Source organism: Columba livia, chromosome 6 (genome assembly GCF_036013475.1).
Source record: "Columba livia isolate bColLiv1 breed racing homer chromosome 6, bColLiv1.pat.W.v2, whole genome shotgun sequence".
In the NCBI taxonomy this organism is placed as follows: Eukaryota; Metazoa; Chordata; class Aves; order Columbiformes; family Columbidae; genus Columba; species Columba livia.
Window position 1 is genome coordinate 38,740,621 of NC_088607.1, and position 60,948 is coordinate 38,801,568.

At 42.9% G+C, this 60,948-nt stretch overlaps 1 protein-coding gene across 1 annotated transcript; it reads right to left on the reverse strand.

Annotated features, from left to right (window-relative positions):
* Positions 1-18,729: 18,729 nt before the first annotated feature.
* IPMK (inositol polyphosphate multikinase) lies at positions 18,730-60,252 on the reverse strand. The gene is made up of 6 exons (XM_065068179.1): positions 59,860-60,252; positions 54,811-54,896; positions 39,858-39,954; positions 33,875-34,047; positions 25,301-25,382; positions 18,730-24,300 (listed from the first exon to the last, which is right to left on the reverse strand). The coding sequence occupies exons 1-6, from the start codon at positions 60,089-60,091 to the stop codon at positions 23,666-23,668; spliced, it is 1,305 nt and encodes a 434-aa protein (XP_064924251.1). The 5' UTR covers positions 60,092-60,252; the 3' UTR covers positions 18,730-23,665.
* Between the last annotated feature and the right edge of the window lie 696 nt (positions 60,253-60,948).

Below are 60,948 nucleotides of genomic sequence, written 5' to 3' on the forward strand. Positions count from 1 at the left end.
GTCCAATTATGAATTTACTAAAAGCACATGGTGGTATACAAATTACAGCAATCAGTGACTTCGCAAAAGTATGTTATAGTAACACAAAACTTATCAATACATTGACAGCAAAAGCCCTTTAAAAACGTTGGATTGGCAACAATTAGTAACTGTAATGCAAAACTTAACAAGACTTTAGCAGCAGGACTTACAATGGTATTACTTTTATACGTTCAAGAAAAAGAGAGAGAGAGAGAAGGAAAACTAAGATATCAGAAAAAGAAAGGGAGAGAGACCGCACCACACAGAGACCACACCACACAGACACAAAGAGAGAGACACACAGACACAGAGAGAGAGACACACAGACACAGAGATCACCACTCCACAGGTACATTGGTCCCATGACGACCTCTGGAGGGGGGGAAAGCGTTGAAGATTTACACACCGCCAACCTGTATCGTACACGAGGTTGTTTTATAGCCCAGTTCATTTACATGTGAGATAGGAGAAGGTGGTTCGTCTGCTCCCTCTGCTCACTCTTCATGCTAATTAGGAAGACTCTTCTGGAAATGGGTCTGGGGTCTTCAAACTAGGGGAAAGTTCACAGTACCGACCAGAAGTGAGTTGTCTTACCCATCAGGGGTAGCTGTCGGTTCGTGGTTTCTTCTGGTAGTTTGCTGTCCAACAGATGGTTCATTTCTATCATCCCAATTAGGCCATGAGACCTTTTACAGCAACTCTGTTAATTGCCCTTATCTTACAAGGTGTCTACCTCCATGGCCATAAAACTTTGGGAAAGATAAGACGAGATGTCATCTACCTTTTCCTCCCAAAGTAACAAAAACCAGACGTTCAAGGCATAACAAGGTCCTTTGTTCTGCTAAGGCTGGGGGGTGCACTTCAAGGTTGTCACAGTCCCCAGAGGCAGGCAAAGGCTGAGCACACCAGGCTGCCGTCACCACTTTTTCCTCAGCATCAGGAGAAATCTGGAGTTGTTATTCACAGGATCACAGGTGTCCCATGCCCCAAAAGTAATTTGATTCCTGGGTATGCTCATGCATAGTACAAAGGTACCTGAGAAGAAATTTATCTGCCCTGTGGTATTCAAAGAAGAAAAATCTTGCTCTATAACATCCTTCCTTTACACATAAGGGCACAGGGTGAATCTGCCACCTCCTCATCCTTTTTACGTGGTAAGGGTAGTAGATGATGCAGTCCTGAGATGCTATTCCTCTGAAATGCATATTCACCATATTTATTTCATTCCAACATGTTTTCACCAGGACTTCTGCTGGGGCAGTTTGTGGAACAGATACTCTGATAGTTTATATATCCAGCAACTGCAACACAGAAAATCACTAGGATTTACCTGTGGGGTTTCGGGATTTTCAGTACCGAAACAGCTCCTATGGCAATACAAATCTTGGTGAAAAATGAAAACATCCGAAGTACACATGCACTTTTATAGCAAGTAGTCCCAATGAGACACATTCATATATTTGACAAGCTTTAACTCACCACAAAAAAAGAACCACCCTTTGACTTACTGCCATCATCTTCACTAGTGAGCACAGGCCTGTGTCAAAGGGAAGACTCCATTGTGCTCATAGATTTGGAAGCAGATATTCATTCAGGCAACTGTACAAACTGACTAACTATCCAAAGCATTGGGATTCAGATGTGATATAACATTTTCCATCAAGACATACAGCTCACACAATACTATTCAGAAAGCGCTTCCAGTACTTCATTACTGCTGTTGAGAGACTCAGATTTATAATAAACACTGGTTAGAGTGAACTCCAATATTGCTTCTCTCTAAAGGGCCACTCCATAATTTTGGAGTGAATCATCTCTCTGCACTTTATGTGCAAAGAGGATCCCACATTACTGCCAAGAGCTGCAGTGAATATGTGTAATGGCTCACTCAGAAAGAGTTAGAATATCAATTTCACTGGCTTTGTTAACCAAGGGAAATAGATACCTAGTCTACCAGCATGATAGGTTGGGAAAAGCTTTACTGAAGGCAGAAGCTTCTGATAAACATTTTCTAGACAGTCACACTCTAATACCTTTCAGTTTGTACTTAATTAGATAATGCTGTGAAGCTACCTGGTGTAAATATGCCTTGAGATCACTATTCATGAACAACGGAGTGATCCCAGGTTGCACCACTGAACTCTCATTACCCTTTCACAACATCCCATGTGCAATATGTGCCAGTTTGGGATTTCATATTTTTTGGACAAAAAAATCTTCTAGGGAGTCCCTCAAGACTTGTAGATTTTTATTTTCAAAGACTGAATGCTTACTTGTTATCGGTAAAATTATGAGAAATATTATTTCCTGTTGGCAGTACTGCAATGAATGAATATGAGGTAGAGCTATAGCGGCCATTGCAAGGCCACACTCTCCTGTGCCAGGTAGAGACATTTCCAGAGACACTTGGCTTTGGCTGCAGCTCCTTAACCTCACACAAGCTGTCAGTGAGCACTTTGCTTCAAAGCAGTAACATACAAATACAGTCTGCACTAAAAACCCATAGCCCAGCTCATCCCAAACACCTTTTCCTCCAGAGAGAGACCCAGAGGGCCACAGGAAGAGGCTGAAGAGCAGCATTTTTGCATTAAGCACCTATCCTATCCTTCCGCCACTGCAAAACCGCTTCACTGACTTTCAAGCCTCAGAAGATCTCAATGACTCACCCAACAACTCAACAGGATCATAGTATATTTAGGTGACCAACATGCACATCCTTTAGAAATAGTTAACTTGTTACAAACATCAAGACACAAACACTTCTGAATGTATCCAAAATACCCTTTCAGAGAGCTTTCAACAATTTTCCATGGGGCTGCAGAGCAATACCAGTGACTTCCATGTCTGCACTGACGGCTTAAAAGTCAACCACCCAGCACTAAAATGAAAACCAGCTTGATTCAGGCAGTGAAGACATAGCCTTGTCGAGAAGTTCGATACACAAGTCTTAAAATGGTTTGAGTGCTTTGGGTTATGATTTTCTTACAGATTGCTGCCCACATTTCCATGCAGATTAAAAAAAGCAAAAGGACTACAAGGAAAAAAAGCAAGCCCACAAAAGGACACTGTGCGTGGCCTTTCCTTGGCACACTCTGCCATACAGAGTGACAGCATTATTTTCAAGTTAAAAGTCTCTGCTTCAAGGAATTCTGGTTTCAATTTTCTTTTCACAACAGCATATGAACTTGCTTTGCTCCTTACCCATAGGTATTTTCTGCTTTTTAAGTTACAACAAACCAGCTTTCAAAACATGTCTTTTCAAAAACAATTCTGATGAGGTAGCTAGTTTTCTCTTGTCTATAACATAAAAGTCTCCAGGTTTAGTTATGTCGGTACATCACTATGAAGAGGTAGGCTTGAATCTAACAGACACTCCTATCTTCTTCACTCATATCTGGTAATTAACAGATCTAAAACTGTTAAAAACAGCAGCTTTTGTGAGTGAGTTTTTCTACATCTACATTCATCTGCAGGATGCTGCAGTAGAACTGAGTTTAATATCCATAATATTAAACTTCTCTATTAGCCTAGCTCCAAAACTCCCCTTGCTAATACCTGGTTAGTCCTTACTGCAGGAACACTCAGGCTGGTTCACACCACTTGCTGGACATCACACCATCAAGCTTCTTCCAAATCTCTACTGCTGCTGTCCTCAATTCCCCCGCTGCATAGCAGGTTGCTTTTCAAAAAAATAATTCTCTATATGCAGAACACCGCTATCAGTTTATCAAAAAAGGCACCAAAGAGTGTCGCCTCCACCTCATCCTCTACAGCTTTCCCACACATTTTACAGAGTATTTCTATGACAAAGGTGTCTGCAGGGCCAAGTCAAGGTTTCAAATGAAGACACACTCTACAGCTGGCCCCGATACAAAGAAAAACAGTCTAAGTACACAAAGTAGAGGATGAAAAGAGAAAAAAAACAAACAAACAAACAACAAACCAAACAAAAAAACCCACCAAACAACATAAAAACCCCACAGAGGTGTGAGGTCAACAGCAAAACCAGGGACAAAGCCATCTCTCCCGAGTCACACACAAGTGCCTTTGTCAGCATAGCACTCCTGTGCCTCGTGAATCAAAGGCCTCTCTGGACTGCATGTGTCCTACTCAGGGAATTTACTTATTTGTTTCTACATTCCATTCTGCCACAATTTGTGTATTACTAACCTCGTCCTGCCCTTCACTTCAAAACAAGCACAATTCTCATGGTACAGAAATCTCCTCCTCCCCTACCACACAATTTCTTCCTATGAGGACAATGACCTCTTGCCTCTGTCACTACTGCTAGATGATCCTCCTTTAGGAGGGTTTACATCTATTTTGTTTCTATTTCAGCAATTTTACTTCAACTCCACAGTTTATTTAATTCCATATTAAGAATTGGAATACTTTATGAGAGAGCTAACAGAGTGGATATTCACAATAAATTTGTAAATACTGTCTGAAGGCTAATAGATGGCTTCAGATACCTTATGAATTACTATAGATTTGAGAACCAGCATTTATGAACAGTCCTACCTGAGACCAGTTGCAGGAGAAAGTCCCTGAAATTCTCAGCCCCTTACCATCAAAACTCCTACTGGTTTGAGGAGGCACATTTTGACACCATGCTTAGTCTTTTGATTCCAGGGATGTTGATCCTGCAGCCTCTTGTACGAGCAGAAATGATGGAGCTTTTCTGCAGCCTTTCTTGAGAACAGTCCCAAGCAGTGCTAGGGGAAGGTCCCATTAGTTGAGGACAGGCTTTTATTTCTGGTGCGGCTATGGGAAAGCCCACCAGAAACTCTGCAAGGAGAGGACAAGCTGATATATAACAAAGCAGAAGGAATGGGGTACAGACAAGGGAGCTGTGCCCAGAAATGCCAGTGGGCCCTAAGAATGACCTTGGAAATCAGCCAAGCTCAAACGCAGACAGGTAACAGTCCATTTCACCAGCCCTATGTTCTTAGAAATCATACAAAAAGCTGGAGTCAGACTCATTCCAGGTTCCAGCAGCAACACAAGAGTTTCCCGACAAGCTTTCTCCTGTTTCACTCTTGACAACTATTTATCACTACAACACATCTTATTTCCCCAATATGGCAAAAAAGCACCATTTAGCAGTGATAAGCGATCCACCAGAGCAACAAGTGAGACAGCATCTCAGAGGCGTGCCAACACCAGGAGGACCTCACTGGTACTTACTGCACCTGCCTAGACCTTGATGGGTCCACAGTGGCCAGACCTGCCCATCACAAAGTTAAGTTCAGATCATGGATCTGAAAAGATTCTTACACCGTTGCAGTTATTTATTTTTCTGAAAGACAAAAGTTGAAAAAAAAGATACAGTAGGACTAATCACAAACCATTAAGAAATTTTAAATGAGATAATTTAATCCTTTAAGATTCATAATCCTGTTTTGGAGGACAACATGAAGCTGAGCTTTCAGGGAAGAATTTAAGAAATTGCACAGGACTGCTACCTTCATTTCCTATTTTAAAAATTTAGCTCTCTGGCTGCTTCAATTCAGGTTTGCTGTTTAATACGGGAAGAGATGAGGGGAAAAGAAATGAGAATAAGTTAATAATTTCCCTGAAGTCACTTCCAAGTACATCAAACCCTTATTTACATAGCTACATTCATAGAATCTATTTTGTTAACATCAAGTAACCAGATACTTATGTCAGCAATGCATACAGCTAACACTATCTCACTGTAAAATATAATTTTGCAGACTCAATTACAAAACTGTTTGTACAGATTAATTCAAGTATATGATAACACCTTCATATCTGCAACACTTGTCTGTCTTCATAAGGTTTTAACACCAATATCATCCACATTATTATTTCACAAGACTTTCTACTGTTCTTAAAAAGAAGTGCTACTATTTATTTTTGTGAAAGATAGAGTCAGTCACCTTTATCTATCTTCATTTCCCTAGAAGTAAAGCAAAGCTAGGAAGCCTTAGTTTGAACAGTAACACCTGACCCCAATGCCCAGTACTGGAAGTAACCACACAGAAAAAGCAAATAGTACTTGTTTTAGAGAAAGTCTGTGTACACAGAGTACCTATGGAGTTTTTAAAGTTTTTTTTCCCCGTCCTTTAGCTGCAAAACTCGGTTCAGCTGATGCCACCAAGCAGAGCCACAGAACACAATTTCATGAGAGTGCCTTAAATAGTGTGACACCAGCTGATATTAAAAAGTGGACACTCCCTTTCACAGGTTCATATTTGGACAGGCTTTTCCAACTGTCTTCTTTAGTTTTGGTTAGTCTTCGGCAGTAGTTTGCAGGGGCTGGACAGAAATGTTCACTGCCTAGAGGACAATGAGATTGCACAAGTGTTCCCACCCAACAAACACAGCTGTCTTTCAAAGTGACAACACATTTCTCCTCATGCAACGATCCAGAGTGCCCACCTTTGCTGCTGGGTATTAACAGAGCACATCACTCCAGCTATTGCTCCCCCAGTGTAAACCCACACCTTTTGCAGACTAGTGGTCACAATTGTTCTCAGATCAGGACAGGAAAGTGACTCTGGGTAACAGCTCCCCCTCCTAAATATACTTACTTGTCCAGGTTCGTAAGAATTGCACCCAGCAATATCAAAAGTTGCCTTGTCTAACCTCCAAGAAGACAGACTGACTTTGTACCAGCGTTCAGCATTCTCCAGTTTCACTGAACTTTGTGTAAAAGACATACTTTGTTTGCCCCAAACCTGCCAGCTATTTCATGTTATATTCCCAGATCTTGTATTAGGAGGAATGTCCTTCTACCTCAATAAATCCCACACATGCATGAGGATCACTGGTTATTGGAAAGACTGCTGCTCTTGGTATCTTGGGAAAATTAGCACTTTTCAGTTTCATTCTGTGATTGAGACTCCTCCGGCATATTTGATGGCCTAGCAAATTCCCTCCATAAACAGCTTCCTTTTTTCCTAAGTTTACATCTCTCCTCCCCACACTGTGTAAGTGATGTGACCAAGACACACACCTGAGATCTGAGCCACATATGTTGCCCAGCATCTAATCACACAAGGGCAGCACCTGCCCCAAGAGGCTACAGTAACTTTGAAGGAAGAAAACAGGAGTCAACATCAGACATACTTACATTTTTATCTTCATTCTGAAGCCAAATAGCATAATTATTTGATACAGGCTGGATTTTTACAACAGTGTACCCTTGAGAAATAGCTACAACCTCCAGAAACTCTTCCAATAACAGAGATTTGGTCTCAGAAATATTATGCTAACATATTTGATATTTCTCAGGAAGGAGAAGTGAGAAGTAGCTGTACTGTCTGTCTCCTATCACAGCATTAGCTGTAGTATTTTTTATGAAGTATTATGAACTAGGAAACAGCCTAGAATCACCATGAAAGTGTGTCTTCTGTTTTACAGCATGTTAAGAAGACAAATTAGAGTCCTTCAGCCAATTATGCTACGGCCATTCTATGTCTGCTTTTCTGAAGTGTGATAAAGGAAACTTCATTAAACTAGACCACTATCAGCCAGATGCTTTGAGTTTAATAAAGGCATGCAGCTAAACCAGAGCTTTAAGAGCTAGGCTGTCCTTTTACAAATAAGGAGTGCTTTTGAAACTTTTACACCTGGATTTTAATGAGTACCTGCAACATGAGTGATATTTGCCAAGCTATAAGTCCAGGTGCAGCTTTTACAGATTGACCACTAAGAACAAAAAAGCCTATGCATGATCTACTGAAATGTCAGAAAACATGCCATTTTTGGAAATCAATGACCTAAAGATGGTTACTCACCAAGGACAGCAAAGTAAGAGAAAAATCTATTTTTGAAGGACAGCATATTTGTATGTGTTTATTCTGGAAAATACAGAATAAGGAGAGCTTATCCATTTGCCAAAACCCAGCAGCAAAGCCTGTAAGGTCCAACACAGAAACTGATGAAGCACTACTGACATCTAGTGCTACACCACTGTTTGTTATCATTAAACTGATGCACCTGCAGAAGCACCTGTTTTATTTCCAACCACAAAGTTAACTCAAAGCTACATTTGAGACAACCCTAAAATAAAATTTTAAGATTTCTAAGAATGAAGAGTCAGGGCTTTTCTTTTGCTGTCTTGGTACAAACCTGAAGTCCTATTTCACAGTCATACACTGCAAAGGAGTTACAGTACCCACTAGTATTTAGAAATCTTTGCTTCTATAGGATACTGCCTCAACTGACATTATTTCAGCATGGAAGGTCACAAGGACAGCAGGCAGCAGCTTGCTTGCAGTCCTGAGCCCTAATTTTACCTGTGTATGACCTTCCTCAGTCTCCAGCAACAGACGATAGGAAAAAAAGTGACAAAGCGTAGGCAAAGCCTGCCAGGGGACTGACACCAGCAACTGAGCCCTCGACTTGCCAAAGTCAATAGCATCACTCCTGCTGACAGCAGTGTGACAGGATTTCACTGCAGGACTCCAAAGCAGACCTAAGCTCTGATGAAGGCTGGTTTCATTAATAGGACACTGACGTGATGAACTGCAGGCTTGACCTTTGTGATGGCTGCAAACAAGGTAATGCTGCCCCTCACATACACAAAACAAACATTTGCATGTAAAACAAAACAAACAAAACAGCAACAAAAAAAACACAACACGACAAAATAAGTGCTTGATACAGCGTCTATTTTTTGTGGAGTAGTTTTACATCTCCAGCACTCTTGCTAGCCTTGTTCTTGCTCTGCTCCTGCTTGCTATCCAGTGCAGTAACAACAAGCAGCTTACAAACACCAAATTAGAGCTGCTCACTGCCCAGACAGCAGCAGAGCCAGAGCCACCTTCAGCAGCAGCCAGTACCCACCTGGCACACAGGCCTTGGGATGATCTCTTGTGCCTGGTTCCAGCATCAACCGGGCGCACCCTTGGCTTTTGCAAGCCCAAGGGCATCAGACACCTGCAAAGGCTGCGCCTTCCCTTCCCCTCCATTTCCAGTTGAGGGGCAGTTTTCTGCCACACAGGCTGAGATTACCTCCTCATAGTGTGCAATACGGTGTTTAACACAGCACATCAGCCCTGCTGCTGCTCCCGGACCGGGATCCCGCGGGATCCCTGGCTGGCTGGCCCTGCTGGCTGCAAACGGCCATTCCCTGCTGCCCTTGGGCTCAGCCACGGGAAAACAAACCCCCATGAGCCGGCCTCGAAGGCTGCACGGCAGACACAGGCCTGAGCATCAGCCAGCTTCAAATTGCTTCCAATTCACCTCAGGGGCCACGGAGCCACGCCCTGGGAAAGCCTCACCCACACACCGCTGCAGGGCCACCGCGGGCTCCCCCGCCACGTTATTTCCTCACACACACACACACAATTCACGAATGATTTTAAAGGAGCAAGGTCTGGCTTACCCGCAACGTGATCTTCACCCGCGCCGGCTGCCACCTGCTCCCTCTGGAGTGCAAACCCCGCACCGGGCCGGGGGTCCCCGCAGCGCCGGGCCCTGCGCCGCGCCGGCCGCCAGGGGGCGCCCGAGGCCGGGGCGGGACGGCGGGACTGACCTCTGCGCCTCGGGTTAAAACAAACAACACAACACAAAAACAACCCAAAACACACAAAGCTAAATCAAACCTGCATTGGTTTCAGTGGTAAATACCGCAGGAAGGAGGCGCGAGGGGGGTCATTCGGCCTGGCAGGCCCCAGGCACGCAGCAGCAGGTCACTAATGCCCACCATTACCACACGGCAGTGTGGTGAAAAAAATAAAGGCCTTCCTCAAACGCAGATTTACCATCAAAAGAAACGGTCGTAGTTCTTACTGAAAAGGTCTTCGGTGTAAATGACCACTATTTCACTAGAAGATATAGCACATTTCTCACTATGAGGCATTTCTGGCCTGAATCCGGGACTCTAAGCTCAGCCTCTCACAGACAGATTCGTCCATGAGAGACAAACTAAATTATTCCCTCAGTCAGGAGGAAAGAAGAGTCTTCCTGACAGGGCAACTGGGAAGAAACAGAGCTGTCCCAAAAGCCAACAAAAAATAGGAACTAAACCACTAACACCAGCACAGAGCAGGACAGGACAGCAGCCTCCCAGGCCTGGGAAAACCACACAGACCCAGGTCAGTCTCCAACAAGGCTTTTTTTACTGTTTCTTTCCTCACATTTGCCATTTGCCAACAACAACAATAAAAAGTCCTCCCAGTAGTGTATAAAAATTGCACAGCTAAGTGCTGCCTTTTGTCAGTTTTGGTTTTCAACACATGTACATCTTGGGGGTTTTGTGTCTACATTCACCCGTCCCCTTCTATAATCACCATCTGAAAACCAGCAATAACACTGAAAAGCTATAAAAATCCTTTACAAAAATTCCATCCACACCTGTTGTCAATATTTTGTAGTTTTACCTACATTTTCGTTTTTCTATTCCAGAGGAAGTTGATTTCCAGCACAGAAAACAGAGCTGGCCTCTTACACTGATGAAAACTGCTTGAATTTGAACAGCAAAGGCACAGGTGAGTACTGCTTACAAAGACTTTAGTAATTGCATTTGCAGCTTATAGAAGTAGGAATGGATAAGACAAACAATTTCCTTTTGGATCACTCACAAATACATATACTTTCAAATGCCCAACACATCACCTCTTTAAAGCTCAGTTTTGGCTGAGAGGAGGAGAGAAGAAGAAAAAGAAGAAAAAAGAAAAGGCGCTGTGCTGAAACACTGTGCATACAAGCTCCCTCCAGAGTTTCTGTTGTTGGACCCAACTTGGAAATCTTGCTCTAAGTAGCTCCCTCAACTTTTCACCAAGCTTTTCCTAGCAATTCACAGTTTTACTCATTTTAGTCACATATTTAATCCTCAAAGCTGACAATAACTTATCCAGCCTCCCTCATTCAAGGAAGGTGTATGGGGGATCCACATCAGCTTTTCAGCTGTGCACCATCCAATCTCCACAGACCTCTTCTGGGTGGATTTTAAAGAGAAATCCCCATGCTAAATGCTTAAACAAACTAATAACACCTGTTTCCGATCTCCATCAGGAAAGCCAACAGAAAATTTTATTTGTCAGAAGATGAAAATTAAATAACAATATGAAATAGAAAATGAAATGTTTTGCTTTAGATCTTCTCTTTTATGTTTTGTTTTTTGTGCTTGCTATTTCCCAGCAAAAACAAATGCAAGAAAGACTTTGGTGAGGCACTGGAGTGTGAAGGGGAGAAGGGGGAAATGTGGGAAGATCTTGACTCTGCCACACCACCCACCTGTGCCAGGGCACTTTCTTGTTTCAGTGTTGCCTTTTGTGCATCATGGAGCCGACTTCTTGATGGACTTGAATGCCCCACCACAACGTGTCCCCTATGCCAAGCACAGGACTTGGTCTGAGAGGATGGCTGACCGGCAGCAGGGCAAGCTCAGCACCCCCTCTTCCTGATATAAGGGATCAAAGTGAAGAGAGGAACTTATTTCATATTTTCCACAGATTTCCAACAGCTTCTTCCCAGTAGGCTAATATAGACAGGCAAACTCTGGAGAGCTTTTGCCCTCCTCTATTTGATTAAAAAAGGGGCTGTGGCTACTTCAAGAGCAACCAGGAAGGGAGGGAAAGTAAAAGAACATCAGAGAAGGAAAGAAAATCAGAATAACTTCAAACAGTCTCAATTTTTCCACAATATTTTGCACCATTCTAAATGATCCTAAATGCTGTGAAACAGCCAGAAGGCCTGCAATTGCATGACTGTTTTTCTTCCTTTTACAACCTTTTCGGGAAAAAAACAGACATCCCCCCCCAAACCTCACTGTCTTTCCAACCTCTGTCCTTTCTCAGGAGCTCTCCTGTGGCCAAAATTCAGTCTTTCCACACAAGCAAGAAGGCTTTGGTGGTGCAAACCTACAGTATATTGAATCCCCTGTACAAGATGGCCAGGGCCCCTGGCATCCATGCTGCTACACACATGCATGGGCTTTAGGGCAGCATCTTCAACCGAAAACACGCAAAGAGCTACAAAAGCAATGATTTTGTGAAATGCACTGTTCCTAACACTCTTGGGAAACCATCTGCCAGAGGGTAAAACCCAGACCAGCTCCCTAAATGATTTGTCCATGAACAAGAAAGAAAATTACTGCAAAGCTGCTTCCAAAAGTAGCTGTAACCCAGCCCAGGCTGCTGTAAAGAAAGAAAATAATAAATCCTGGTATTATTTCAATTTCTGCTATTATACTTAGTGAATAAATAGGGAGATATTGAAAAAGACAGTGTTTTTCTTCTTTTTCCTAAGTCAGCAGGTTAACATGATCCTCTCAGGCACTCTGGTGGGGTTTCTGGTTGAAGTCACTCTGCCTCGCCGGGCTGCCGTGCCTGCTGCTGGCAAAGGTCATCACCACTGTCCTCGGGAGAAGAGAAATCATTGCAGGGAGCAGCTGGTGCCCCCTTGCTCAAAACCCTCTCTATCTTGACACTGGCAGGGCTGCTGGTTATAAACTCATCTCTAACCTACTTTTGAGGACCAATTTGTTGAGGAAATTGTGATTATGGAGCCTTAACTGGAGGGATGAGAGGATGAAGGCTCAACTGGAGGAGAAATCTGGGATCTCCCCCACATCCCAGATGCCAGCTGTGTCCCCCTCCCTTGCCAACGTCCCCTCATTGCCTGGCACTTCATGAGGCTGCATGGAGAATTCTGGGGTTGTATCGCCATCCTTTTCTCCTCCAAAGCCAGCAGCCTTTCCTCCTGGAGGAACCAGTATTGCCCGTATACAAATCTTTGTCTTCCAGAGGGTCTCTTCTTTTGCAAGGTAGCATAACCCTTGCAGGTTTTAATTTTAAAATAAATGTCTGTTTCAATCACACAGCTGAGTGAATCAAAGACTGATGTTCTTAAAAACACATTTTTAAGAAAATACATCAATATTGGTCAGTAACACATGGCACTGAGCATCTGCAACAGCTTCCCTTGTGAAAGTGCTCCTCCTTATAATCAGTAACTCATAATTAGTCCTAAGAATATTTACCACAGTGCCACTGATATAAGAGTTCCATCACTTCTCTCCATCTTGTGAAATAATCCCATTAATGTATAGAATGGTTTTTCTAATATACATTTGTAAAGCCAAGAGATATGCAGTAGTAAACCTGTCTTGGTCAGGTTTAATGCACTCTCTAACATTTTATTGCGGTAGAGCAGCTCTCTTTATTGTCAGTAGTATCTCAGCTGCTACTGCCAAATAAAATAGTTGTAGATCTCCAAGCAGGGGAGAGAAATTTGGGGAAGTTTTCAGCAGTCACCCCCCTGCCAGCCTCCTTAACATGACCTGCCTCTGGCACAAGTCACAGAGCACCTCCAGCTCTGGTCCTCCACAAAATACTTTCACGATTGACAAACAAAATTTTATCCTTATTTAACCAAGTTCTCCACTTCAATCCAATTGCCATGCACAGGACTGACAAGTATTGTCACTCCCTCCCCAGGTAACTGGAACATTGATTTTGGGATGTTTCACTTGGCAGATAAGATATCACACAGCTGAAACACCAATACACAGCATTTGCCAAGGTGTGCAGAGCTCATCCTGCCTGCCTCTGAGAAAAAAAAAAATAAAAAGCAATCACCACCAACAGATGACCCTGGTGTGGAACAGAAATCAGGTCTGGTCAGTCTCTGGTGATGAACAATGCCTTAAAATTATTTTGAATTAAAATAATTGCAGGTCAAAAGCTAAAAGCCCTGTGGGGAGTAGCCACCTGTGCCATGAGTTTTACAAGTCTTCATCCAGAACCATCAGAGGGTTTATCTTCCCTTCATCCTGGTAAAATATTCACACCCCCAGTAAGAATGAGGCCACAGCAAATGCCAGAAAGTACCCAGGGAACCTGGGAGGCTCCAGGGCCTCCCCACTGCCATGGGGCTCTGCAGCCAGGGAAAGTGCAAAAGATGCTATCTGCCAAAACATCCCCATTGTTCCCCATGCCTAAGGAGCCAGAATTACTGTTACATGTTTTGGAAAAAAAATGTGCCAACGGTGCAAGTAAACACTGTCAGTGATGGGTTTATCTCCTGCTAAAGGAAAGGCAGGGAAAGAGAAAAAATCCTGAAGCAATGAACGAATCAGCAGTGTGGCCAAATGCCACTGTCCCTGCTGGGTACAAGAGGCACATCACAAATGAACACCTGATATCACCCAGAGAAGCAGCAGCTTTACGAGGATGCTGCAGACCATTGGATCAGCCTCGAAGCTCTTGGGATACTTGGCAGCACTCTGTAGACAGGGGTGCAGTGTGCCACTGGAAATGGCACTGAATTCAATCAGAGGAGCAAAAGGGTCTTTTCCAAACAGTCCAAGAGGAAAGCTCCTGCTGATGTACCCAAGAAAAGTGGACCCAAACATTCTTCGTTTAGTAATACCAACCAAAATGCAACAGCTGAAGTTTTCTGTATCTGTTAGAGCCACTGAAAGGCAAAAACTGAACTCAGTTTTCCACTTTTTCAAGAATTACGGGTTAATATACACAGTGGCTGCCACAAGGAGAGCCAACATTGGGATTTAAGGATAACACAGATGAGGTTCTGCAGTTCCCAGGCCCTCTTTTAGTGTGACTAAATCAGTGATTTCTATTATTAGGCCATTATACTGATGCGCTTCACAACAAACCCTTGTTTTTCATAGAATCACAGAATAATTCAGGATGATCACTGTCCAGTTTCTGCTGGCCACACTGTTTCTCGTACAAGCCAGAATGCTGGTGACCTTCTTGGCCACCCGGGCCCACTGCTGGCTCATGTTCAGCTGCGTGTTGACCAACATCCCCAGGTTTTCAAGGAAAAACTCCAAATTCCCTGCAAACACTTCCTCCTCTTCGGCATGGTTCTCTCCCCCTCTCTTTTCTTTAACTGACTGTCCATTCTGTCTTGTTTTACACCATGGGAGCTACTTTCATTTAGGCAAAGCTAATATAATTGAGGACTAAAAGGGGCACCTTCCTTCCCTGCTGGCAAAGCAGTTTAGCATTATAAAGAGCTTCTGATTCACTTCTCAGATTTCCCACACATCTATCCTGCCGACTGCTGCCACGCACAGTGCGGTTGCTTTGCTATTGGCAAGTTCCAGGTGAGATGGAACCTTTGAAAATAAAAAAGGGTCAATAAAGAAGCATAAATCAAGAGCATACTCAGGACTTTGTGTCTTTGCAGTTTTCCTAGAGGCACAGCGGCTTTTACACTTCAAGTGATTCATCATTTTAATTCTCTGGACAGAGTTTTAATAGCGTTAGAACACTACTGCTTCTAGTCTTGCTGCAAGTGGATGTCAAAGATGAGCCATGACAGAGCCTGGCTGGTTACCAGCCCCTCCGAGGCACCACTGTGGCAGGAGAGGGACCTGGAGCCTCCTTGGTCCAGATACTGGGGTGCCACTGTTGAAATTGGGGCCAAAAAGCTTCCAGGCAGAGGGAGAAGAAGAAATAAATTCACACTGATCAAATACCGATGTGTGGTTAGAATCAGTGGGCAAAAGTCTGTAAAAGCCCTGAGTGAGGAGGGACACAAGGGAAGCAAAGCACTGGAGACCTGCCACCTTCTTCCACTCTTTGCCCTTTTTACAATCACCTTTCCCTCTGTCCAATTAATTTGAAAAAGGCCACTGAACAAAAAGTTGCGCTGAAAAGGAGCGTGTTTTTCATCCCCTGAGGGTACCACTCTTTCAGTGGCTGCACAAAGGTCTAACACATACAAAGACTTTACGATTTTATTACTCTCAGCTACAAGTAAGCAAATGCTAAACTTAGGTCAAACTTAGGAACTGCCACTAGCACTAAAATTACTTAAGTCAGATCCAAGATTTCAGAGAGAGCTCAATCTAGGCTGCCAAAAACCATCAGATTGTTCCAGAAGCACCTCCCACAAACTTGTGTGAATTGTTTGGCTTTAATTAGACCAAGAAATCCAGTTACACACATTTTTATTGCCTTTAAGGATTACTGTGATTTAATGAAAAGGACATGTATAGGCTATGATTTTGGTTTAATTTGGTTAACACCACAGAGGAAAGAGAAGCGCGTGTGCAAACTGCCCAGCTCTCAAGTCTCTTTATAGTGCAGTACATTTTTTCTAATTTGCGATAATAATTACAAACTCATAAAAATATATCTGTTGACCCAGACAGCTCATAACTATTGCTTTGAGGCCTGGATTGCAAAGTTTTATTTTATGTTATTGCAAAAATAAAATTTTCCATGTTATTCCTTCCGTTTTCCTCATGCAGACCGCAAAGAAGGTTGTAACTGATAAAAGTTCATTTTAAAACTACGGGTTTAATACACAGGTTTACTAAAAATCTGATTTAAAAGAGAAGAAAGCAGGAAGGCTGAAGACATGCTGTCTGTTCACAAGAACATTATTTTTCTTTATGAAGAAGGTTGCACAACACAGTATTAATAATTAATACTTAAGCCTGGGGCAACAACTGTAGTTTAATGGGTTATTCTGAACTTGCTAAATGCTAAGGAGTACAGTGTAGTGCTGCAAGCAGGCTCTGATAACCAGCCCAGCTGTCTACAATCCAGAGCATCACATGGCACTTTACACGTTAAAATTACTGCTGCCTTTTTTTTTCTTGTTCCCTCCCACCCCCCCAGTGGATTTTAGCAGAAAAATAGAAACATTAAAGAAGTTGGAATAAAACCTGGAAAGAGGACAGGGAGCCCCTGGGCTTGCATAACACTGTTTTCTGCTTGGATCGAAGAGAGATCCAATACAAATTCCTAATGGTTTTGATTGCTACTGAACAAGATGTTTCTTTGGAATTGCCTCCCCTACCCATAAATGTACATGGAATGGGTATTAGAGAAGCCCAAGGCCATAAGCACAGCTTTTTGTGTGCAAAAGGGTGCCAATACATCTCAGAGGAGATGCTACTCAAGTTGCAGACTCACCGTATTTGAGAACAAATTGTTTGTGTTGACCGAAGTCCAGCAAGTCAGTATTTTCTTTGTAGCTGTTCCTGGTTGTTTTCTGGCTTTTCTTTTAAAAAGTAATTTTGCAAAATTGGTACTTTAGCACAGTTTCTATTTGATAGCTTCCCATCTGCTTGCCCAGTTTATGTCCACTGAAATTGCTAACAAAATCAAGGGTTTTTTGTTTTTGTCACTAGCCCTATTGTGAAGCTTATAGCTCTGGGAAAACGGGATGCAGTCAGTTTCTCCTTATGCTTCATCAACCAAAGCATGTGCTGATGCCGAGTCTTTACTGCCAGCCGTGGGGACATACACGGCAGCGGGTTACAGGTTGCCCTTCAGCTGTGCTGCACAACATATATATATAGGCGGGTTTCTAGATGACCAGAGCAAAACGCGTACTGACTGCAGATGTTTTACAGTTTGTGTTCTAGATTATGTTTATCCTCAAATCTTGTAGTGTTCTAATCCACAACCCAAAATTTAGTGGAAGTCTACGTTTGGGGATGGCAAGAAAGATGGAAAGTAAAAGTGAAAACAGCAGAGCGGCAACAGGAGACAAAGAAAAATGTCTGATATTAAAGGTAAGCCTCCTTATTGGCTCTCTAGCAATCCCAGTCCCCTTCCATAGCCAGACTCCTTCACTTCCTCCACTGCACCCAGAAGAGGCACTTGTCTCCTCCAAAATACAGGGTGTTTCAAAAAGATGGACCCAGTTTCAGAGGTAAAGCAATTTCAAATTGGGTCCATCTTTTCAAAAGATGTTTTAAATACAGATGTCCTGCATAAACAACTTAATTCATTTACTCGAAGGTATGGTGTAAAACAAGACTGCTGTGCTCTGTATTCCAAAATTACCGCAGGCATTGTCTGCAGGTATCCCTTAGCTGGAAAATAATATTAATTGGCACCAACTGTTCAAATACAATTACAACCATGATGCTCATCAGTTCATGTATTTAATTTAGTTTTTACATTTGCAAAGCAGTAACTCTGTTGCCTACTTTAACATGGGCAGTATATTCTTTCAGACACAGCTCAGACAACAGCCTCTTTGAGGACAACTCGTGCTTTACAGCCCAGAGCACAAAGGGGAAGTGTAGCTTTTCCACATTGTCACCTCTGCCTTCCTTTTACTGCCTGACTACCCTCTTCTGAAAGAACAAGGACAAAAATCAAGTCAACTTTAAACACCCTTAAGCTGTGATTTTCACAGCTTTCAATCAAACATTAAAGGTAATATTGAGGTTCAATTATTCTGGAATAAAACAGCCATTTCCTAGGTGCTCATCAAGGCCTTAACTGTCCCAAATTTATGAAAAATACCTTTTTAAAAACATTTTTCTGTGTTGCAGTTAGGGAGATGGTTTTGTCTTCTCCAATCATCTTTCCATTCACGGTAGCACGGTAGCAAGGTTTTAGGAAGAAGACTGGTGGACTGCTTTCAAAATCAAATAACAACGCTGACCAACCATTCACATGCAACACAGCAAAGCATGCACTTTTGTTCAAAAAACAAGTTCTGTTCTTTGTTTGTCTATTTTTTGTGTCTGTATGTGTATTTGGATTTTTTTTCCATTTTACAGAGGTGACTCTTGTATACCAAAGCAGGTATTTGCAACAAACAATAGCCATGGATGCCATGACAAAAACATAGTGGTAAAGCAAAACTGGTAAATCCAAGGTAAACACCCATTACAGAGTGCATAGAATAGAGGAGAAAGAAAGAGGGATCAGTCAGTGCTGGTATAGTCAGGGAAACTTTACCCAAACAACCCTCTTGCATTAAAAAGAAACCAATTACGCTTGCAAGTCACTTGCAGGAATTTTTAATAATTTGCCAAATACACAGCTATTAGAATTACCCTCAATATCACTTCCAATTAAGTTACAAAAGTTGGTAGATAGCATAGTACAATGTTCTATAAAATAACACATGTAATATTAACAATACCCCCTGCAGTCCAGTAATGGCCAAAAATAGCAAATTAAATTATAAACGCATACAAATTAGAGGAGATTGAGTGACGGCTTTAGACACTTGAATCAAAGAAACTGAGATCAGACTAGATACATTCACCTATCAGGCATAATTAATGTAGAATTTTAGACTGTAAAAACAATTAACAACACAACACCAGGTGCAATTTCACATGCTTTCGTTTTCCAGTACAGTTCCCAGAGTATTAAAGTGCCTTTGTGCACTCTAGTTTCACTTATAGTCAGGTGCAACACACATTGTATTTGGAAGTTACTTCACAGGTCACTTTTTAAAAAAATATAACTATTTGAACCAATGTACACAATTCAAACTAAGGTGTTTTGGAAGTACCCTTGCTCCGACTATTTGCTGTTGAATGTCCTATAACAAACAAATTAAACTCGAAATACACAGGGCCCATAGCCACTAAACAAGACTACAGTAAAAGATATTTCTTGAAGTTATGTTTTCTGCTGTACAATGCTCAGCTTTCCTCACACTTTCCCTTTCAAACACTGCTCAGTTACATTTGTCCTTTGGACGTCAACCTTTTCTGCAGCTTTCATTTGCACATTGCTGTGAACAAGGACAAGTGTTTGGTCTGTTGCTACAGAGAGGCACCTGCTTCAGGGATAACATTCTACAAGGGTCTGTTGTAACTCAATGAATATTCATGGCTATTCTCCCTGCGAGACACTTGTTTGGATTTTATCCACAGCGATTACCTGCACTGCAGAATGGACCAGATGTCCTACTCACTGCTCCTTAGGACCTTTCATTGCTTCCCACCGTGCTACCTTCTTGTGCCCAAACCTCGGTATTCATTGCAGCAAGAAAAGGAAAACTTCATACAGTTTGGCTGTCACTCACCTTGCCCCCGAAACATCTTCTTCAAAACACAAATAAAGAAGTTTCATAAAACCTATGAACCAGTCTCACAGCAAACTATGCTCTCCACTAACTTCTGCTCCTGCTCTTCCACAGGCAAGTCTGCAGAAAGGAAATTGCATTTCCCACAGGACTTGAGGCATTTTGATGGTGTTTTTCCATACCTGACTTTAAGAGCAGTTGGGTGGTGTAAGTTTTTTTAGGAAATAAAAATCTCGCTTTAAATCATTCCATAATGATGCTACAGGAGCTTACCAGTGGCACGGGCTGAAGAAGGCACTCAGGAGGAAAGCTTACTTGGAAGAAAAAAGAAAATAGGAGGGAGGATGAACAACTAATCGTAACTTTAAACAGCAGATGCAGATGTGAGTCTCTATTCTTCCACTGTCCTCCTGTCCTTGGGAATACTTCACATGGTGAAGCAGAACAATTACAATGCTGCGTAAGTTCAGGCCAGCGCAGGTGATGCCTTCCCTGATGCAGGTGAGGAAGTTTTACTGGGGCTTTAGATGTATAATTCAGTAATAGTACTTAAAATACCACGTGCACTGAAGTATGTCAACAACACATGCACTCCATTAATCAAACTAAGGGGAGTTAGTGATTTCCTGATCTACCGAGCACTTTAAAATTTCTCCATGAAACTACAGGGTTATGGAAAAACAATCTGAGTATGCATTACAGCAGGGGGAGGGGGGAAGAGAAAACAGTACAAGCTTCATATGAATCACAACTATATGTAAAGTCTCCGGTTTAGTTCGTAAAATGATTAGAATGATTAGATTAAAATATTTTAAACATTTCATAATGGTATAATAATTTCCAACGTAAGTTTTGCAACAAGTTCCACCCATATCCAAAAATAGCACATATGTAAATGCTTTTTTTAAAAAACTTGATACAATTCAAGCTCTCATTAGGTAAGCCTATACACAATTCTCACAATCACCTAGGTAGGAAGTCTTCAGAACAGTGTATTTTCCGAGAGTACATCAATGACAACGTCTCCAAGAATCTTCCCTTTTGACAATCGATTCTGCTAAATCAAACTCTTATTGCTTAAAATCGAACCAGCCGCGTTTCATCGACGACAGATACACCACACCGGTCTGGGGAAGGGACCTGATTTACGGGACAGAAATATCTATAAGCCTTGTTACTGTTTCCATGAAGATTTCCATGTAAGCGTCGCCTGTCCCGTACACTTCGTATAGAGAACAACAGAGGCATCACTGCGAGGGAAGGAGATGATGGCAATACGTATGTTTAGTGACCAGTGTACCCCTCTTCATTTTATAATTAACTCCATAATCTGTTTAATGATTTCTGCGAATACATCTAAAACTGAAAGTGATCTGAAACACCATCTAGAAACACCAAATCTAAAATGTGCAAGAACAATGTGAATATAACGCCTTTGCAGGCAGAAATTCACAGTTGGTACTATGCCAAAACACCTCTACAGCAAGCTTCATTTACACAACTTCCCATTAAAAATACTGTTATCTCTCAAGCTACATTTTAAATTAACAGAAATATATCAATAATAACTACTGGTAAAAAAACATGATAAAATTACTTTATTTAATTTAAAATATTCTGACGGCTTAACAATATTCCAGGTGCATTACAAACACTGCCATAGTCAACACAACAATCAATACTTCAAGAGCATTCAAACACTGAAGACTTATATCTTAAAGCAGAGACAGGAGAATGAGCTTATACTAAGAGCATACAGATCATTTTCCAATGACTGACTTCTTTGAGGCAGATGTCTGATTTCTCCAGCACAAAATGGATTAAAATCCAGAAGAGATGAATTACAGAGGACAAAAACACCATTATATAAGTGTTTCCCCCCCATATTTTCTATAAAACATGGTGAATTTATCACATGAGGCCACTACAAGCCTAGACTACCCTAGTGTTGACTATGTGCAGGATAGAAGAACAAAATCATAACAGATAAACCAGCGTCAAAGCAAACAAAACCACAAACTCTTCCTAGAATATGGCTTAAATTAGTTCACAGAGAGTTAGGAATACATTAGCTGTATGGTGCAATGGAAATAGCAGGTAGAAAAAAATACTTTCTCTTCCTGATACTTTCCCCTCAGCCTTCACCATAATTTGCATAAAATTTTCAACAAAATGATACTGTCCCTCCTGCAAGCGTCTTGTCCCATGCTTCAAAAACATGATGTTACTAACAGATTGGTTTCATTCTTGAAAGTATTGGCCAATATTAGCTCTAAACAATGTAGTTGTACACATAATACCCTGTTTCTTCCAATTAACGCAGGTTCTCAAAGAGCTAAAATTTCAGCTTTAATTAAAACAGCATATTTATTTGAAAAAGTATTTCTCTCTTTCTGATATAGAAAAAATATGTCAAATCGAGATCTTGCAAAGACATGTACACATGAGTGCGTAGTGCAGAACATCACGCAGAGAGCAGCAATGCCATGGTGTCACACGAAATCCACGTGTGAAAAATGTATGTTTCCAATGACCAAATCCACTCTAAAAAGTTCTACTTCTGGGGCTTGGTTAAAGCATTAAAATCTCGCTCTACAGATGGCAAGACTCCTCTGTCCCAACTTTCCATATAGCTGACTATATAGGTAGGACAGCCACGTATGCAGCACACAGAAGAGACACACCAAAAATGCTTTGGATATATCATCCTGATCTCCAATATTCCACAAGAAAGCTTTAGTTTTCCTGTGAAAAAGTAGGAAGTGTGACAACCTTCAAATTACACCCCTCTCCTACATGTCATAAAAGAAAAAGGGCCTCAACTCCTCTTCGACAAGCAGAGATATGTGAGATATGTCTGCTTGCTCCAGGGCTGACTGGATCTTCGCAGTAAAAGGTCCTTCACCTGTATTGCTCGTCGTTTCAGGCTGGTGCTCCCCAGCAGTGGAAATGTGAAAAGCTTGATGCAAAAATACAAGTGGCTAGAGGAAATCTCGATCAGTTTGCTTTTAAAAGCAATGTTTTTGGAGAAGGGCCATCAGAACAAAGGAGTGAGGCATTTCCCTCAGTCGTATCAGACACTCCACTAACAGATTGACTTAAGCTCCTAAACTAAATTAGTTCCTGGAACATCTCGTGTTTGCATTCTTTCACCCCTTCTTACGAACACAGCTTCTCTAGCAGTTGTGCAGTTTAAGTCTGTTACGGTATTTTACTCCAGCATTTTCTTAGCACCGCGACACAACTTACGTTGCAGCTTGTCTGTGGTGAACATCAGCTCCGAACAACCACCATGAGGGGAAGCGCCCGCCCCAGGGCTGAAAGAACAGAACTATCATCCCGGGACATTGCAAAGCACTTTCTGATAAGATACACTGGCTTCCAGGTTAGACTACTGACTCAAAAGGGGATTTCTGTCCAAGCAGGGTTAACTCCAGTTATTCAGATATAGTAAACACAAGAGGGCAGCACTGGGGATATCAATCCCGCATGTTCGAGAGTTTTCAGTCCGTTTTCTAAAAACCTGTTAATGGAGATACGGCTCAGTGTCAAGGCTAAGTGGGCAAATGTTAACTATGCTAAAGTCGTTACAGGAACTAACATAACCCTTGCTTATTGTACAACTGTACTCCTTGGATTTAAGCCAGCCATATTTCGTTCTAGTCATTTACCTATCTTGCTTAATCTCCAGTATCCACAGCCTTTCACACTCCCTAATTCACTATCAATTATTTTCCTGAGTAAGATTATAAAAAGTTAAACCCTTCTACCAAAAGTACAAAGACAAATAAAATATAGAACAATATAAACCCAGTTACACAGCATTACAAGTGCAGAAATTCTTCATGTTGTTGCTCTTCTTTATCGTTGGCCCCCAGTAAAAACCATAGCAAATAATTTAGTTATCCAAAATATCCTGAAGTACTATGATTAAATTCTTCAGACCATAAATGTAGCCCTCATCCTTTGTGTTGCTAGGAAACACATGAGCAAAATCTATCATCCGGACTTCTACGCTGGCGCTTTCCTTGATCTCTGCTGGCATGTGACAGAAAACTTTTTCCAGTTGGGGTATAACGTTTCCGTTCAGATGCTCCTGTGTAACGCACGTGCTGCTTTTCCACACGTTGTCTTGCTCCAAGTTTTCAACTTTAAGTGAGAGTTGACTGTGGTGCCTCTTAGAATACGCCTTTTTGTGAAGTGCGTAAAACTTGGACAAGCCTTTACCTACAGAGGCCTCGATTTTTCCATTCTCTGTAGAATTTATTACATGAATATTATTATTATACTCCAATATGTCTCCACCTGCTAACAGTCCTTTGGGCACTCCTCTCTTCTCTGCCAAGGTCATATCACTCAACCGCACAGTTGTTGCCTGACAGGAACCTTCATAAACGAAGAGCAATGAGCTTGCATAAAAGTTGAGTTGCTTCTGGCCCTCAAACCACCCCAAAATCTTTTCAATCTTCTGAATGCTGGCAGCTATTGCATCCTTTCTCAAACAGCACCCATTGTGGAAAAACTTTGAGATGCCTGCAAGAAACAGACCGAGTTTGGGATTATTTGCACCTCTGAAAAGAAATTGAAGATTTTTCATTTCTTTGGGGATGAAAGTAGTCCTCGAATTGAAGAACCAGACAGTATTCACTTAGTTCCCCTTCAGGCAATTATCAACTAAATCAGAAGTGAACCAAGAAACTCCGATACCTTCAGTCACCTCACCTGTATAAGGCCTACAGATTGGGCTTGGAATAGAAATAAAACTGATTGATGTATTGATTGAACAGTAGAGGAACATGGTTCCTGCTCCCCAGTTCATTTTAGCAAATATCTGGGCAGTTTTGGGCAGGGACCCATGAAATTCTCTGGGGATAAACAAGCTCAAATGGCTCTTTATCGTGAGTGACAGCGCTGACAAGGCAGCGCCAGCTCTGGAGAGGGGTGTGTTCATGTGTGTCCTTTTGTCCCTTGGTGTAGAACACATGAACAGATGTCAATTAATAACTAATCTGAAATAGTTATCACCACCGAACAGCTGTATGCTGGTACCATTTTTATTTATTGTTAATATAGAGCAACATATGGATTGACTTCAACTGAGAAGGTCCCTTAGATTAAAAGTTGCATTTAGAGTAGCCTTCTAATATAAAAGATAGGATATATCCACAGAAGACAACTAGAGATAGAAATATACACATAATAAAAACATTTTAGACTTCTAAAAGCTTTCTATTTCATCATAGTTTCAAAGCTGCAAAATAATTGAAATCTACTGCTACCACCCCCTTATTAAGTAGTAAAAGACACATGATGAGGAAACTCGTATAGTCTACACTCCTGTTAAAACCAACTGCAAACATAATTTAGGAAAAACAGGTACTTCAAATGCTACAGAAAACCGCTAAAGAGCCACCTGGCAAGCAGAGAGAAAGGGCCTATTAAAATGGGAACACACAGACTGCTTTTTCATACAGTTCCATAAATAAACGAATAATATCCCAGAGCACCAAACTGTGACACACAAATTCCTTACCATCCTTTACTGTTTCCTTTGTCAAGCTCCTTCCATAGTGCTGGTTCTGCATCTCGTAGCTGTCAGAAGAGATGTGGTAAACCTGCATGAAACAAGGAGAAAATTCGGTGCTGATTTCCAACAACCACGATTTCTGCAGAGATGTGGGACACCTTACCAACAGGTTACAACAGCTTTGGTACTGGTTTGCCCTGGCACAGCTTTCAAGTACCGGCATCGCTCTGATCTGCAAAATCCTCTCCTTCCCCTTTTGAGGGTCTAAGCTACAGCTTTCCTTCATTTCAAAGATGTCATGAATTGGCAAAAATATACATATCCATCACAGGAAAACATTTTATATGGCACCTGCCTTGCAAATCAATGCTGTGACTTGAAACTATCATACTCCTAACCAGGTTACTACACATACTAAATCAGTAAGACATAACATGCTAAAAATTTCAATGTGATTATTCTGAAGTTCTTAAAACTATAGAAATATTTGGCACAACAGCAAAACAACAAGAAATACTATGATGTGACCAGGAAGGCTTGGCTCTGTGAGACCCACCTGAAACTATAGTCATTGGCACAAATGAGATTATGTTAAATAAATGACAGAAGCTGAGTAAAAACTCTGTTTCAGGCTCAATAGTGGTACATCAGCTCTTGCCTGAAAGGGAGGCAACTTACACGGGTACAGTTTTGTCCATATCAGGAATTGTACAAGCTTAACAGCTTAATTCAAAAACATTTTACATAGAGACGCATTTTCTCTCTAACTGAAATAATTTCCATAGAGGAAACGTGCCAGCCAGCCAGGCTAAAAGTCTAATTTGTATATGAGAGCACAGACAATTCTTATTTGCAGAAATAATGGTGTTACCAAGCAGGCGGTTGTCTCTGGCAGACACTCTGTGCTTGGCGCGTGTTCAGACCACCCAACCCTGCGGCACCCATCCCGCTGCGGCTCTGCCTGCCCCACACCCTGTGGTAGTATATAGAAATCAGATAGTGTCCCTTCAAATGGATTCTGAACCTAGCGTCTGCTCTTGCATTACTTGCCCAGACTTCACAGGACCAACCATGCTTGCCTGTTGCCAGACATTGTAAAACTCACCTGCTCTCAGACCATTTGCTCACTCCTCTCATGCTGTGAGAAGGGTACACACTAACCAACATCCAAAAGAGGGCTCAGCCTTTCAGGAGGGAATTTTTTGCCCCACACTCTTTGACCACTGGCTCCGTAAAGCTCTTGTGAGTTTGTAACTACCTTCTCCTCTCAGCCAGCTTGAGATAGTGCCATTTGCCAGTGGTGGGACTGAGAAGGATCCGCAGGACTGTTGGCCCCTCATGGCTATTCTGGAGTGTCAGAGGAGCCCTGGAGCCCATTCACCACTGCCATGATCTTGCTGGCCCTGACTGTGGGACCTCCCAACCCAGCTGCCCATTCCTGGACCACGTGTGTGTGCTTGTGTCTGGATTCAGACAGAAATCCCACTGCTCTGCTCCACTGCTTTTCATCCTTGCAGCAAGGGTAAAATTGACCATGGCTGTGTGAAGCACACAGACACTTTCACCTTCAACTGATAAACCTCTTCACATCCATGGGGTTGCTCCTTCCCATGCAGGAAGACCAACACATCTGTTCCTAGGTGTTTTACACTGTTTCAGGTGTCAAAAGTTTCAAAACAAATTTGAAAAAGACTTTTTATTATTATGACACTTCAAAAAAAAATCTGTTTCTTTTTAACAGCTTCAAAGCTCAGGCTAGGATCTGGAAGTCAAGTTGAATTCCCCTAAGCCTAGCACTCTCTTTCCTAAATGTTTGGCAGAGCACTTGCTGCTCTTGTGTTAACCAGTGCTGCTCAGTGTCTGGTTGCCTCTGTGCATCTCCAGGCAACAATGGGGGTTGTATGAGGGTGATAAGGGACAACTTCTAAATATGGAGCAGCACCAATTGCTTCAATAAAGTCATGTACACTATATCAAAACAGTGGTACAAGGGGTCCCCCAGCAAGCAAGTCGGGGGGCACCCGTGGGTCCTTCAGGGTTCTTTTCTTGCTGTAGCCCAGAGACAGTCCAGGAGAGTGAAAAAATCAGCACATAAAAAGGAGCGGTAAATTAGCAATAATTATAAAAAAATTAAAAATCCCTGTTTTCACTGCAGCCCTTCACCCCGAAACCTGATTCCCCCATGCAAATCACAATGAGCACAATCATCTGAAAACACAGGCCCAGAACTCCTGCTTTGCAAACTAGCTGGGGAAAAAAAAAAAGTCTCAAATAGCTCTTATTTTGACAAAAAGATAGAAGTAATTAAATTCAGGGTCCCCAAGGAATTTAAATCATAGCGTGTGGAAACTGATTTAAGTCATCAAGTATGAACTCAAGGGGCAGTAAATAATTCTGGTTCTTCTAAAGAAACAACAGTTCTAAGCTTGAATGCTTAAACTCACTTGGTAGCAGGAACACTTCCCACTGTTGTGATACATACAGAAACTGAGGCCCTGATGTCTGTACGTTGCAGAAGAGCAGAGCAGAGGGGAGTTATTCTAAACCAGCATCCAACAAGTGTGTTTGGTTTCCCAAAAAGAATCATTTTTCACCACTACTTCTTTTTTTTTTCCCCCCAAAGCACATAAAAGCGGTACAGCATACAACACATGAACCCAAAGATTACTTATAGAAATACTTCAAGTACCAAAGTTACTTCCAAAAACATACAAAAAGTTTCACAGACTTTTTAAATTTAAAGAGCGACAAGCCAAAAGTAATTAAATAAAGCAAGAATTAAAAAGAAAAATATATATTGCTTAGGAAGAGGATCACGTTTCTGACGAATACATGTAAGTTTTAACTAGCTGTGTCTTCATTTTAATAATATTAAAGGTCCTTGTGTAGTTGATCTAGGGGCAGCTTCCTCCATACACCAGCACCGCAGCACACTCCTAAACGAGTAATCTTGTTTACCAGAACCTTATCTCTTCCCCGTAGGAGCAACAGTTTTTGTGACACGGGCACTTGCTCAAAAAATGCCGATTAAGATCCGCAAATTCATTTTGTTTTCCCAAGAAAAGCTGGAGCAGCACATAAGCCCCATTTGTGTTTCCTGTGAGGCCGCGTGACCTCTTATAATTTGCACAAAACCATTCCCCTCCCCCAGTGGCTTTCTATATAGTTTCACTACTTGGAACATTCCTGGAAAACCTCTACCACATGTAAATCAAGCCCCATACTGAAAACAGAAGAACAGAAACCCAAGTTCAAACAGTGAGAACCTTTCATCAGTTCCTGCTTCACCTTCACCTACCCCCAAACCACGCAAGACTAATATCAGACCTCTGGCTTCACCCTGCTTTTGTTCACACTTTCATCGCTATTAACCCTTCCCAAAAGGGTATTGGCTTTTGAATCAACCTTTTTCTGTATCCCTGTTGTTCCAGCTGTCTGTACTGGCCCACATCTGCCAAAACGGTGACAAGTCAAGTAAGTCAAACCCGTAACCTTAACAACAGCCAGGAAATTATTAGACAGGAATATCTCTTTTCTTGTCCACCTGCCACAACTCGTTATGTGTTTGCTTTGTATTGACAGGGAGTTTCGCTGTACTGTGCTCTGTAAATGATCTGCAGAACACTGTCTTCAAGAGAACCCCTGCTCCACCAGTGACTTCTGTACATCCTCACACTCTTGTCCAGGTCAGAGCTGTTCTGGCTGACAATGTGGAGGCTCCTCCTTATGCCTACAGGCAGCTTCCATTCGGTGAGTTTCTGCACAAACAACTGGAATCCAGCATGCCAACAGGTTCAGGTTTTTAATCAGTAGTAGTAGCTACCTCGTATGGGCAGCACATCAAAAAAATCCAGATGATTAACTGTCAAGGGAAATAATCCTTGGCCTTTCTCAACCTGCACTTGGCTTCCATTTCCCCATGAGGTGTTAAGTTATTGCTGCTTGCACACACACACATTTTTGTACCTTTTCCTCAATTACCATTAGTTCATTTGATGTTCTTGAACTGAGGGAAACCTTGAGCTAAAATAAAAGGTTGGGCCAGTGTGCGCTTTAAAAAAAGTACCAGCCTTGCAAGATCTCAACAGTGAGATATGCCATTTGGAAACCTTGCAACTGCAGCTTTAGGACATTATGCTGAAGACTGCATTTAGGAGAACAAATATAAAATGTTACGTAACGTTACTTACAGTCATTCAGTACTGACTTCCATGGTGAGGCAGAAAAATATACACACTGTTCAAATACTTATCTGTGGCAACTCCCTAACTTCCAGAAAGTGTAATTTAAATTCGTATTAATTAAGACTAGCCTGTTTGATGGAGATACTGCTATCGCAAATAAAAATCTCCGTTAAATAACCTGCAGACCTCTTTCACATCTGTGAAAAATATTACGTAATCCACATCTTCAAAACTGGGGAAAAAATTTTGAGCTGGCTCGCACAGCGCTGCAGCAGAGCACGGAGACAGAGACATGCTCTGATGCCGAGACATCCAGGCTTCAAATGGCTAAGCTGTCCACCCCTCCTATTTCTTCTGTAAATATACTTAGCAATCACCTCATGTTACGTTTATGAAGGTATGAGCATGCAGGTGTTTAAATATTAGACAGTTTTCTGTTTACAGCGCTCCAAACTGGCACCTGAAGGTCAGGACCAGACTGCTGCCAAAGCCAGAGCCGGGAGCTTCACCCAGACCCTCCAGGGTATGAATTTGTAAACATATTTATAAATATATAAATACACAGTTCTCTATGTCAATATACAGGTTTCTTTCATGTTTCAAGAACCTGGTGAGTTTCTCCACAGGCTGATCCTGCCACAGCAGAAGACTTAAAACACTGAGTTTTAACAAACCTTATTTTTTTCTTTTTCCAGAAGGAAGTAAAACAAGGATTTGAAGAAAAAATAGCAAAGGGAGAAATTTTTAAAAATACATTTTCTTATTTAATACTACTGCTTTATAGTAATATTCCAACACTCTTACTGCTGCTGAGAGCATGCCCATTTATCTACATCCATTTATCTCAACAATTCCTTCCCCTTTAAGCTAAAAAAATTATGTTGTTGTCTCTAGAGCACAAGCGATGAAAGTACACACACCGCTGCTTTGCTGCTGGCTTGACAGTTCAGCAGGGGAAGGATGCATCCCCGCTCCCCCATTTCTAAGACTATACTTGTATTATTCTATCCATTTTGCTTCTCTGTTCTCCTGCTATTTGACAGAGTGCTTTATATGATTACGTTGACACCAAAGGCTCTGACCATCAACAGAAAGTTTGGGTAAGGTCCTTGTAGAATGAAATTATGTTGAAACTAACTCAGTGAAAAAGACCAATAATCTCCTAAATAAAAGAAACAGCGACACCGCAGTTGATCGTGAAGCATTTCTAAAGTATAATAGCGGCTCAGAGGAATCGCTGTGTTCAGCTCTGCAGCACCGATATGGCACCATCTGAGAAACGGAGGAGCCGAACTCGACTGCAAGAACTGGGGAGCCAAAGTGGAGAGAGAAACGCAGAGAGGTAACCCAGCCAGCACAGACAAACCACCCACAGCCCTGGGCTGCTGCTCCTTTTTTAGCTTCTGTTCTGTATTCCTCACTTCTCTTAAACATAAATTGGATTTATAAACGTAAAAACCCCCCACCAAACAGTTCTGTTCATTTTTTACTGTGGATGAAGACACAGGATTTAATATCTTTATTATTCCTTCCCTCTTAAATCTTGTAACGCATTGGAGTGTATGAAAATTACCAGGATACTAGAAAGGGTTCATAAAGAACTCACAGAACAGACTCAGCTACAGTCAGGCTTAAAATATCTTGCAGGAACATGTGGTGTAGATTAGGAAATTCCCTTGTAAAAACAGCTTTGATGAGGCATCTGCATTGCTGCATGCAATGCTTCATAGGCACAAACAATAAAAGTAAATGACGGACTATACTGGTAAGGTTATGTAATTGCCAGTTTGTGCTCTAAAAACGTGTTTCAGAACTATTATGGACTATGTGATATCGCAACCAAGATGTCCTGGAAGAAAAAGGAAACCTGCAGAAATCAGGAATTGTGGATTCTGAATGGATTGCAAATCCAAAGTGAGATCACAACCCACACGTTGTTCTTGTACTCAGCAGCACACAAAACACTCTCTCATTAATACTGCATGTGCTGCAAAGATACTTCTCATGTATTTATGTGTCTACTACTGAAATCATATCTGAACTTGTATTTTTGCTATTGCATCCATATCCAAATTTTCCAACTTAGATTTATGCTCTCACTACTTTCATAACTAATCTGTGTCCTCATCCATTAAAGAAATGAACCTCTCCAACAAATATGAATTTTCTAAATGTGTTTCCATGCTTCTTTTCTGTCTACTCAGTGCATTAAGATAAATATAGTTTAGCACCTGCCAGCTGCCAGAACTACGTACATAAGTCAAAGGTCTGACAGGCCGGAGACTCAGCTTCTTTTAAGGACAAACCATACAGATTTTACATAAAAAACAGACGACTGCTTATTTACCAGTGCATTAAAAAAGCTGTATCAATGGTTTTGGGGGTAAAATCCCACTATACAGAATTTTGGGGCTAAAAAAACCCCACCTATAACATGTTTTTGCTTGTATCTCTTCATGAGAGTCTCTATGATGTGCGCTTTAAAAAACACAGATAACTACGTTTTTCTTTTTCCTGGCCCTCTCTTTCTTGCTTTTCTAAAATAGAAACTTAATAAGCAAGTCCACCCCCATGTTAAAAAATAACACTGAACCGAGAGATTAAAACCAAACCCCTCTCCTTTCTGCATCATCTTACACCACGTTTTGTCCAGCAAACACTAGCAACTTTTATCAGGCATGTTAGCTGTCACAGGCAGCAAATGCCTGCACAGGAGGGTGTTTTACATTGCAGGCACAATATTGCAGAAATAAAGCAAGGAAACAGGCAGAGAGCACTCCTTGATCAAGAGGAGGCACTTGAACAGAGAAAATGCCTTGTGATGTGGACCTTCCTAAGCGTTCTGCAAGGGGTGGAGGAACCTTTTGAATTCTTTTTGGAAAAAAAACTTCAATGTGCGCTTTGGTACCAAAGGCACAAACCAAATCTCATCTAGTTAAATGCCGGATGGGAAACTGTAATGCTTGGGGGAAACATCAATATGCAGACAGTCTGAATGGGGGAATCAAAACAATTTCTGCAACAGGATAAAGATACCAATAAATGACAGTGCTGAAAACAATAGTTAGAAGCAAAAATACCATGGAAGCAAGAGCTCATTCCTTTTGCACTGTCATGAAATGATAGATGTGAAGTACATTGTTTTACGCAGGAGATAAGAAAGGTTATGTCGTGACATGAGCCACATCCAAAGCAGTAATTTCCAGCCTTCCTTCTCAATCTCGACTGGTTTTTGACTTGACTCCCACGTTCTTTCACATAGACTTACGTAATTACTAATCATGACCACTATAATTTATAGCTGTAAAAAGCTTATCTTGAGACAAGAGTTAAGGCTGAGAGCCCAGACAATTAAGTACAAACCACTTCAGAGATACTAGAATTATTTCAAACAATGGTGCAATCTGTGTGCTGTTGCTATCTAACAGCGGAGAGGAAGCTTATCAAGGTCTTCAGCCATTTGTGCTTGTTGAGAAGCCCTGGCTTTGTGTCAGCGAGGAGGAAAGCAAAAATCTCTTATCAGAAAGAAAATTATTCCTATGCTAATCATAGCAGAAAAAATAAGTACTTTAAGTGCACTGCGTCAAGAATTCATTACTGACATCAACGTACTTCTGATCCATAAACATTCTGTACAGCTTTTCTTTACATTGCGATTTTAGAGTGGCCAATACTGAACCTTCACCTTTCTCCTCACCTAATCTAAGGAAACGTAAGAGAGTCCATACGGAATCGGCAGGGCCGTATCCAGCTCAAATCAACCTTCAACTGGCAGCTGCTCCTCCGGCACGTAAGCATCAAAGATATTTTCTTCTGGAGGAAAGCTTTTTTAAATGCAGAAGGTAAGCAGCTTTTATAACCACATGCATCACCTCTGAGCACTAACTTACTGTTCTCTACATAGAAAAGTTATATTAAGATTATTTTTATTAAAAAAAAAGTCCAGATGAAAAATTTGGAGGGGATACAGCTTGTTATTAAATTATTACAAAGACTGGTTCAGTATGCAAATCTCTGATACAAACGTGAAGACCAAAAAAGACTTTGTTAATTTGAAACACCTGCTATGTGAGAAGAACCAATTGCAGCTACATTCAGTTTTAAATAACTATGGTCTGTCCTGACCACTCTCTGGTACACGTACACAGAACCCAGGTTGCGAATGGATTCCCAGGAGGGACACGGCCGAGGTAGAACACTTGTTGTGAACAGGAACATTGTTTTGGAACATATTTCACACAACACTTGATACCAGTACTACCAACATATTCTGATAACGCTTTATTTACATATAAATTGGAGAAGGTTGTCATTTGCTGGAAAAATTAGCCCTGTAGCTGGTGTGGGGCAACAGGCCAGAGCATAAGCTGAATTTGAAAACAAAACAAGTTCTTACCCTCATGCCAAGTACCAAAAAGCCAATCTCTTCCATCAGCGGGTACTTGCTGACCTGCTGCTGTATCTTCTCAGCTGAAGCATACGGATCATAACTTTTCTGACCTATTTTTACATCCATTATGCAAGGCTTATTAAACTTACGGGTCACATCTTCCAGTTTTAGATATGTATCTGTTAAAAAGACAAAACTTTTGTAAACAGTGGATCAAAGCAAAAGAATTATATAGTTTCTGCTGAGCTTCTGCGGAGGAAGGAGAATAGTTCAAAGCTTAACAACACATGAGTTCCTTAAGAGTCCAATTTGTCTCAGAACACAGACTAAATCATGGTCATTGACACCCACAAATTCTGTTGTCATTAAATTCTAAATGCCTTATTGTACAGAAAATTGTATGCAATTAAAGTGTGCTAATCTAGCATTCAAATTATTGCTCAGATGAAATTAATGAGGAGCGTTTATTAAGCCATTAACATGCTTGAAATAGCATTAGTAAGCACACACAAATGCAGGTCACTACATGGCTGCTTTTGCAATGGAGATGGTGGGTTTTTTCCTTTCTCTGTGTGAAAGGGTAGAATCAAACCAGCAATTTTTCCCTGTGTCATTTAAAAAACGAAACAAAAATTTCAGAGTCCTACCACAGAGGGGCCAAAACACATGTCATTTTTCTTTTTCTTATCCCCCTCCCACCTGTGCTCGTTTCTCAAGGCGCCTTTTGGGGAGAACACTCCTCACAGCAAAGCTCCTTTCATCCCATCCTCACCTTTGGGAGGGTGAGCGGACCAAAACCACCCCCAGCCTTGGAGTGCTTGAAGATTTAAAGGAGTCTCTAAAAGCTGCGCAAACTGGTTTTATGCTTTTCTCTGCTGCAGGTAAGAGACTATTTCCGAAACATCTACAGCACTGAGTGTCAGAACACTACAAGAGAACAAACTTCAGCGAGTGCTCCACTCGGAGGAAGCCCAGTTCCTCAAAGTACGTAGGTATGAATATGAAATAGGCTTGATTTAATCCTTAAATGCCTGCTGTTTGTATCCATGGGACTAGGCATGTTGTTAATAAATAGTCATTCTCAGGAAAGTGTGTCAAACCAATCCACTACTTTAAAAAATCCTGCCTTGTACAAACTCCTCTTTATCAGCTCTCATTACTTTTCCACGTCCTTCAGGCTACAGCATCAATCTTGCTATAGCAAAAGAGTTCTCTTATAGACTAGCTCACCCATAAACCAGCTTTGTTAACTATAACCACACAGATATCCAAGTGAAAATAACTCCTATTTAGCTTTGAGGAGCCACAGGCAGCAAACATACTCAATATTTGCTCACCAGATGTCCACTGAGGAGAAGCAAGACAAATACTCTCCACACCAGGAACCTTATCACCTGAACTGCAGGTGAGGCTTTTTCTGCTCAAAGTTTTCATGCACAGGTCTAATTCAGCCAAATATCAGCACAGCTTTTGGGGAACCACTACTGAATCCTGGAGAGTCCATACAACCTGTTAGCTATCTGGTATTAAAACAAAAATTGTAAAAATCTAAGTACCATCCTTCATACCTACCCATTCTGCATATTATGGGAATCAACGTAATCAATACATTCATACCATCACTCTGAAACAATCCAGAAAACAACAACTAAATGAAATTCAAAGTTTTCAGAACTGAACTCTCAAAGCGCTGGGCCAGAGGTGGGCCATGGGAGCAGGGCGGGGGGAGAAAATAAATACGGAACGATCTCAGAAAACAGCTGCAGTCCTTAACCACCAACTCCAAAATGCTTTGGATTATGTTGTGAGCACCGCCAGTCCCAAACTGTTACAAATACAAAAACCAGCAAACTGCAAGTTACTACAAATTATACAAATATTTAGATGCAATGTTATCAATCCTAAACCAGAAATGTATATAAAATAGTGTACAACATCTATTTCCACTGGTCCAAATCTCTCTTTTTAAGCATACAGCTTCAATGCTCAGGCCCTCCAAAATAGTGAAAGGCTGTCAATATCTGTCACTTTTTAGTTCCTCATCCATTTCCAATCTCTTAAACTCGAATATCTCTCTTATTGACCTCCTAAAAATGTAACAATTACTATTTTTAAAAAATTAAGCCTTAAAAAAACTCAGGAGCTAACACTAACCGCGGGAATTCCTCATCTCTCTCACTCTTTTTGGAATTACGATTAAAGTCTTCATCGTTACCTAACTGCTAGCTCAGAATTAAGTCTACGTTACGTCTGTTCAATGCACAGACTTGCATTCAAAAAGTTCTTTGTCCTTGCGGGGAAAGCAATGCCTCCACAAATAAAGCATTATACTGAGTTATTTTCTCTCATTACAGCTTCAGCAAAATATTTATGTTTCATTTTCCAGGCACTGTTGGTTTCTTAGTTGTGTTCACAATCTAGGTTCTACTGAAACAGCCCCCCAACCTCAGAACATACCACAACTTTCAGCCATTACCCCCACAACATCTCAAAGAATTAAGACGAAGGCAAACGGAGTAACCTTCAGATTTAGGGGCTTTCCCAGTCTTTGAGGATCCCACCGAAAGGTCACCAACAAGCCTGCGGCTGAGCCCAGATAACCAGAGCACACTCCCTTTCCTCATTTTGTTAAAAAAAGCAGATTTTTCAAGCGGTTCAGATTTTCCACGTTATTCCGGAGTACACCGCTAACCCACCGTGCTTCTAAACATCATGCATTTGCTATCTAAAACCAGGTTAAAATAAAATCCCCCGCAGAGAAAATAATTCATGAGGATTTCTGTATCTTAGCTTTGGTGGATAACCCTGACTTGATAATTTCAAGGATTTAAATAGATCGTTCCTTAGAGGCTTGCCCTCCCCCTTTCAATTTTTCAGTGGTAGGGAAGGAGGCAGGAAGACATGGCTTGACATATTATCTACATATTTTCTTACACGCCCAGAGGAGACAAAGCAAAAGACCACCAAAATTCAGCAAGTGGGCATGGCGTGAACCACGGCAGACTGCAGCACGTCCCTGCGGATGTGTCGGCCCTCACTCAAATCAGAATGGCAAAATATCTTGAGCCATCTGACTTCTCATACCTTACAACACATGTCTCACAACATATGAATAAGCACAGAAAAGCCTCAGTTGCTCCCAGCAACAAGAGAAGAAAAGAAAGGTTTGAAGCTGACTTATATTTATCTACCCTGTTCTCAGTTTAGGAAACAAAAATTAGAGCACAGTGTGAAATGAGCAGCAGTAAATTTCCTTTAAAATAAGACCGCATGCAGGGGTAACAAGTAAGCAGCAAAACGCTGAACTCTCAGCAGTAGATATAAAAAGCTCAACATGGCTCCTACATCTTTACAACAACTTTTCCACTTCTTTATTACTGAACTCCAAATGCCCACAATGCCAGTGAACCCAAAGTTCAAACCAAGCTGACTCACTCCAATTTTAGATTAGCTTATGGAGACGCAGTGTCACCCAATCTAACTCCAGCTTCTGTGCAGTCGTACTAGCAATACACATTCAGCATAACAGGACAGTTATTTTACACATTTTACTGATACTGTGAAAAATCAGTCCATCTTTTCTGTCACACTCCCTACATTTTCATTTACGTTGAATATATTTCACCCCTTTCAGCGAGCAATTTCATCCGCTCATCTACATTTTCAGCACAGAAGACTGATGCTTGTCCCTGATATTTCTTTAAGAAAATAAACTCATGTTCTCCACCTTACCCAGCGCAGCTCCTGCTTACTCGTCACACGGAAGCTCCAAGGTGGTCACAGATCAAGTTCAGAGTAGTCTTAATTTAGTTACTCTGGTTTCTTCCACCACAAGCACACACACAATTCGCTGAACGTCTGTATAAACCTGCTCAAACTTTCAACCCTCTACCCAAGATGAACAACTACAATACTACACATAGAAGACACCATTTACCAAGGAGCTCTTCTTCCTTATCTCGAAATTAAAAGAGCTTTATGTGAAAAGATACAGACCAGAACATGCAGCATGTACGATGTTGTAAGTGACAGATTTTTTGAACTGAATTTTCAGGTTTGTTTGGGTTTTGTTTGGTTGGGGGTGGGGGTGTTTGTTTTGTTGTTTTGTTTGGCTTTGTTGTTTTGTTTGCTTGGGTTTTTTTAGGAGCCACCTATGTCCAGTTTAGCACCAATAAGGAGTTGCTGTGTTCACTACTTAGAGGTTGTCTGGAGCCATGTCCCCAGAGCCTGCAGAGCAGGGATTGCCAAAGGAAAGATCAGGCTTCCAATGTCAAGAGTGCAAAAACCTACAAATACACCCTTGATCTAAACTGAATAACTAGATGCCTTTCTAGCAGCTCAATTCTTTCATCTAATACCACTGGCACACACTGCAGCAGCTATGCACATCGTTCAGTCTTTTGAACTAGAGCTTAATCCACAGCTAGCTCAGGGAGGGAACAAAACCATTCCTAGTGCCTCTCCTCACTCTCCCTTTCTGTGTGGTTACTTCCCCTCTTCCTGTTTTTCAAAACTTGATTTCCTCTCCTTTTTACGTGGTCAAAATGCTACACCAGTGCTTCTTGTCACCTCTGGTGTGTACTGGTGCCAAGTACTGATGCACATAGAGGTTTTCCTCCACACCTGCCTTTAGTAAAACTGCACTTGCTAACAGCAGATGACTTCCAACACCAACGGCCGCCTCCGTAGCTTCGGATGCACCCAGCGCACACACACGTTCTGTAAAGCTCCGTGAACTCCAACGCACAGATTTCTACCGAGGCTACACAAAACTCATAGAACTACAGAGAAGAGAGTCAGCAATGGAGTGTTTTGTTTGAAACCCACCGTAGCTTCCTATGAAGAGGGTTCCTGAGAGTGCATAGTCTTTTCAAGAAGCAAAATAAACCAAATTAGAAGTTACTCTTCCTTTAATCGGTTATTCCTATTGGCTACATATGGGCTGCTGATGGAGACCTTCCAAAATTCAGCCCCGTGGTACACAGTGCTAGTGAATTCCCAAGCTAAACTAGGCATGTGTTGAATTACCGTATCTTGGCTAGACCATGTATTTTTACATCTTAAGATCCTGCCGCGAACAGAAAACAAATTGATTTGCAGTTTGGAGGGGACATTAAGTGAGCTCCATGACACATAAAAAATTAGGAGGGAAGGAAAAACACAGCTCCGGTAGAGCTATTTGAGTTAGTGCCAAATATGAAAGTGTGAAGGGAAATCTGAGCCAAGAAAGTGCTGGGTACTACCACAATTCTCCTTGCATCTCTTTTTGCAGAGTTTAGGCAGCGTCTCCGGACACACATCTCTCTTTGGAAAATGATCAAGTGACAAAAACAGAGGAAAACAGAGTTATATATTAAAGGAGCACAGCATCTCATTTTGGTGCCCATGCATTTAAACAGACTTGACAGCCTCCTTTTGTTTCTGTACGTTGCAGAAGCTCCACTTCCTCCACGTAAATAAGAGAGAGCAGAAGAAAAATGTTTCTGTTTTAAACACATCAGTGTTTCTCTTGAAGAGAAAATCTTCCAACTGTCCTGCAAAGACACCTTTTTCTTCCTGACCCCCAGCACATGATACAAAGTTAAGATAGCGGAGCTTTGTTCCATTGAAACCAGTAAGAGAGGATGCCAAGCAGAGAGCTCCCCAGCAAGGTGCCTGTGGAAATGACTGCTCTGCATGACGTGGCATGGCGATGGGACCCAACCTCTGGAGACCCAGCAGCACATTCCAGTTGGAACACACCTCCCCTTGGGCACAACCTCTCATTTTCCCTTTCTTACAGACTCACGCAGAGCCTGGCTCTCTCCTGGATGGTCTCAAGGACCTAATCCAGCCAGAAGACTGCAAATGGGACCAGTTGTTAGAGGGAACGTTAGTGGGTTACAAAGCAAAACCAAAAAAAACCCTGCAGACCTCGCAACTGCCAAAAAGCAGTCTCCAGAAAACTTTTCCAGAGGGTTTGGATTAACAGATAAAATTAGAACAGTACCATTTGGTGCAGTAGGTGGTGACCAGACACCAAAGTATTTTGGCAGATATTCCCGCAGCTCCAGAAGAATGCTGTCGCAACAGTCGGAGTCATAAACCTGAAATAAATTAGGGAGGGGTGGAGAGATCATCAGTTTAAAACATTCATTTGATACTTCCAATTGTCCCATAATTACAATTTCTTACAGCCTTTGTTTTCCTATGTTTAAAGTTTCCACTTTACTTTTAAAAAGTATACAAATGAAAATTATAATCATCACAGCCCAACATAAATGAATGGTACCCTTTCCTTCAAATTTTAAAGTGGAAAAGATGCATCAACTCTAACTAAGAGTAACTTACGGCTTAACTTGAATAAAAATCCAAACTATAATTGTCAGCATAGAAGCCTATGCATCAAAAAGGGGGTTCTCCCACCCTGGATCCAAGACTGTGTAGGATTGCTCCATCATATCCTATAGCCAAAGCTTTTTCAGGTAGATCAGGTAAGGTATACAAGCCAGACTTGGATACTATTTCCTCCAAAACAACTCATCCCCTCACTACATCACACCAACAATGCACAATTCAAATATATTTATTTTCATTCACTGTAATGCTTTCAATGTTTTTTTTCAGCTGCTGTAAGAAAAACAAGAACATTTTGGGAACAGCAGCTGGCTGAAGGAGTCGAGTCGCTCTTTACAGAGCTAAATCGAAGCCTTGGATCCTGTCAGCTACAGCGTCACATGGCTGTCACCAGTGTGCAGCGGTGTTGCTGAGAGGGTTTCAAAACCATTCCTTTGACCACCTCATGACACACATAGGGGACAGCACACAGCATGGTCCAACACGCCTAAAAGATCTATATCCACCCAACTGCAGGTTACAGTGACGATTATCGCCTTTAGGAACCGTCTCTTCCTAATCCCCTCGCAGCCATCCCGGTCCTGATGCCACTCGCAGACCTGCACACCAGTGACCAGAGCAGACTAATATTATAATCCTGCTCTCATTTCGGCACAGAACGCACAGGAGTGCGGTCAGAGCCCCTGCAAGGTCGGAAGCAATGCAAAAAAAGAAAAATTAACAAAAAAAAACTTAAGGTGTTAACAGAGCTCTGCAGCACTAGCTCAGCTCTTTGCTTCAAGACACATATTTAACCATAGTGGAAGAACATCTTGCGATGGAAACTACAAAGGGTAAGTATCGTAAAAGACATGCCTTTAGTGGTGTAATATTAATACATTTAAAGATAAAAAAATTCAAACCTGAAGTCCAGATACTATTTTAGAGCATCAAGGCAAGCCCCAGCTATGATCGCTGATGCCGTCTAACTCCAGACAGAGCCTCATGCGGCAGCAGAACGCTGCAATTAGTCAGTGCGGGTTTGTGCTGAATTGAGTTTTTCATCACAGAAGCCTCAAGCTGGGCAAACTCAGACCACCAGTGAAAAAAAATTAGCACCTCGCAGGTGCTGAGGCCACCGCTATCTTTTATAAAAGAGTTTATGGTTCCCCTCTATGCAGACGCCAGTTTCTGGGCCAGGACTCCAAGCACTGACTGGGGGGAATTGCTTCACGCTGTGGGTATTTTCAGACAAGCAGTACAAACCCAATTTTTGTTTACTATGGTAGTTAATAATCATTACTGTGGTAGTAAATTATCGTAGCACCTCATAGCCAAGGCAGGGAATGGCCTTGCACCCTGTGCAAATACTCATTTCCCAGGTGAATTTAAGCAGACCAGAGGCAGGGATGATCATGGATTAGCACAGCCATTACATGGGAGTATATATGTAATATTTAAGACACAAGAAGAGAGAACTGGAAGCAAGAAGTGCAGCAGACAAGGAAGACAAACACTAAATTCAACTGAAAAAAAAACCAAGTAAACCTAATAAGAACTTATCTGCTGAATTTATTGGCAAAAAAAAAGGACTCTGAGAAAGTGGCGTGTCAGGAGACCACTTCAATGTTTTTAGAGAGAGACAGCACTCTTGCCTCAACTTACTTTTTCATCACCAACATTAGGATCCACTACTAAACCCTTAGCAAGTAACTATGAGTATGCTCCTGTGTGTTCTGGATAGTAGGATACAACATTCAGAGAACTTATAATGGGGTGTAATAGCCCAAAGGCAAGGCCAAATGAGGAAAAAAGCTCCAGAAGCTGTATCTTCCAAGTAGTCCATCCTTTAATACATTAAGACATTTTAAAATGGAGGCAAAACTCACAAGGAATGCATTGTTCAGTATCATTACTTCCGCATAACAGAATTAAGTGCATCATTTCTGTCCCTCAAGAAGTTACCTTCCTCCCAGAAACTAATAAATCCCTTTTAAAAGTTTGACGTAAGATATACAAAGCACTTATTTGACCTTAACATGGACCTCAAGCTCAGCCTGCAATGTATTTGCATGTCAAACAAGAATAAGCACTCAGTTAATAAAGATCAGAGGAAGTAATTTGGTGTGGGCAAGAGCAACAAAACCAGACATTTCACGAATTATGCTCATGCCTATGCAGGAGAGAACCATTTCTGCTCGTTAGAGAGCAGCACCAATGCCACAGGCATTCCTTCTCACTTCACACAGCCCGGCAGCAAGCTACATGTTTAGGTGTCGCTCAGAGTGCCAAACAGAAACCTATACATCACAAAATCATCCCTAAAATTACACGGCATGGAAACCATGCACCTCACATCCCAAAAAGTATCATTGCTGATATTACTGGGAAACTCATGGAAGAGATAGGTTATCACTTACGCCAGAACAACATTTATAAGTAAAAATATAATGGTTTACTTCTAACAGCAATATTCCAAATTCGCTTTCAAGCAGCTGTGCTTTTATTTTTACACGTCTAATTTCTCCAGCACACGCTGACAAATACAACTTATTTCTGCTTTATCAGTGACTGCATGTAACATCTTCATCCAACAAATCAAGAACTGCAAGAAAACTCAGTGTCAGCCCAGCCAGGGGAGGTGTCCATTGCACATATCACAGGCTGCATTCTTCCTACAGAATGAACTGAAGACATAAAACGTATTCACTGCTGGGCTTAACAGCAAGTAAACAGGATGCTGACATTTGGAGGGCTCACAACAAAATACAGCAGCTAACTCAGAGGAAGAACATGCCCCAGGTATTTCCTGTGGCAGCTCAGATGGCCTAACAGACACCATGAAGTCATAATTTCCAGTTACTCAGGAGTTGTTAATTCTGAGGCAATTTTACCATTCCTTAGTTTTTAATCCAAAGTACACTCTGTTTGTTTTGGTAAGCCTGATCCAAACAGATTCATCTGGTTTTTAATGCAAACAGGGGCTGCCTGGGAGGAACGGGAAAGTTCTTTTCCTTATTTAAAGCAGCATGACATTTGGGTTTTTTGTTTTCTGAAGACTAACTAATTACATAAATGACTGAGGGAGGGTAAGAGAAATGTTTACAATAGGAAACTAGTTCTGGCAGTAGAGACATGTCTTCAATTGTCCTGATGAAAAAACACCACTTGGACAGAAATGTAGTCTAAAGAGAATCCTCTACGGTGCATAAAAGAGTTGATTTAAAGGAATATCTACTTTAAATTTACATTTATTTTAAAGCTATTCGAGTAGGAAACTTTAAATGCCAGAGGAGGCACATCAGTCTGAAGCATCGCCTGTTCTTGTTGCCAGCCGTCACCAATTGTCCCCAAGGGCAGCAGCACCGTCACTTGCAGAGTCTCAAGAGACACAACCAGCTGACAGTTCTATTCCCAGCATGTTTTCCAGGGGTTCTTGAGGGGTGGGGAGCAGTTAGTAACTCACGTGCTCAAATTAGCCAATGCAAGACTTGCAGATGAAAGTGCAACCTTAATGTGTCGGTTTACATTACAGACTTTAATTACCTGAGCGCACATTGCATTTCCCTCTGGACTGCTACATCACCCACTTACACCAGGCAAGTGCAAGGGCCAAAAAAATGAGGTTGGAAGAGCAGCAGTGAGCTTAGCAATTCATAACTGTTTAGCTTTATAACTCAGATAGCCCTTGCTTCTTTTCCAACACAGTAGCACCATCCCGTTTTGACTTGTGAGCATCTGCAGTATCTGTTTCCACAAATATAACTGGAATTATGCTTACATTAAAAAGAAATCCAGTACCAGATTAATTCCAAAAGTTAAACATTTGTGAATGCTGCTATACTAAATCCTATTACACAGAGCTGCTTATTTTACTACCCAAAATGTAGCTGTACTATACATGAGGCTGTAATCATTATTCTCACAGAGGATACCTACAGAAACACTAAAAAAAGCTTAAACCAAGTCATTATAAAGTCCCACAATCTGGTCATGTAAATGGATTTTCAAATAAGAATGGCACACGCTTGTGACAATCATATCCTGCTTCCACAAGTCAGGGAAAAAAAAAATTACAGCTATTTTACTTTCCAAAAAATGAAGGCTGCAAAAATAAGCCTCAAAAAATCTCCCCAAGAGATACTTATTTGGTGATGTTTATCAAACCAGCCATTCTTGAACAATGCCAAAAAAACAGTAGGTCGTATTTTATCCGCTGCCACATGTTTTATACAGTGAAATTTAGGCTGACTCGAGCAAGATTTGCAGCCCCAGGCACAGAATCATCTTACAAGAGGAAAAGCAAATGCTGACCCACTTCTGGTGACCCCGGCATCAGGCACCACAATGCTGTTCATCTTTTTCTTTGCTTGTTTTGGTTTTTAAAGAAGATACCCAGGAAAGTGTAGGTGATCATATTTACACTAACAGCGCAGACACTTGTTAAGCAGCCTCCTAAGTAGGTTACGAGACTCTTGGGTGAATATACTCCAAAGTACAAATTGCACATGGTCTCTACTCTAGACTCTACATTCCGTTGGTTCAGTGATACCAATTTGTACGTACTGGAGCAGAACATTAGGTACTCTCCACTAGAGGCCAAAATAAAGAAAACATATCCTAAAAAAGCGGTTAAGACATACTACTGTTCCACCATCTGATAAGGAAGTTTCAGTTTTTACGTGCTAAATACTTCTCCTACCGTTCTTAACCTACTCCTGCTTTTCCTCCTTAGCTTCACAGCACTTGTCGTTGACCCAGCAGAGCTGTGCTGATGCCGTCCTGAAGTTACCCACTGCAAAAGCTCCAGATACCAGCAGAGAGATGCAGCAAATTTCAAGGCAAGAAGTCAAGTCACTTTACCAATTCGTACCTCCCTTGAAGAAGTACGGTACAACCAGTTCCCCCATCTATTTTTACAACTACAGCGCAAAAATACAGCTCTGTTACTGCAGTGCACAAAGTGGTACACAACATGAATACTGCTCAGTAATTTAAGGGAAGACACAGACCCGGTCAGAATTCACCACCTTGACACATCCAAACCCTCACAGATGCAAAAACAAGCTGAACCAAGACAGCAGCCAGAGTGTTTTCTTACAAACTTTCTGCTCCAAGATTTTTAAGCAGCTCCAACTAATGAAGAGTTTAAGCTTAAATTATGACTGGAATTACTGAAAGAAAAAGTGCAATGGAACAACAAGAAGGCAAAAGGGAAAATAAGCCAGCATGGCACTCCCGTTTTTGGAGAACATTAATAAGCATGACCCTTTCTTTCTGGAAAGCCATCTGATCGCAGCTGTGGATTCCAGCTAGGGACTGAGAGAGAACAAGGGGCGAGGAGAACCCTGAAGCACTTATACCTAAACATTTAATTTTACATTTCAAAGCGGAGACAAGTCCTGACAGACAAAAGTTCAGTCCGTTTTGTTGTGGTTTTTTTTTTTCCTGGTACTGCAGCCCTGACAAAGAATCTACTGCAGCATCACCCTCCAGGTGCAGTTTCGCAGTGGTTTAAGTCAAGCCGAGCCAGGGCCACCGCAGCCTCAGCGGCGCTTCCAGCCCCCACTGCAGCACTGCCGGCGTGCAGCCAGCCCCAGCAACCGCGGGGACCCCAGCTCGGCTCACCCCTGAGTGCTGGGCCAGGGCACCCCGCTCCAACTGCCACATCTACTGCCAGGACCCCGACACCCTTCAAATGACGCCTTTGTCTTCCTCTGAAAACACCGGTTTGCGTTCCCATTAGTTTTGACAATTTTATTCATCTCTATTATTTGTACTTTACCAGCAACTGTGTATTTTACCATCTCCCAGCACGCCTTATTCCAGAATACTCAGCTGTCACCTGCAGCCAGGTGTCATTTCAAGGGCTACCCCCAAGTGTTACAGCAGGTTCATAGTTTCTACATCAAGAACCCCTCCAACAGCAACAGGCTTTGCTTTGTGATGACAACACTTACCAAGATCAAGGCAGCTAGTAATAACCTTTTTATCTTATTTTTTTAATGGACAGAGAAGAACAGCACCTACTAACAGGAATTTTATTTGATGGCTTATGATTCTGGGAAAGTATGGAACGGCTCCTTCCACAAGAGCCAAAAGTAACAGCCCAAAAGCTCTTCTGATGTTTTCTACCCAAGTAGGTGGCTTGATAGAGAAGATACACTAGCATCAAAATGGCTGGTTTGTAATAACTAGAGATTATTTTTTAATTTGCTTTGAATAATCAACTCTTTGGAGCCCCACCTACATGTTGACCTGACGCAGAACTGCTATGAGCCCACATGTTCCTTTCGCTCACCAGGCTGCTGGTGCCCAAACCTGGAACCATCCCCTTGCTCACCCTTGGCAAGAAAGGAAAAAAAGCAGCGCTAACTTCTGCTAGAACACAGAGGGGAAAAAGAAAGACATTAAAAAAGAACAGCAATAACAACACTAAGAAACTTTAGGAAGCCTTTGACCACAGTCTGTTCCAGTGAGGAAGGAAAAAGAAATTAATCTGGGTAAGTAGATGCTGTTACACTCAGGCATGGCGAGCCAAGTAATTTCTTTTGCTTTGTCGTCAAGATTCATATATATAAAACAATATAAATATATATAAAATAGCCACACACTCAGAAAAATTAAATAGTCACAAACTGAAAAATAGTTGCTACCAAATTGTTCCCTAAGTATTGGATATTACAGCAATTTTAACAAGCATGTTACATACACAGTATTCAATGTAACACTTACTGGACTTTTAAATTTTCTGAGGGTTAATTTGTACTTGGATGACCAAGAACACACCAAAACATTACATTATTTTCCACCATATGTGCTGGTAATTCACATCTCTTTCCACACACACCGCGTACTGTCTTTATGCAATATTCTCGTATTATAAGCTTGCTTTTTTTTAATCTGGAGTGCTTATTTTCAGAGACTGAATTTATTTTTGTTTTCTTTCAAGCAGACAACCTACACTTTCCTCAATCCCATACTGGCAGCCCACTGACCATATCTTATTTTTAAGTAAACTTCCAATGCACAAAGTAGTGTTTTCTGTATTAACATCAACATACTTTCAGTAAGTTTATCTGTTTTCTGAAACATTCATAACTCAGTTTAAGTTTAAACAATATTTGATCCAGTCTGAAAAAGTCAGCACTTGCCTAACAGTCTAGCACAACAGGAGCACTGCACCGTGACTTAATCTAATTTAACATACTGTGGATACACACATTATAACTATGCATTTTTGCTTTATTTTCAGCCAGATCTACTCTTGGGAAGGAATTTTTTTCAAAATCAGGTTGGTAAGATAACTGGATTTTTTTCCTGCTTACTTATATAGCACAAATTGTAGACTACTCTGTATCAAAGACTATTCTGTATCCAAACCAGCGTGGTCAGCAGGACAAGGGCAGTGATCCTTCCCCTGTACTCTGCACTGGGGAGGCCACACCTGGAGTATTGTGTTCAGTTCTGGGCCCCTCAGCTCAGGAAAGAGATTGAAGTGCTGGAGCGGGTCCAGAGAAGAGCAACAAGACTGGGGAAGGGACTTGAACACAAGCCCTATGGGGAGAGGCTGAGGGAGCTGGGCTTGTTTAGTCTGGAGAAGAGGAGGCTTAGAGCTGAGCTCAGCACTCTCTAGAACTACCTGAAGGGCAGTTCTAGCCAGGTGGGGATTGGTCTCTTCTCCCAGGCAGTCAGCAATAGGACAAGGGGGCATGGGCTTCAACTCTGCCAGGGGAAACTGAGGCTGGATATTAGAAAGCAATTCTTTGCAGAGAGAGTGGTCAGGCATTGGAATGGCTGCCCAGGGAGGTGCTGGACTCACCGGCCCTGGAGGTTTTTAAGCTGAGATTGGACATGGCACTTAGTGCCCTGATCTAGTCAATGGACTGGAGTTGGACCAAGGGTTGGACTTGATGATCTCTGAGCTCTTTTCCAACCCAGTCGATTCTGTGATTCTGTACTCAGTCTGTTAACAACTCCACCCAGTAGTTCCCCGATAGCATTAAATTGCAATAACTGCTTTTTACTGCCTCCTTTTATGAGTTTTTCTTAGATTTATTAAGCAGGTTGTGGTTTATTCTGTGGCACACAATACACAAGCAGCCCGGGGAACAGACGGTCACCGGACTGCTCTAGGTTAACCCTCTGCTGTGCGGTGCGTCCCGTCCAAGCTTGTGTTTGCTACAGAGTGCAGGAATCACAAAAACCTGCCATACTTTCTAAGTCTTGGAGTCCTGGTACAGTAGGCTTTCCGGTGTTTAACAGTGATCTGAAGTACAAAAAAATAAGAGTGTTTATAGGGCAGCGGTATGGAATCAGCAGATTCTAAGACCTACAATTAATTCTTCATCTCTCTTGGACAACACCTCATGTGAAAACATCTGAATGCAAGCTGCCGGTATTTCATAGTTTGGTCAAAAAGCCATTTTCTTCTCATCAGCCAAGAAGGACTGTGTGCCCTTCCTTCTACTACAAGACTTCTGTCCAGGTTTGTGATTTAAAGGGTCGAGTGTGAGGCAATTTCACACACTGGTTCAGAAACTTAAATTTCCTTATTTCCCCAGCAAACCAGAACTCCTCCCAGACAGTTTCTCAGCAGGAGGAACCACATCAAGGACAGAATGGACCATGTCAGAACGTGCTCACTGTTCCCAAACAGGTGATTTGTAGACTTCAGGACTGCTACCTCTTCTGGAAATGCAGCAGATCTGGATGTTGCAGGAGGAGACATGGCCACAGATATCTGTCAGGATAACGAGCTACAGCTCTAAACGTGGGAGCAAAGCTTTGGGCATCCCCAAAATAAGACATTAAGAGACCAGTGTCTCCTATTTCTCCAGGATTCATCCATACAAGACTGAAAATCAGAACCTCCGCTGGAGAGCTGATCCCAGGATAAGGATATTTTAGTATACAATAGCAGCATGACAGCTGTCATCCACTCCTTTTTCTGTCAAGGATAATCATCTAAATCAAGCCTATAAAACCAGTTAACTGAGTTTACGAAACAAGGTAATTCATCCTGAAGCAAGATACACTTTGCCCCCCCCCCCCCCGATCCTATTTCTTTTTTGTCAGAGAACAGTTTATAGAACACAGGCTGCCGTACCGTGATTTGTGCTATATAGGCTGAAAGGGGAATGAGCCTTACGAGCCAGTTCTCGCAACTTTATGTAAAAGCTGCCAGGCCAAAATGCATCTTTCAGGCTGCCGCCTTGATTTTATGCCATGGAGGGGGAGGGAAGTCACCAGAAGTCTTCTGCATTGCCTGAAGCTGCTTGAATACTAATTAAAAATAGGCAATGTCAAGCAGTAATGAAAAGCCATGGCATAGGAGTAGTGGCAGGTTTTTAAGAATGAAAAAAGACACTAAGGAGAAGATTATTGATAATGGTCCAAACAAGCATAGTCCTTGCACGTTTCTTCTCTGTAACCACAGAAGCACAAGGAACTACAGCTTGAGGAATATTAACGCAATTGGGTCTTCACTAATACATTGTCCTCCAGTCACAAGCTCAAAGACAAAGTGTTCCAAGAGAGACAGCAGAAGTTGCACAAGCCATATTAAATCTGTCTTATGTCAGGTGGTGAAATTAGTTAGTACATTCTTTAGGGGAAACAAAACAGCGAGACAGGTCATTGCCCTACTGAAAGCTGCATTATAACGCATCCAACCAAAGTTCAGAACAACAATTGTGCGGGCAGCCACAAAACCATTACTTCCTAGCTTCCAAGTGCCTGACTCTCACCTAACTAATGTAAATCTCTTTCACATGCTAGAGCTATTTGTGTCTCTCACATCCTGGCTTTGTTTTCAGGACATGTAACAAGAGCGAAAAACAATTTCTATTGTCTACCGTGGTAACAGCTTCCTTGCATTCATATTATATATCAGCAGGGCTTGAACCCTGAACTTCCAGGCTACTGCTACAGCAGTTAACAGAGCCATCACTAATTGGCAACTGGTGGAAGATGTGTTATCCAGAAGGGCCAGACCACTAGCCCCGTTATCTCTTCTCAGCGCTGCGTGGGGTGAAACAGCTCCCTGGGCTCCCAAGCACTGGGATGGAGGCAGCAGGTTTTCAGGGCTGTGCAGGGACGGGAAGAACCCCATCTGCCTATCCATTCCAAACCCCCAAAATTACCCGTGCCCTCTGGGACAAGGGCATTTGAGAATTGGAGTAAAACTTGGCATTACCACAGCCTTGGAAACCTTAACAGTATCACAGGTATGTTATTTGGAGACATGATTTAGCAACATCACAAGAACCAGATATGATGATTCTGACATGTAGCCACTAGCAAACAGGAGAGGGAAAAAAACAGACAAACAACAGGTAAAGAGGTGTCTCAGGACAGTTTTTGGCAGGCAGGGGGAGGGGGCAAGTTGGACTACCCATACCCCAAGCATCATGCAGTCACCAGAAGAGAGCAGAAAGACAACTCAAAATTTTACATGAACATTTATTGATGTCTTCAGCATAAAATCCCAGTTTATTAGCTACTGCATTAGCAACCTTTAAACTTCAGTATGCAATGCTCAGAACACAATAACACACAACAACAGAGGTTTACAGCCCCACCGAGTGAATGCTAGAAATCAGAAGTGAAAGAGCTGCCACTTCAAAACAGTCCAGCGACCTCCTATTGTTCTGTTGAATGTAAGGAACCCCCCATCTCTTACTGCTGACCTCCTACTGTTCTGTTGAATGTAAGGAACCCCCCATCTCATACTGCTGACCTCCTATTGTTCTGTTGAATGTAAGGAACCCCCCATCTCATACTGCTGACCTCCTATTGTTCTGTTGAATGTAAGGAACCCCCCATCTCTTACTGCTGACCTCCTACTGTTCTGTTGAATGTAAGGAACCCCCCATCTCATACTGCTGACCTCCTATTGTTCTGTTGAATGTAAGGAACCCCCCATCTCTTACTGCTGACCTCCTACTGTTCTGTTGAATGTAAGGAACCCCCCATCTCATACTGCTGACCTCCTATTGTTCTGTTGAATGTAAGGAACCCCCCATCTCATACTGCTGACCTCCTATTGTTCTGTTGAATGTAAGGAACCCCCCATCTCATACTGCTAAACACACAGCTTGTAGGAAATTGTAGTCACGAAGGTAACCTCAACAACTGTAAATCTGTCTTCCTCAATTCCCCAAGCTCTACCCTTTATTGCCTGCAAAAGCAGCTGCCCTATTTAAAGCCTGGCATTCCAGCTTCTTCCCCCTCTTTGGGGCACCAACAGGACGGTACTTTCTGCCATGCTACATTCTTGACGTGACTAATTAAGAAAAACTCTGTGCTGAAGAGGACAGCTCTTAAGCAGGGAGTTACGCTGCACGCAGTGCTTCTGGGTACAGCCCGGCGTGTTCGAGAAGAGCTCTGCCCCCAGCTAGCAGCAGGTTCTACCCCATGCAGTGACAGTACTGACCTTTCCAAAGGACACTTCTCTCACAGTTCCCAACTCATCTGCCAGAATAGATCACCGCAGGAGGGCTGAGAGGCTTCTTCCATCTCCCAGTGCTGCTGAATCAAATCAGACTGTTTCAGCACGTATAAACGCGCCCTGGCATAGAGCAGCAAACACTAAAACACACTGAGTAGCAGCCACTTTTGTGGATGTCTTTAGTATGCATGTATAGGCAGCCTACCATAAGCACATACTGCCTTCTACTGATTTATTTGCTTTAATGGAAATGGGTCACTACCACATAATACATTGTACTGCATTTTCAAACACCACTATTTTCCCGTTTCCACATCTCTGCACATGGTTCCCTCCTGAAACCCCTTTAAAAGCAGTCCTTTAGCGGTGCCTCCACCTACACATTCGCCTTGAGTATTTCCATTAGATGGGAATGACTGATCATCAGCGTAGAGAAAAGAATCCACAACCCCTCTACTTCATTTTCTTTTCTTCTCTTGCTACTCATATCTATTGAAAACAAATTAGCTAATTGTTTTTAACCAGAGAAGGTTAACAGAAGACCTACAGAAGACCTTGTAAAACACTCCATGGTTGTGCAGCCTATGTTTGCAAGAAGCTTATGTCCTCAGGTACAGCAAAGGAGTTTGCAGGAACAGAATTAAAACATTATTATTGTGTTTACATAATTATTCATGTTTACAGAACTTGACACAATGCCACTGGAAAGTCACACTCCAATGATAAGTGAAGCAACACAAAGTTATTAACAATGACTACAAACAGCTTATTTTCTGCTACATTTTATCATAGAAGGTATTAATGATATCTTGTCATACTCTATTTTTCCCCTCCCTTGTAAGACAGAATCATTACAAGCCACTTCCCTATCAGCAGAGAATTACATATATTACTGTAATAGCAGTAAATTTGGTTTACTTGGCGAAATAATCTCTTAAAACCACCAGTATTTAGAAGGTGTTTATTTCTTTAAACTGCTGGTCTGAAAAGACACTATCATGAAAACAGAAAGGTAACCAAACGGCAATCTAAGTAGGAATTGCTAAAGAGATTTTTCCAGTTTTCCGCTTTGCCAACGACCTGTGAGATTCTTCAAAACTTCCAGCTGCCACCCACTTGTGAGCAGGCTGATCTGTAGAACCCAGTTTCAGACCAGTGTCTTGCTCAAGTTTCCATTCCAAACTGGAAGCCCATTTTGTCTGGGTTCCCCAGGCCAGCACTCAGCTTTGTGCTTTTTTCACAATTAATCCACGTAAACCAGAAGGTTACTCATTAGTGTAGCCTATCAATGGACTTGCTGCCGAGTCCTGACAGAGTGACAGCCTAGGATTCATCAGTCATGTTTCACCTGTTTCATTTCTGCAGTTTCTCACCACCTCCTGTACCTGACTGCCTTGAAAACAGCTCTTGTCTCAAGGAGTGGTAAAATTCCGCTTCCTCCATTCTCTGGAGGCTCATTAGCCTACTCCAAGGCTATACATAATGATAATGTCTCTTTGAATACGGACCACAAGATGCGTTGAGGTCAGTCACCAAAACAGGGCAGTCTTGCTGTTGTCCCCACTGTTTATCAGTTTAATCACTAAAACTGACAGAAAACTACCAACACGGGAAAGTTCTGCCATCTTTTAAATAAGTCAAATCAGTTTGCCCACGTCCAAAAATCATCAGCACAGCACAAGGTAAATGGTGAGAATGGGAAGAACGGCCTTTCCTTTCCCTCTTGGCAGCAATGAGCTATTTTATCAGCTCAAGCTGTATGTGAAACTGTACCTTACACTGAACCTCACAATCCGCGGTAATCCTCATCTTGTAACGACCATGTGTAGCGCTTAGGTATCTATATCCCGCAGGATGTGGTTCTTGCCTGAGAGCAAACATGATAGCAGTTAATCACTGAGACGCAACAAATCCACAAGACCTTTCTCCTGTGCTCTCACCTGCGTCACGCACAGACATTTCCTCCCCTTCTCCCACAGAAAAACATTCTAACCCACACACAACTAACTGGGTATATACCTTTCCATTTCTCCATTATTTTTCAAGAACTGCCCAACTCTGTCAGTACCTCAGGATTTCACAGAGAATTAGGCAAGCTGGCACTCAAATGAGTCTGTTCAAGCTCTCTTCTTTGACTGAAGAGTTACCGCTCAGGCTGGATTGCATCCTTCCTACCCTCGTGGAAAGGACAGTCACTGAGAAACCTCAGAAAAATATTTATGTTTAGATTTAACTGGCTCCTGCTGAGCTCCTACTAATTCAAGAGCTGCTGTTTTGTCTAGCAGACCCATCATGAAAATTATCAAGTAATGCTAGTATGCAAACACACCATTAACTTAAAGCATGTTGCTTAGTCTGTTTTAATGTGAGACATTTCTACAACATATATAACGTCTTCTAGTAACTTAAATTAATAACTTTCTAGGGGGAAGAAAGAAACTAAACAACACACTAAAAACAGAGTCTCGAGACCCCTCTCTCAAGATCTCTGCAGTTCTTCACAGCTAATAAGCCATGGAAGGGGATGACGTATCAAGTACATATGGAAAAAACATGTGACATATCATTGTGGGCAGGTAGTTTACTAAGGTAAAGAGGCTCTAAAAACACTTTGCCCTCATCAAGCAACAGCTTTCCTGGTTTATGTTTTTCCAGTTACTGATAAAGCGAACTGAAGATAAGCAATAGGAAAAACACGACAAACCAGAGTTAAAACAACTAGGGAGTTGTACCTTTCATTGACTTTTTAAATGAGACAAGTTTTAATACAGTGAAAAGAGCAACACTTCTAGCAATAAACCAGACTAGATGCAAGTGTAAGACATGTTACATTTGGATGCAACCAATTCTGAGACAACAACAGAAGAACTATGGGATCAAACACACCACCTTTTAATCACAGATGAAGGTAATGCAGGGCTTTTCAGTGAAATCTGAGCAGCTGTGAAAACCCTGCTGTCCCATGAGCAAACACACCCAAATAGTGTGAGTGAAGGAGATCTGGCACAGGGACAGACAGACATTCGGGGAGGAGAACATCATAGACAGCACACAGACATCGAGACAGGGCCGGCAGTGAATAACCATTCAGACAGCGAGGTTGTACCTTCCCGAGCACAGCAGATGGATGTGTGTTTCTACAGACACACATCCATCCCATAACCCGCAGCCTCACCTTCTTGTAGAACTCCAGCTCCCTGGGACCGCGAGGCGGGGGCTGCAGCTGCTTCAGGACAGTCCCATCTGGATGCTGCAGTATACCTAGAAAAGAAGCATTGCCTTCAGGGCTTAGTTTGAACAGACGCAACTTGTTTTTTAGAAAAAGCAAATACACATCGGGGACAGCCTACGTGCTCAGTTGTACTGCTTGCCATGCACACACAACAGAGCCGCAATCCGCAGCTCCTGCACAAAACCTTTTGCCGGGGTTTGCTTGCATTCCTGTTTTTCCAGCCATCACACAGTTTGCTGAGTCTAATTCTGCTCAAGTACAGTATTGTGATCTGACATTGAAAGTTCCACCCAAAAGAAAACATTCATTCATTCAGCTATGGAAGATTACCTAGACGCTCCCTGTTTAAATAACTGGTACGTCGTTTTTCCAACAATGCCAAGAAGTTAAAAGGACTTGATACCAAGTTCAACGTATTTCTCACTAGCTAAAATGGAAATCTATGGATGGCACTGGTACATTCACAGAACACATCAAGAGCATTTCTCTGTTACTAGAAGTAGCAGCCCTATAGCACTCTACACTAATCAGATGCTAGTATGTGTATCACCCATAATTATAACACAATACAGACTTTCACCTCAGCCGGGGAACCACCATCATGCGTACACCAAAAAAAACCCCAAATATCCTCCTGAAACAGCCTTAAGGACTCTTCAGTCAGCAATATTGCTGAGTAGCTGCATAAGAAACGCAACTGAATACCTGAGGGTACTCAAGAGATGAAAACGGGCCACAATGGAGAAAAGTAACTGCATCCCTGTGAAACGTGTTCTAAATGTCAAGATCATCGGTTGCAAGGGAAAAAGAAAAACCCGCTTCTGGAAAAGAAATCTTCTCCTAAGATTTTTTTTCGTAGCTTTTCAGATAGCAACTTATTTTGGTTTAGAAGTGAAGGAAAATCGTTAACTGTATCCAAAATAGGTTCTGTCTTCAGCTTACCACTTGAGGAAAAAACATGGGACAAGCAAGACTCCCAAAAAACATTTGCAGTTGTAAGAGCAATTGTGTTTTCACCTTTTAGAAAGCATTATCTCTGAATGGGCTCTGTCGTGCAGTCTTGGAAACTACACAAAATATTTAGAGCCCAAGACATTTACTTTAAAACAACCATCAGACTTAGAGAAGTTGTTTCATTAGTTGGCTGTGCCAATGAACGAAGAGTGGTTTTAAAAACGTGCATAAAACAGCTCTCAAGACAAGTTGCTTGCTAAAAGCTGGGTTTAATACACTTTCCAGCACTAGAAAAATATTGCCACACAACAATGTGCAGATTGCCACACCATCTGCAAGACACAACAGCTTCTTTTTCCAACCCCCATACCCTTCTACACGTGCTGGAAACAACCTAGCCAAGTGCACACAGTATGTCAATGACACACGTTTTGAATGTGAATTGGTAACAATCACAACATTAAATAAAAAGGTTTGTAATACATCCTCCTCAATATCTGTACTTTGGCTTCGATGATAAGACAAGACAATAACCTACAAGGCAGAAAGACCAGGCAAATATTCCTGGAAGCAGAAGGCGTATGATATTGGATTGATACGTATTGCTTGAAGAGTTTAATATAACCCAACGTTGTTTAACGTTCCCTCACCCTCTGGATTTCAACAGATTAGAGCATCTACTCTGTAACTGCAACCGAGGCAGACCTCAGGAAACCAAAGGCTCATGTTTCAACACTCACCACAAAGACAAAAATTCCATAACCTTCACTCTGACCTACAACAACCACCAGAGATACCATCACCTGCAGGTCATACTAACATATGGAGGTTTGTTGTGGTTTTGTTCTCAGGTTCTTGGGGTTTCTCAGCACAGTAGTATCGTTCTAGCTTATGAACAAGCAATTTAACAGTTCTGAAGCAGCAGCAGAACTATACAGAAATTAAAATTCTGAAATATCTCACGTTTATCTATGGCTCTGCATGCAAAGCTTGCTAGCATTCTGAAACTCAAATCTACCCTAAAAATAACCAATACAGATGTACAACTCTTCTAAACAAACAAATCACATCCAATCCCCATGCTTCACTGTAGACAAAACCTGTTCTGCACAAGCACACCGAAGATTTACTTCAGAAGAGATCCCCTGAGGACACCTCGTAAGTACTGACCAGTATGTGTGTGCCCACCTTTGCATTTGGGAAAACAGCAGCCAGGGTTAGAGGTTTTGTGATTTCTGTGACTGAGCAAGTCATACAAAAGACAACGCTCCTTCAGCTACACGATCCCACCCATGGCTTGGGGACTTCCAGAATTTGCAGGGACGGGCGCCGAGCTGCAGCCAGGTGCGGGGGGCTCTGAGGTGGCGCACCCCACCAGCTCCTGCCTCTCTCTCTCCACCTGCCCATGGAATTAAGACATAATCCAACATGGTTACCTTACTTACTGCACCGTTTACTCTATTTGGGGGAAGCACCACTGAACACAGCACTCAGCAGAAGTTCATTTGAAACGCCCAAAAGCTGAGAACCTACGTGTGCATGAAGGGAAACTGCTACAGCCCTTTGCAAAGCAGCAACAGCCATGGGGAGCAAAGGGAAAAGGGAAAGGTTATTCAAAAGGAAGGTAACCCGATGACAAACTTTTAGGCATATTTTAACAACAACAACAACAGTTTAAAGATATTTTTGACTACTTCAAGTCCTCTGCATGTCTGTATGCAGGGACAGAAGGGAAGTGAAGAGCAGAGGGCGGCAGTAACACACAGGAGGAAGGGCGGCAGAACAAGGAAGACTCCGAGCTTGAGCCAGCAAACTGCTCAGATACCAACACCAGCCAGGTACAACTGTCAAGGTACGTCTGCCATGTTGTATGTACAGCAACAGATGTATCCTGACAAAAAGGCACTCTGGTTTTACAGCTTCGGGCATTTAACACGCTAGAGGTTCAATGGGGTAGAAGAAGGCAGAATGGGAAATAGCAGGAAGGGTGGCTACTGTAGGAAAAGACAAGGAAGAAGGTATAAGACACGCCAGCCTCCTCACACAAAATTCTTACAGATTGTGGCGTACAGATTGTCTGTGATATTCCTTACTACTGCTATTAGCAACTACGTATAGCCAAACATCTAAAGATACAGGGTCAGCTTCACAAAGACACAGCAAGGAGCAGCACTGCTACTTGCATTACACATGACCCCGTATCTTTAGCATCTCGACTACCTGCACTCCTACATACAACATCTGTAAAGAAATAAAACAAGAAGATTCCGTTACAAAAAATGAGAGAGATACCAGAGCAGCTTTGGTCTTCGCTTAAATGTAAAACTCTAAGATGAGGTCATCAACCACGGCGGTACCTCTGCAGGAAGAACCTTGGTCTTGCTCATTAGATGTGGTGGAGCTCGCTTTACCTGATCCATTTGAGCTGCACCCACAATACACATGGTGTCTCACTCACGTTGGCTTGATCCAACTGCAATAAAACTGACATGCTGGAGGCGAGGCCCTCCCTGCAGTGAGCCCTTTTTGTCTGACCCACCCCACATCACAATATATTGACAACAAGGAAGACATACAGCTCCAAGGGTCCAGCACACCTCTCTCGACATTTTATTGCACCAGTGACAGCAGGGGCAAGGCACAAGAATTACTTTGCTGTGGAGATTATCAGCAGCAAGAAATGCCATAGACGCAGGCTGTAGATAACACAAACTCACAGTGCCATTTCTGTTGTAAGTCCACACCCTGACGGGTTATGTAGTTCAGCAGGGGCAGTTCCTACTGCTGGGGTTCAAAGGCAACATGACAGCAGGTACTCGCTACAGCCACTCTAGAAGGGCACACTGGGAGCTGAATGCATGTACACCTTACATTTGGCTCAGAGGCCGGAATTATAGCAAACGTGATGTCACAGTATCACAGTATGTTTGGGATTGGAAGGGACCTCAAAAGATCATCTAGTCCAATCCCCCCATGGAGCAGGAACACCCAGGTGAGGTCGCACAGGAACATGTCCAGGTGGGTTTTGAATGTCTGCAGAGAAGGAGACTCCACAACCTCCCTGGGCAGCCTGTTCCAGTGTCTGTCACCCTCACTGAGAAGAAGTTTCTTCTCAAATTTAAGCGGAACCTCTTGTGCTCCAGCTTGATCCCATTACCCCTTGTCCTATCATTGTTTGCCACCGAGAAGAGCCTGGCTCCATCCTCATGGCACTCACCCTTTACATATTTATAAACATTAATGAGGTCCCCCCTTAGTCTCCTCTTCTCCAAACTATTTGGTGACACTGACTTGGCCATTGCATGTGTTAAAAAGCACCTTCAGCAGAAGAGCCAACACCTCCCTCCTCAACCTGCAATTAAAGCAGAATCTTAAAGGCAGCAGAGGCACACTTCAAAAACGCAATATCCTCATGATGTTTGTATTATTAGACCACTTACTAGCCGTCGTTTTGGACTTTTACCAGAGTCACCCCAGGCTGGGAAATCGCTCACTAACATTTTTCTGAAGTTCTTGGTGGCCACAATTTTGGAGGTTCCCTTTAGACAAAGCACAGTTTCAACACACGTTCTGAGGGTGCCAGCGTGCCGTTATCTCAATTCCCACTTTTTACAAGGTTGCCTGTCAAAATGAAGCTGATCCGCTGAGGCCCTTTGGCTTAAAGGCGCCTGTCAGATATCCTGCCCGGAGCAACGGAGGAAACCCCCGGCAGAGGGTCCCTGCCAGCCCCCGGCCCGGGACACCGGTCCCGCAGCCCCCAGACCCTGCGCTAAGGCCCCGGGGGGAGAGAACAGGTGCGGGCAGCCCAGCCCGGGGGGCGGCCCCGGTTCCCCCGCGCCGCCCACCACCGACACCCCCATCCCCAAAGGGCACAGCTACCGGTCGCCAGAGGAACGTGAGAACTGAAGCGAGACCCGCCCCACCACAACCAGGTCCGGCAGAAATAAGATTAACCGGAGTGTATGTGTGTGGGGGGGTAAAACCCCTCCGGAGCGGATCCCCTCGGCCCGGCCCGGAGCTCCCCCCGCCGCCGCTCACCGCCTTTATCCTTGCCGTACATGTGCCCGGCCACCTGGTGTGACAGCGGCACGCAGCCGTTCAGCCCCCGCCGCCGGCCCCCCCCCGCCGCCGCGGGGCACGGGGAAGCGCCGAGCGCCGGCTGGGCCGCGGCCTCCTCCGCCTCGCCGCGCCCGCCGCCCGCGCAGCGCCCGCGCCCGCCCTCGGGGCGCCCCGCCGCGGGCAGCGCCGGCCGCGGGGACTCCGTGGCCATGTCCCGGAGGTGCGGGGGTGGCGGCAGGAGGCGAGCGGCGGCTGCGCTCCGACGGGCGGCAGCGGCGAGCGGGCCTCAGCGGTTGCTGCGTGCCGGAGCGCGGGCGGCGAGGGCCGGCGGCTCCATCACCCCGCGCCGCTCCGCGCCGCCCCGCCCACCCCGCCGCCGAGCCAGCGACTGGCCGCCGCGCCGCGCCGCCCCGCCCCGGACGCGGCTCCGCCTCCGCCGCCTGCCCGGCCCGCGGCCAGTTTCGGGGTCGCGGCTGCCGTGGCGCTGGCGCCGAGCGGGGCGGCGCCCCGCGGGTAGGCCGCGCCCGGGCTCTGCCGAGGCCGCGGCCCCGGTGAGGCCGGGCGGGCAGCGCCCGGGGCAGCGGCAGCAGCGGGGCCTGGCCCAGCGCAGCGCAGCGCGCTCCGAGCCGCAGCGGGGCCGCGGCCGCCCGCCCCCCGGGAAGAGGTGCCGTTGGGGGCGGTGAGAGGCGGGCGCTGGCGGGCAAAAGCCTTTCCCCCGATAACGAGAAATGCGTCCCAAACCCTCCTCGGTTTTGTACCGATTCTCCGTCATCCCGAAGCTTGTTTATTTTACCTCCAGTAGGTCAGAGGGACCAGAAGCAAGAGCAGGCTGAGGCGCGTAAATAGTGTGAGATCCTTGAAGTGGATGAGGACCCTTAAAGCAGCCTCAGCCAGCCTTGTCATGCTCCGCAAGTGTCTGTCCTGCGTTTGGGGTGGCACACCTGGCCTGGCAGCCGATCCAAATGAGACGGACTGACCCTTAATCTGAATTGTGACCCCCCTCGTGTAGACGAAGCTGCGCAGGAGCCCTGCACTCACTCACAGGACTCCTGACTCCACTTCTTGGCT

Bases quoted from the DNA above. Each gene is read 5' to 3' on its own strand.
- IPMK (XM_065068179.1), bottom strand. From the start codon at position 60,091: ATGGCCACGGAGTCCCCGCGGCCGGCGCTGCCCGCGGCGGGGCGCCCC. The intron at 34,048-39,857 runs GTACTGTTCTAA...TCTTTTTAACAG, and splicing joins ACCACCTACTGCACCAAATG to ATACATATCTAAAACTGGAA. The intron at 25,383-33,874 runs GTAAGAACTTGT...TGTTTCATGCAG, and splicing joins TTTTGGTACTTGGCATGAGG to GTTTACCACATCTCTTCTGA.